Source organism: Suricata suricatta, chromosome 4, assembly GCF_006229205.1.
Source record: "Suricata suricatta isolate VVHF042 chromosome 4, meerkat_22Aug2017_6uvM2_HiC, whole genome shotgun sequence".
NCBI lineage: Eukaryota > Metazoa > Chordata > Mammalia > Carnivora > Herpestidae > Suricata > Suricata suricatta.
In genome coordinates, this window is record NC_043703.1 from 58172333 (window position 1) to 58239312 (window position 66980).

At 37.9% G+C, this 66980-nt stretch overlaps 2 long non-coding RNA genes across 3 annotated transcripts; one reads left to right on the forward strand and one right to left on the reverse strand.

The window, feature by feature from the left end:
* Positions 1-13594: 13594 nt before the first annotated feature.
* LOC115289529 lies at positions 13595-58990 on the reverse strand. Its single transcript, XR_003907664.1, has 3 exons — positions 58766-58990; positions 14154-14690; positions 13595-13770 (listed from the first exon to the last, which is right to left on the reverse strand). It is a non-coding gene; the product is annotated as an uncharacterized LOC115289529 (long non-coding RNA).
* Positions 14553-56768, forward strand: LOC115289530. Of its 2 annotated transcripts, XR_003907665.1 has the most exons (7): positions 14553-14870; positions 28856-28981; positions 29892-29992; positions 43426-43535; positions 43882-43974; positions 52278-52340; positions 55412-56768. It is a non-coding gene; the product is annotated as an uncharacterized LOC115289530 (long non-coding RNA). The 2 variants fall into 2 exon arrangements; XR_003907666.1 differs by lacking the exon at positions 55412-56768 and having other exon boundaries at positions 52278-52478.
* Positions 58991-66980: the final 7990 nt, after the last annotated feature.

Here is a 66980-nt window from a genome sequence, read left to right on the forward strand (position 1 = left end):
AGCCTGCTCAGATTCTGTGTGTCTCTCTCTCTCTCTCTCTCTCTTTCTGCCCCTCCCCCACTCGCTCTGTGCTCTCTCAAAATAAAGACATTAAAAAAACCTTAAAAAAAGTTAAATGAATCAGGGTAAAAATGTTTATTCTAAGAAAGAGGTGTGCCTGTGGATATATAAAAGGAAGGAAAAGGGATTGCCTTCTTGTCTTTCCTGCCTTCTGAAATTTAACAGCTAAATTTTAGGTATCTCACAAAAAAGTGTGCAGGATAATTTAGTGAAATATAAAAACAAATAAAACTCTCTCAAGTGGAGAGAATACTTCCAATTTATGAAACCATAAAATAACTAGCAATAAACTTGTCTAATGATGGGATACCTGGGTGGCTTAGTCAGGTAAGCATCCAACTCTTGATTTTAGCTCAGGTCATGATAGCACAGTTGGTAAAATTGAGCCCTAGATTATACTCTGCTTGTTGCTCTTGTGCACACTCTCTCTCTCAAAAAAAATAAATATTAAAAAAAAAATAAACTTGACTAACAGTGCTATTAAAAATATGCTTATTTATCAATTCCTTTGAAGGACAAGTATTAAAAATTGTGATTCTCAGATTTAGTTAATAGGGCTTTGCTGTAAAGTACTTTTCAAAATATAAAACTTATCCAAAGCAATAGCATTATTCTTGTTCTAAATTGGATTAAATTAATACCAAACTTCAATGTGCAAAGGGTAAGGGGAGATTAGAAACTTTTCATTCAGAAATAAATCAACACCTACAGCCAAACACTAACTTTTTATAGCAATGGCAGAGGTTAATACTAAATATTAACTAAGAGTGGATACTTACAAGGTAAGAGCTCCTGGGCCAAGTAGGGGACTATTTTTATTATGGTCTTCATATTATGTTTAGTAAACCTAGGGGAAAAAATCAGAGGGAAGACTTTAAAATCTTGATCACATTATAGATGTTAGAAAATTTTCAGCCAAAGTTGATAATCACAGTTTTCTGATCTTTATACAGCACAATCACAGATTCTAAACACCCAGCAGCATTTACATATTTCAGTCCAGACTGTTATCATTAGTTTTTAAAATTCACTTTTCTATTACTATTACCTTCTCAAAGTTTAAAAGTCAAATATGTAAGTGCAACTAAAACTCACACTTCAATGTCTAACTTGGAGCATACTCAGCTTCTAGAGGACATCATATAATTTCAGATATTTTAAGATAAACTCAAGATCGTACCTCAAGATTGACCAACCTCACACACATATACACACATGTAACATGTATACAACCGCAAAATCCAAATATCCATATATTGCTCAATTCTAAGAATTCTACTGTAAAGTAGTATAAATATAAAGCTTAAGTTGGAGTTTGAAGTGCGTAAACAACTAAAAATAATGTTATGATCGATGGCCATAACAAAAGAAAATACTATTGTGAAACTGCCTGAATTCAAGGGTAAATGGAGGAGCAGTGATAAGAAAAATTATTTCCAAGGTTGTCTTTTATTTACAAGAGTAGAAAGTATTACTTCTATTGTTATTACTTCTATTACTTACTATAAGATATAGAACAAGTAGCATAAACTCATCCATGCTTTTAGGAGCATTCTAAGTATACATCTTATTGTAGAAGACCTTCATCAAAACTCAGCACATTTTTTGATATATTGGAAAAAATATTTCAAATCCACAGGAAAATCAAGACAATACCAAAATGAATCCCCACATCCTAACCTTGGCCCTCTCATGGAATTCTAATATTCTGCCATGCTTATTTTGCTTTATGTATTTTTTTAAGAGAAAAAGACTACACATATAGTTGAATCTTTTTTGTACCATACCCTGATCCCATTCCCTTCTCTCCTAACATAAAATTACAATCCTGAATTTGGTATTTATTTTCTATACATCCTTTTACACTACTACTACCGCCATAGAATCAAGTACTTAAAACAGTATATATCATTGTTTTCAAGCTTTATATAAATGCTATATACACCTTTTATATAATTATATAACATACAACTTGTTTTTGTTTGAAGACATTTATCCATGATTATACACAGAGCTCTCATTTTAACAGCTGTATAATAAAGTTTATCATATGACTATGCCACAATTTGCCATTCTCCTATTGCTTAACATTTATAGTACTTTTGATTTTTTTCCTATTAAAAATAAAAGTAAGCAAGAATTTTTCATACATGTCTCAGTTTATCTAGAACATCTAGAGATGGAATTGTTGACTTCAAGCCTATGTGTATCTTCAACTTTACTAAGATATTGTCAAATGCTCCCATAAGCAACATATATAAAGTTCTTATTTTCTCCAATGTCTGGAAGTACATTTAAGAAAAATAGCCACTATCTAGAGGAAACATTTTTAAATTCTTAAGTGATCAAATCCTTTTGTTTTTATTAAGCATAGGTCTAACATAGGTACCAAACAAACAGAAGAGACTAATATTTACCCCAAGGTACTTCAACAAAAATAAAGCTCTCATAATACAGATTTTCCTCACATGACTGAGGAAATAACAAGACATAATCTAGAACTACTGTGGTAGATAAGATTCAGAAGTAGTTACTGAGCTTAAATCCATGATGACCAAAGAAGGGGAACAGAAAATATAAATGGTTTATTGATGTGAAGAATATTCCCCCATTTCATTTTGGGCAGTGCTCCTCACATGTGGTGCTTCTAAAAGAACTTATGTAGAGCTTGTAAAAAGTACAAATTCCTGAGTCCCAGCTCCAGAGATTCTGATTTTGCAGGTCTGGAAAAATGCTTTATTCTAAGTTATTCCGGTACAGGTGGTTCAAGGATACTTTATGTAATAATTCATAGTAAAAACAAGGTGTTTTTAATATAAAGGATTATGTAATTCATTCTTGGATTAACAGCAGGTAACTAAAATGTTATCTGTTAAATTACATCAAACACATTAAAGAAAACATTCTAGTATTAGTAAAAAAAAAAAGTAATTTCAATTTATGGTTGAATATATTTGATCTCACATTAGATTCAGTTTGGGCTCTTTTATCATTTCAGACAATCATTCTGAGTTTACTGTGATTGGTAAGGGAAAAAATATTAAGAGTAGTAGTGATCAGTTTTAATTTTAATGAAGATGACCAGGGAAAAACTATGATTACCTTTTAAAAAGAATGCTACCGCAAATGTCAAGCCTTTAAATTGGGACAGTAGGCTTATACAATAAAATAAAGTGTCATTTGTAGTTTTCTACCTAGAATACTACAAATGAAATCTGAACTTTAATAGAAATCTAACATTAACTTCCCTGTAACTATAACCTATTGGAATTAGATACACAAAGTGAGAAAAATGCACAGATATTTAGGTTACTCAAAGCTATGCAAATTCAAATTGTAAAAATAAAAAACCACTTCTGTATTATTTGATATTACAAAGTCTTAATTCCAAAATATTTAGAATAATCTGAACTTTCAGATATAAAACATTATTTTATTAGTAAGAAAAAGTAAAGACTTAATGAGTTTCCTCCACCTGCAGACTGCTTTGTCTTTAGTTAAATACAACAGTAAGTAGTATGGGGTATTCTTTTTAGTTACAGTGAAATCAACAACTTGACCTTGTTTGTTTAGGCTAGGCTATAAAACAAAGATAATATATGGGCTCAGAATATGGCCCCAAAGTGAAAGAAAACACTCCGATGTGGCCATAGTCAACTTCTCTTTCTTTAATACAATACATAACTTGTGTAATCAGCAACTGATTATTAATAATTTTTTCCAATCTACCAGCTTAAAAGTGAGAAACATGAAACATACCATACATACTTCCAGGAACAAGACAGTTTTCCATTCATATATGAAATTAACAGAACAAAAATTAAGTAACTAAAACCAGAGAGTAAATAATAGAAAAATATAAGTCTAAGAACTATAAGCAACTCCTGTTCTCTTTGGGCAGCTTTGGGGAAGAAAGTATTTTTTGTCAAAAATGTATTTATTTTACTATACATAGATTATGCTAGGTGGGCCCTTCCTACCTGTTCTGTAAAAGCTGGTGGGTGTAGGCTCCCTTGACCACCATTATTGCATACTGATGCTATTCTGTACAACAGCTGACAAGCAGCAGCAATCTCCCAGCCCCTGCTCCCAGCTGTAAGGGACAAGAACAAGGGCTGTGGTGATACTTGTTTATTCATTGCTGTTGCTGCTGCTGCTGAAGCAGCAAGCTAAGAAAAGCATATGCAACTGACACAGAGGACAAAAAGGGTTCCTGCCCCATCTACCTACCAGGTTTGCTTATATCACTATATGATACAATTATTTAGGAAGAATTGTTTTTTCTTAAAATGTAGGATGGGAAGAGGAGAAGACAAAATTAGTGTTTTGATTAGAAAGTGAACCTATAATGTATCTAAGGAAAAAAATTAATGACACATGTAATGATCTTCAGCTCCTAGGTTAGATTTAACTGCTCATTATCAAAATTCTCAGAAGAGTTTTAACCAGGTTTGCCATGAATTCATAAATTCATATTATCTTTCTTATCCATTCTCCTGGAAAATAAGAAAGTATTCAAAATTTAATCAAGAAATAAAATTATATTTTGCTTATTTAAAAAGCTCCAGGCTCCCAAGTTCCACATAGCTAATCATCACCATATGTTTGACATCAGACCCTATTAACAAAGAAATAGGATTTTAGCCCATGAAGTTTCTTTTACAAAAACTACAACTATTAAAAAAATTTCCACATATAACTTATCCACTTTAAATATGTAATACAAAGCTAAAAACTTAGTAAGTACATATTATCAAATGATGAGTAACAAATAGAAGTATTTGTTCTGTCAAATTATCTTTAAATTTAAATGTGATACTATTTATGGACTTAAAACTTCAATTTTAAATGCAATCCTTATTTTTTAATGCCTTAAGTAATTTTTGATTCTGAAAAATATTTAAAAAGTCAGGAAAATTAGGACATCTATAAATTATTTTTTAAAATTCTAGAATTGGCTGTTTTAATAATATCTAGTCAAGAAGGCTAGTTTGGGATTTATTAAAATAAAACTACAAAACAAATATCTAAAATTCAGATAAAAATATCTTGTGGAAAAACCCAATCTTTTATTTTTATCAAAACTGAAAAACAACTGTTTTGCTTAGCAGCAGTTCAATAACAAATAATGCTAATAAAAATAAAAGAAATGATTCTGAAGATCACAGGGTAACAAAAGTACTAAATACATTTATTATGAAAGCCAAACAATAGAAAAACCTAACAAATATCAAAAAAGGATATTTAAAAATTAAGACACTTACAAAACAGTAACAAACTAATAAACTATTAACCAGTGGATTAATCAGTCTCAGGAACTACACTTGCTACACGTTTCTCTTCCAAGTGACTCTAATCATGAAACAGGAAAGTAAAACTAAGCCAAATCATACATGTTAATAAAATATCGAAAGTATGGTTTGTGGTGCTAAGAATTGAAATTTTACTTCAAAATGATATTTAATGAAAAATTTAATTCTTCTCATTAGTTTAAATACTATTTTTTGAAAACGCTTATCAGAAAATAGAATTCTAAAAAGAAAAAATAGACCAAGAATATATTGTATTGGTCAAGAAACACCACAAAATACACACATACAAAACTGCCTCAAATAAACATTTCAAATTTTTTTGTCTATTCTTTAATGAATCCTCAGCAACACTATAAAACCACAATAAAGAAGGTTGTTACAGTTGAGAAACTGCTTAAAATATGTTGTCCTTATAAACTAGAATTATCCATAATGACAATAAATAATTCCAAGTACCTAAGTGGACATGTTAAATTACCTCTATTCTTGTTTATCCTAATAATCTTTCCTTGCTAAGGATAACTATTTAAAAGAAAAAACAGGAACACTGACAATATAACTGTATTTTAGGAGCAATTAGGAGTTTTTCCTGAAAATGAATGTTATTTAATCCAGAAAATGCATGCAACCAGGAATATAAATACTGCACAAATAAGTCTATCAGTGAAAAAAAAACACCACAGTAAATCCTTTTCCCCAAATCCTGACATGACAAAATACTTACCAAGGCTAAGATATAGAAAATCAGGCTTGTAAATTTAAAACACCTAAAATCCTTAGAAAATGTCCTTTTAGGGTTAAAGGATAGCTAATCACATATAGCTGTAAAAACCTTTATTAACTTGTCTCCTAAAATAACATACACTACTAATTAGGTTAAAGTTTCTTATCCTGTAAGAGCTGGCCAAACACAAGAAAACTATTAATATTTGCATGAAGTCTCTCAGATGTTAAATTATTTACTAACCTAAAAATTTGGAAATTTATATATATATATATGTGAATATATATACTGGCATATAAATATGTTATATATATACACATATATATATAAAGAGATGATGAGAGATGAGAGATTTTATGATGCTAAATATTTGTGTCCAAACTGTAAGTTTTGAGAACTTCAAAGATCAGAAATCATAAATTCTCTAAATTAGAAACAACTCTGTGGATTTATGTCTTTATCTAAAATATCAACTCAAAAGCTATCACTCTTCCTTATGTAGCAATAGGCTGTGTGTAAAGATATCTGGATTGAGAGTGATAAATTGAATCTGGATTTGTTTTTATTTTTCAGACACTCAGAAACTGTATTTTTCACTTTTCATCTTAATGTTTTCTAATCTGAAAATCACTGGTTAAGTGAGAGTAAAAAGTTGTATTCATTTCCATCCTATTCAAACTAAGCTGTTTTTTCATAACATTCTCAAATCTAAGTTATGAAGACATTCTGTACCCTGTATTTATCTCCAACAGTATAGTGACACCTTACAGTATAATGACATCAATATGTGAACTTCACCCTTTTTTAAATCAGAAATTAAACTGATTTCTATTAAATTTTAATATTTTATTTAGCTTTATTAATAGATTCACATTCTTGGATTATCTATCTCTTATAATAATTACTGAATATTAGTTTTTAAATATTTTGTTATGTATCTTAATGTTCAAGCACACATTAGAAAATTTGCTTTAAAATAATTGAACATTATTTAATGATACAAGCAGTTATATGATAATTACACTTCACTCATAAGACTAAATTAACACTTTTCTTATGAAAACAAATCTTTGCTATCTCCTATATCTTAAGCATGTAAAGTAAATATTGTTAGTGAAAAAAATTTAAAGAAAAATTGCTCTATTTTAGTAATCCTCATTTTAGCAAATATTTTTTTTAAGAAAACATTATGGTTAATACTTTATCATATGATTTAATATTTTTACCATGCAAAAATTAACCAATACTTAGTTAATATTGTTCAGTAAGTTCATTTTCAGTTTCTCAGATCACTGTTTAGGGAACAATCAAATTTTTATTAGCTAAGTATCTGAAATCTTAAAAAAAAACTACAAAAATCAAAGAAAATATACCAGAAAAGTGGCTCTGTGATAAAGTATTTTGGGGGTAAATATTAGTCGGTGGGAGTTTTGGTATTCTACATTTTTATAGCCTGTAATTTTTGATATGAACAATTTAAATATTTTACTCAGAGTATCTATGAGTAAGATACTAGTTTCTGCTTAAGAAAGTGGGTTTTTCAGTTTCAACCAAAATGCCGCTTTTGGTTAGGATGGTATTTGGAATACTTCAAATTCTCTTAAATTAGTCTCATTAATCTTATCTAATCTTGTAGTCTCCACCTATCATTATACCTGCCAAACAGCCAAGCACCAAATTCTATTTGATTTAAATCTTCCATTTTATGAGATGAAAAGTGTACTATTTAATTCTTTATATACCAGTATAATAACCTTAAAAAATAGAAAAAATCATATACTTATTTTTAGAATAAATTCAGTTGTAATCTAATAAAAGATGATGAGAATAGCAATTATATAAAATAACCTGGAGTTTTAATAAGGGAAGCCTACCTTGGCCACTTCACAGATTCCTATTAATAAATCTTTATTGATTTTAGCTCACCTACAAGTTCTAGCTTTACTAACGGTCTAGTCCAATTATACTGCAAAGATATGAAATAGTATGCTTTTAAAATTCATTAGTATACCTTAATCTCCTATCATGTTCCAATGCATTATGTGAGTGTTCAATCAGAGAAGTTAGGTTGTTCTCCAGAATTGGCTCTCTCCTAAAGGTCAAAACCTGCAATAAAAATGTCATGTATTATAGCATGAAGACACTCAACAGATTTCCGCCTCCTGCAGTTCCACAGTTGATCCCGGAACACGAAGGTAAAAATCTTCAAAATGACCCCAATCTTGCCTGTGTTCAAAGAAACCCTAACTTGAAAATAATGTTTTTTAAACAGAAATAACTTGATTAGAAACACCTGTGATATGCTTTATCATCTGAAGCCTCTTCAAACAAATCAGATTAATATGTTTCTGCTTTCATTTCTCTTTAGGGCATTCATTTTCAAAGGTGTGTGTGTGTGTGTGTGTGTGTGTGTGTGTGTTCAAAGGTGCGTGTGTGTGTCTGTGTGTGCGCACTGGAGGACTGGTAAACGGGACTCCATAAGGTAAATATCAGAAATGCAGTTTATGTTTCTAAAACTCATAAAATCCACAGTTAAAAGAACTACTCAAGAGACAGATAAATTTTTAACTACCTTTCTCCCCAAATAATCAAATATTTTAATGATGACAGAAATTACTATTCTTAAGTTTAGTCTTTTGCCATGCCTGAGTGAACAATTACACTGATATTTTCAAATACTTTAAGAATTACAGTCCTAACAGAAAAAAAAGTTTAGAATTAACTTTTTATGTAAATTATTTGTAAGTAACAAGTGGATGACTATTGGGCCAGTGGTTTTTTAATATATCCATGTAGATGTTGTGTAACTGAATGTATAGAAGTGGCTTCTTCATTTTGTTTCACCTGAATCTTAATGATTTAATGGCAACTATGTAAAAATATGAAGTTGTTAAATTAATTACCAAAGGTTTATTATATACTGTTTGTTAACCATAATGCTGTGTTCTATTTTTATTTAAGAATAGCTTAGGAAAAGAAATGAAAACCAAAAACCCTTTATTCCTCTACTGCCAAATATTTGTTTAACAACAAATACCACACATATGTAACTCACAAACACCAAATCCAAATACCATGCCATTTTGAAATATTAAAATAATTTCCACAAAATCTTCCTCAAAAGATATAAAGGTTTTTATATTTGAGTGCTCTGAAAATTAAGGTATCACAACTTTAAAAATCACAGAAGGAAAATAGTAGAAACCAATATATACTCCATGCCAAATGTTAAGTTTTTAAATAGTGGGGAAACAACAAATACTAGATAATAAAGAACAAAAGAGGTCTGGATAGAAGACAAATTAAACCAAATGTGTATGATAAGGAAAAATAGGTGTAATCCTCCCCCACAAAACTAGTACAATTTAATGTCAAATATATTACAAAGTACAGTTAATTATTTATACTTAAAACCCAGTGCAAAATTTTTCCAGTGCAAAGATTTTCAATGAAATAAGACAATAATGAAAAAAGTATATTAAACTTCTCATAATTAGATAAAAATATTAAAAATAAAATTCTTATTTATACCTAATATCAATTCTGATATTTGAAACTTGTCTTTCTAAAAGGAGATCCTTTAAAGCATCTCTAAGAAAGACAATCAGGAGGAAAAAGGTAAAGGAAAATCATTTCCCTATAAGAAAGCAATATTTATAGGAGGGATTTACAGTCATTTGTACATGCAGATAATCAGACAAATATATAAACATTTATTAATAATGTGAAATTCTAAAAGTGATGTTACATTAAGACAATCACGACTTTAAAGTCTAATACTATCACTAGCAAAAATGACTTAATCTAATTTTTGACACTTATTTGAAAGTGGTAGTTTATTACTGATTTCCTTTGGTCTTAAGAGATGAGGGGCTACCAAATTTCAGCAAGTCACAGTTTGAGTCTAATTACATGCCAAATTAGTTGCTTGGCCACAGTGTTTCTAAGTTTGCTAAATAAAAATTAGTAACAGTGAGAAATAACAAAACTACATACATGTACATGAATACTCTGGTATGACAATTCTAAGATGTGTTTTCTTGTTATAATCAGACCAATAATCTGTTTCTTCTAAAAAAGGGTTAAAAGAAATCAATGTGGGAATTATTAAGCTTCACTAGACAAAAGGAAAAAAGACAAAACCCAGTTTTAGGCCAGTAATTTTTAAAAACGAGAGATAAATTTTTAAAGAATAAAACTTCAAAATAGTGTGTCTAGTTGTCTTTTTTTTTTTTTTTTTTTTTTTAATTGGAGAAAGCTTATGTTTCACTTAGAAGAAATACCTAATACAGACTCTGGGCATTTTTTTTTCTTGTAAATCAAATGAACTGACCAATATAAAGTATATTGTTACTGCATGCCAGTAAACAAAAATATACTTGTCTTCACAAAACAAAAAACAAAAATGTAGTACGCAAGGCATGATGAAACAAGGGATCTAGAATATGAAAGCTATTTTGAAATTTTCATCCTCAGTTCCAGTTTTTGATAATACTGAAAGTGATATTAATCTGATTAGAAAAAGTGTAGTATTATATGCAAACACCTGAGTTTACATTTTGTATATGTACAACTAAAACAAGTTAATAGCATTAAAGCAAAGTCTAAAATTGCACTTTTATTTGGAGTTTAAAAAAAAGAAAGGCAAACAAATGAATATCAATGCTACCAGGAAGACAGACACCTTACCTTCTCTAGTTCCCTCTCCCCCATGTTATATAAACATAGCTTTAAAAAGAGTAAAGCTACTGGCAACACCTTTACCCACCATTGTTTTCCAGTGGTAATATATGACTTTTCTAGCCCTTACAATAGAAAATAAATGTCAATTATCAAGCTCTACAGAGAAATATGGATACTACATATAATAATGATATATATGTCGGAACTCATACTACATGGCCACAAATCTAAAAACCCATCACATAAAAAGGAAAATATTTTAAATGCTATCAATTTTATTTAGGTGCTAGTGCATCCTCAAGCTTTAAGTGTAGTATTTTAAATAAAGGAATCCTTCACTTCTTTAAAAAAATGGCTTATTAAAGAAAACAATCCTTCACCATCACCCCTCAAAACAAACAAAAAAACCCCATAAACCAAAGTACTAAAAAAGTATGGTTAAATTTAACCAGCCTGGTGAATTTAAACCCTTCTTTACCCTACCCTCAAAAACTCTCCAAGTCACATAATAATTGGAATGGAAATCAAAACTCCAAACCCAAAATAACAGCAAAAAAAAAAAAAAAAAAAAAAAGAACACCTGATAGTTCTGTATCATAGATAAAATTATCTTACAATAAAAATGGGGTCAAATTTTATAGAGAGGGTAATTAGCACCTTTCATGAAATTTTCATGAGATGATTCAAAATAAACAGCTTTGAATAAAGGGTAATGAACAAAGATTTCACAACTGCAATTCTTGTTATGAGGGCAATACAAAACAGCATTATTTATAAACTCAGTTATTTTACTCAACATAAATTACATATATAGCCCTACAGAGATTTTAAAAGTTGTGGGACCTTTTCATTTGAATATTTCCTAACAATGCATATTTGATCTAATGTTAGAATACAAACTAAGTTTCAGAATTTCAACTGCTATTCATCAAAGAACATTAATTTCTATTAAATAAAAAATATTTTAAAAAGCATTTACAGTTATCTTGTTTATCACTGACTTTACCGATCTGCTTTGAAAACCACACCCGCCTTTTATCAAGATGCAATTAAACGGAATGACAAGCTTGGTAATAAATAGAAATATATTGACGGCTGTCTCAACCAACATTAAACAAAAATCAACTGAAAACCAACCAAGTAAGACACAACACACCCACAATGTATGCAATATATTTCTTCACAGTGAATTTACCAAAGGAATGAAATCATACACCGGCACCTGTGCATACTTACGTGTTGTACTGTCTAAGTTAAGCAATGTAAATTTCTGGTAAATAAAGTTTTATGTTCACAGCAATGGCTGAATTTGCAAAACCTATGTATTTTAAGTTAGATGCGGAAAATAAATTTAAATACATCCAATTTTTATGGACAATGTGGGGAGGCTCATTCTTAAGAAATTTAAAATTTCTTTTCATCAAAATAAAAGAAACAATTCTTCCGTAATCTGCATCGAAATATGTAGCTTAAATTGAAAAATTTCTGCCAAAGAAATAAAAAACCTAGATCCTACAGTCAGTTTCTAACCAATAGACAACAGGAGGAAATACATAAAAGTCTTGCAATTTCAGCCAACAGAAATACAATTTTTGCGAAAACTGCCTCCTCAGTTTTACTTTTAATATATATTTCAGAACCGTTCGAAAGTCCTTTATGAAAGAAAAAAATATTAAACACCAGCTTCCCCCCCCCCCCCCCGCCCGGGCAAACTCTCCGTCTTAACGTTTCCTGACTATTTCCGTGGTTCTCCAAAAGTATTTTTCGGAAAGTAGAGAATTCTATCTAGTGTTCAACATTCAAACCCCTTAGTCCCGCTCCCTTCCAGCCAATCAGGGGGTAACGAGTCCAGTGTTTTTGGGCGCTCCGTTAGACACAATTTGAAAAACATCACATTGCGCTCTACTATTCTCCTCGGGGACAGATTCTAAGTGAGGGCGGGTCCTCCAGTCTTTACAGAAATAAGAAATCAATCAGTCCTTACATCAATTCCAGGGGGGAAAACTCTTTAGGCAGGTGGTCCTAAAGAGTGTGTGATTGCGGTTCCCAGAAAGCGTTTTTCCTCTTCGCGAACAATTGAATAGGTGCTGCAAACCCATCTCCTGCATATTCGCAACCCTGAGCCGCGCGCCCCACAGCAAAACACATCAGCAAAGGGTTAATCAGCGGTGCCTTCCTTCTGCGCAGAAAAAGACTCAAAACCTAATATATCTTTAATGAATAAATTTTACAAAGGCCATTATTTATAAAGTACTAATTAAAGCCGTAACGGGCTCAAATCATTCAAGAGCTGTCGACTAAGAATTGGTAGAAACTACGGGGTAAAAAAAAAAAAAATCACTGAAGGGCAAGACAAATAACAGTTTTCTTCCCTCCGCCTCACTCAGTCAAGAGACTTCCCGAGAAAAGGTGGGGATTGCAAAATTACCGTTAAGCTGTCCGGGCTAAGACTTTTCGTGAGGAAAACATCAATAGTTTCACAGACTGCTTTTTTCCCTGCGACATGTTTCAAAGACTGGAGAAGGAATCTTCTAAGAAAAGTGCAACTGGGAGAAGTAAATTGCAAGTTCGAAGTCCTATCTTTCACCCCCCCCCCATTAGAAACAACACCGTGAGAGCAAAGGACAAAAATTCCGAGCAAAAAGCGAAAGTCCAGCATCTTTCCTAGGAGCCCGCTGAAACCTCTCAAGTCTGCCCCCGCCCTATCTTGCCCAAATTGGCAAAGCCAGACACCGTCAGGGTTACCCCTGCCGGGACCGAGGAGCGCAGAGCCGTAGGGGTACGTTGTGAAACTCACATTCCGAGAGCACCTCACGCTTCAGCGTCTAACACAATATACGGTGCTGGGTCCCGCGGACTGCAGGTCCGCACGACGGACCGGAGGCACCCACTATACTCCAGGTCCTTAATTTTCCGCCGACCTCAAGTTTCATGTCACGAGAAGACGGCCGTCTGCGGGCCGGGAAAACTGCGATTAAAGACGACTGGGATCTGCAAATGGGGGAGGGGACGCTCGGCACCCTCCTGTCAAGGAGCCTCGTCCAGCGGAGCCCCGCCGCGCCCCGGGCCCGGCCCCGGGCGGGGGGTCCCGCTGACAGATCCGCTGGGCGGCGGCTGCTCCGCCGCAGCCCGTCAGGGTCCCGCTCAAACTGCAACTCCCCTCCCCCCACATCCCCGTCTCTCCGCGCTCCCGCCACATTCCGCCCGCCGCCGCCCACTCGCAGACACTCAATTACCCCCACCCCATCTCCGCGCATTTTTAGCAATTAAAATGAGGGCGGACCCAGTGTCCACTCCCTGCACCCCCCCCCATCGCCTGACGGTCCCACCACTGCCACCTCCCAGGTCCCGCTGTTACTTCTTCAGGTTCTTACCGTCTGCGCCAACCCTGGCGAAGCTCCGTGAGCTGCCCTTTGCTCGAAGTAATTTTTGACAATTTTTTAAGTGGTTTTTCGGCGGAGTCCTAGTGGCGCTACAATCTCGGACAGGTTATCCTGTCTCTCCCGCTAGATTGATGAGATCAGGCATCACTCGAAAATGGCGCCGAAAGCGCTGAGGCTCCTCATTCAAATTCGTTAGAGCCAACCCCGCCGCCCCGGGGCATGCCGGGAACGCGGGCTGCCTCCACAGCTGTCAATACCGCCTCCTACCCCTTCTCTTGCTTTCCCGACACTTCTGCGCATGCGCAAACTCCTACCCCGACCTCCGCGCCTTGAACATGCGCAGAATCGTCGCTGTTCGCCGCTCTCACTTTGCTTCCTCAGTCTCTCAGACCTCCTTTCTTGCGCGTGCGTGCAGCTTCTTTGCTCAGCCGCGGACGTGGAGGAACTGTGGGCCCGAGGGTCCATAGATGACTTGTCAGTAGATAGTCATTTATTTTATTGTTCGAAGAAAACAAATAAGGGTGCAGCCTAGACGAAAAGAAAAATATTTTATTGCCAGTGTCTAAACTCCTAAGAACGGAATGTGTCTGAGACCATGTGTATGGATACACGTGTACTTAAAACAGCCCCGCCTGTGTGTAGAGCACTTGCTGTATGTCAACGCTTTACAAGAACTATTGCACTTAAGCCTCAGAACAACTTTATGAGGTAGGTACAACTACTATTATCGGTTTGCAGACCAGGAAAGCAAGGCGCAGAGAATTTAATTTGCCCAAGGAGGCACAGGTTGCAAGCACGTGGGTGGGTAAGTCCGCATCTGTCAGATTCTGGAACCTGGGGTATTCTCTTTCTTGGTGTGCGATCCAACCTGAGCACACACAGGAGGCGTGGTTTCCCCTGCTCAACAACTCTGTGTGTGTGTGTGTGTGTGTGTGTGTGTGTGTGGGCGTGCACGAGCTCTGGAGTGAAGGCTTAAGTGTGTTGGAGCTCTACTCGATTCTAAGCTGCCTTTTTCGAAGGCGTTTTCATCGAGTCCAGTTTCTCTCACCGTCTCACTTGTTCTTAAACATTCTGCTCTGTTTTGGGGAGGTGAATGGGTAGTCTTTGGGTATCACTTAGGATGATTTTTTTTAAAGGGTGGTAAGGGAACTGAGAATATCGAAGGCGGGTTTCCATTGTGCGGCACATTAATAAAGTAATAATAGCTAGATACCACGTACTGACTGTTGTACTGTACTCTGTACTCTGGCTTGGCACGGAGCTAAATAAACGCTTCACGGATTGATCGTGTTTACTCCTCAAAACATTTCTGCTATGTAGATATTATGGTCATTTTATACATGAGGACACCCGAGGCTCAGATTAAGAAATTTGCTCCTAAATCTTAAAACTAGTAAGTAGAAAGAAGCACAAAACCTAGACAAATCTGTGCCCACGTCTGAAAGCTGAGCGCTAAGATAAGAGGACAATATTGATGATAAAGTTGTCAGTATTTGAACACTTTCCTTAGAAACCTCTTTTAAACATTCATATTATTGGGGGAGTTATCCTACCTGCCACCAAGCTAGGTAAGATGAAAATGTAAACAAAACAACTGCCATTGATCCTAAATTGTTAAATTTTAAGATTATTTTTGACTGATTAATTTTTTCCTGATCCCAAGTGATCATAAGTTTTCTTAAAAATCCAACAGTTTAAAATCTGGGGGATTGCTATATTTTTTCCAGTTTCTGTTGCAAAACAACTTATGATGAACCGTAACTATAGGAGTATACAAAAACATATATCATCGTGATATAAAGAAGATGAATATTGCAAGTGCCTGAAGTACCAAGAAGTAAGGAAGTAGAAGTAGAAGGTTAGCATATTTTGCATTATTGAGGTACAATTAGAAAAGAAATGGATTGTAATAATAATATTGTAATAATTTGAGATCAAGAAGTAACATTGCAAAGTATGTTTTACATCTCAGGTACTTCTGTGCACTGGTTAAGTGGGTGGACTCAAACTAAACTACCTGGATTTGGATCTCAGCTCTGCTACTTAATAGCTTTATAAGTCACTTTTTCTCAATTTCATCTTTTGGAAAAAGTGTAATGGTATTATTGCATTGGGTTGTGAGGATGTAAATGAGGTAATATAGTAAAGGCATTTTAACAGTGGTCGGTATATTAATAAATGTTAGCTATTGTTGTCAGTCATTAACACTAATTTTTTAACATAGGTTCTTGTGTTTTAAAAAAAGCTAAGTTAGTACCAATAGGAGTTAAACATTTGTGTTCAAAAGCCCCTTAAAATGATAAATCAGCCTGACAAATTATTTTTGCCAAATATGAGTAACAGTCTCTGCTAGATGAATAAAGATGTTAATTTGTTTTATCATTCATAAGAGGATCATATGGAAATGGAATAGTTTTATTGCTTTTTCTAATTATTAAAACTAAGGGGAAAGGAAGGGGAAAATCAGGCCAGTCTAAAATATAAAGTAAAAACTATCCAAATTTCTGTCATCCAGAGATAAATATATATTCTTTGTTCTTTAAAAATATATCTGTGGCAAGAATCAGCCAGACACAGTCTGGATAAGTGGTATATTTGAGGAAATTATTTGCACAATTGAACTTTATGAACTGGTAAATTTTTGATCCAGCCCCCTTTTTAGATAGTTTGTCAAGAGAATTCTAAAGTGATGATGTTGTTGGTAAATAATACTTACTGAGTACCTACTGTGTGTTAGCTAAGCATGTATATGCATTTTCCCCTTAAATCCTCATAGTAGCCTTTGAGGTTGATGCAGTTTTCTCCATTTTGCACAGAGTAAAGTTTATATGGAGGTCACTTTTAGAAGATTTAAGTCCTGTTTTGTTTAAAATACTATTTAATAAACCAAAAATCCTTCATAATCTCCTCAGTTCACCAAAATAGGAGGAAAACCTAATCTGGTAACATGGTTCCTATGCCTGAACAAAAAGCCCAATTGGAAGATGTTTTGAAAACAACAAATTTTATGTTTGACCACAAGGGGGTGCAAATAATTGAATTGAATTTTAAAGGAAAAAAGTGCTTTTTACATCAGATCATCAAATTCACAGGTAAAAACTAGTAAGAATAGTTTCTCCAAACTTTAATACTCCACATAGTGATGTACTTTATGAAAAGAAAAAAAATTACCTAAGTACTCAATTAGGGTGGAAGTTTCAGCTTTTTTTCATCTTCAATATGGTGAAGAGTTAATCACTCCTACCCCACCTCTTTCCACCAACCCCATTTGAGTCTCTGCATACTCTTTACTTGTCATAACAGTAGAACTGAAGCCATAAAATCTGAGGTTTTACTTGGAAACTGGAATGCAATCACCAGCAAACGAATGGTAAATGTGGGTAATGTGGAGAACAGAGGTTTTGTAATTTCAGTGCTTTCTTCCCCTCCTGCTCTTTCTAATGAGAAAACTACAACTGATGCAATGTTGGCTTCAACATATTAACTTTAGATAAAACTGTTAAAGCTACAAGTCTGTTCATCTTTTACAAAAGAATGACGAAAAATAAAAAAACAAACAAAAAACAAGAGAATGAAGACTTAAAGAAGAAAACATTTTGAACAATAACTTGAAATTTTAGTATACACTGGAGAATGTTTTAAAAACAATTTTCTTAGATGGGTCTTAAAGTAACATACATTTTCCTGTTGGTCTTGGTTCTCTAAGATGGAGTTAATTTTTCAAAAACCATTTTTACATAGAAATAAATTTAAAGACAGTTCCAAAATAAAAATAATTTACAGAACATCCTTATCATTTGGTTGCTCTTGTGGAAAGTCTCTCTTGCCACATACATGTATATTTATATACAATTTTTTTCTGAACCATTTGATGTTAACTTACGTACATTCTGACCTGTCACCCATGCATACTTGAGAGTTTACATTGAACTAATACTTGAATCTATCTCCATATTCCAATTTTATAGGTCAATCCTTGTAGCATTTCCCCCTCCAGTAGAAGAGCCAGTATGGTGTCAGGTACTATAGTTAGTTGTCATGACTCTTTAGCTTCCTTTATTTTGGAACATTTCCAGCCTTTATCTTTTATTACCTTGACATTTAGAAAACATTTTTTAATGTTTATTTATTTTTGAGAGAGAGAAACAGAGAGTAAGTAAGGGAAGGGTAAAGAGGGCAGGAGACACAGCATCCAAAGCAAGCTCTAGGCTCTGAGCTGTCAGCACAGAGCCTGACGCCAAGCTCCAATTCAAGAACTACGAGTGTCAAGATCATGACCTGAGCTGAAGTTGGACTCTCAATGGACTGAGCCACCCAGGCACCCCTGACCTTGACATTTTTAAAGATAGCTTCTCACTCCACCCCTCTTTTTAAATTAAACGCTCCATATTTTTGTCTGATGTTTCCTCATGATTAAATTGGGGTTACATATATTCTCAACTCGACTATCGCACGGGTGATCACTTCTGGAACCATATGATATCCATCTATCCCTCATTGACAAGAATTAGTTTTGATTACCTAGTCCGTATGTGGCCCGAATTTTCCATTGTATAGTTACTGCTTTTTTTCTAACTGCCAATTAAAAAGCAACTTGTGGGCAAAGATTTGAAGATACATCCTGCTCATCATCAAAATTCCCATTTAAATTTAGAATCAACTATTGCTGATGTAATTTTACCATAATGGTTGCAAAATAAGTCAACAAATCTAATGCTCTCTCCACATCTACCTGTCAGCCCATAGCATTATGTGAACAAAGAGCCCTTTCATCTCTATTTATCTATTTATTATCTGCATTAACTTATGAATTCCTGTTTTTCCATTCTGTATTATTTTGTTTTCTTGAGTTTTACCTATATTTATATGTGTATACTTTGTATACCTTTTTTTTGAATCACAGGAAGGTAAGTTATGTCATGACCTTTCACTTCTAAATATTTAAGTCTGTATTTAATTATTTTAGTATTTAAATTATCCCAGATTAAGCTAGTGGGAGCACCTTTAGTTTGGGTACTATGTCTTTGTGATATGCCTACATAATTTTTTCTTTTTGAGCACTTTCTTACTTTCTCATATAATAAGATGTTCCATGTTTATCTTGTCCTTAACTCTGCCTCAGCCCTGGAATTAGCCTTTTCTCCAAAAAGCCCTGTTTCCCATTAGTGCAGAATGGTATTAGAGACCAAGGCTAGGTATGGTTTATGCTAATGAGGTGTCTCTGCTTCTTGGATCTTTCATAAGACTGAACTAGGAAAAAATATATGTATATATGAAAAAATATATACAATACATAAATAAAAATGTGCATATATGCAAATATGCATACACTAATATATACACATGTGCTAATGATAATGGGTTTAATTTTAAGTTATTTTCATTGTAATTATAATTGAGAAACTATCATAGCAACATTTATAAAGTTCTGAATAAAGGCAACGAAATCCCAATCCACACAAACCATTCATACAATTTTCATGTTCCCTTTGAGTCAGTAGCTATTTTAAAAGGCCATGCTGTTAAAGTTTTTCTCTTTTTCCACTTAACATGTTGTAAACATCTGCAAATTACTATATCATTTTACAGTCTTCATTCTAAATTGCTCTACTACATGTCACTAGCAGATTCTACCATTCTTCTATTGCTGGACATTTAGGTTATTTTCAATATTTTATCTTATAAAAAATTCTGGGGGCACCTGGGTGGCTCAGTCGGTTAAGCATCCGACTTCAGCTCAGGTCATGATCTCACAGTCCGTGGGTTTGAGCCCTACATCGGGCCTGGAGCCTGCTTCAGGTTCTGTGTCTCTCTCTCTCTCTCTCTCTGCCTTTACCCCACTCTCTCTCTCTTTCTCTCAAAATAAAATAATAAAGACATAAAAATAATTTTTAAAAAATTCTGAAGTGATCATTTTTATGCATATACCTTTTCTAATTGACTTTCTTATTTATTGGAAGACTTCCCAGGAATAGGAATACCATTTCCCAAAGGTAGGTATGTTTTGATGGGTTTGCTATGTTTTGGCACACAGATTTAATCAAACATTTATCAAAGTCCATACCAGAATTGGATATATAGAGATGAAAAATATGTAGTCCCTGCAGGAAGGAACTGAAAGTCTAATGGAAGATAGATAAATTCTCTAAGAATGACAATTTGATAAATATAGAGTAAGAGTATTCCTAAACCAGATTAGGAATAAGTGGCTCAGGAAAGGTTTTCAGGAGTAGAGCTATATCTCGAGGAATACCTTGGTGGAGCCTTATAGGACTAGAGATATTCCAATGTGAAAGAGAGTGTAGAAACAGGTCAGAAAGTTTTTAAACATAATCAGTGGAGTATAACAAAACAGAAGTCAGAAAGAACCTGTGTGTTCAAGAAAATTCAGGTAGTTTGTGTGATTTGCAGCTATGTGGCTTTGGAGGAGTTGAAAAACTTGCAGCCTGATCAAGTGGATAGAAGTTAAACCACGAAGGGCCTTGCGTGTAACCTTTATATTATGCAATTGAAAAATCTTAAACCCATGAGTAAAATGATCAGAATTATATTTTAGAAACTCACCTTAACAAGGATACTGGAGAACAGATTAGAAAATGGGAAAGCAGGGATCACCTCAGGGCATGATCTCATGGTTTGTAGGTCTGAGCCCCTCATCCAGCTCTCATTGCGTGAGAGCCTGCTTGGGATTCTCTCTCTTCTCTCTGTGCCCCTCCCCCAGCTCAGGCTTTCCCTCTCAAAATAAATTAATAAGCTAAAAAATCTTTTTATTATTTTTTTAGTTTAAAAAAAGAAAGCAAGAAAAAGAAAATGTGAGAACAGTGGTCAAGTCCTCCAGAGGCTATTGTATCCAGGCAAGCAATAAAGAGTACTTGAACTAAAGAAGTAGAAATGGGAGTGAAATGAAGTACAAAAGGGATTGGATCTATTTGTTCAGTGTTAATATGTAGGTATTTCTAGGTAACTGTTTTTAGCACTTCTGTGTCATGTATTGTGCAAGGTACTGAGCATATAAGTGGGAGTGACAACATAGTCACAGTTCTCTCCTTATGGTGTAGACTAGTGAGAGAAACAATATGTAAGTTAATAGTCATACAAATTACAACTGTGTTAAGTAGTGTAACAGAAGAATACAGATGCAATGAAAGCATACACCATGGACACCTACCTAACACTGGAGGTTTAGGTAAGGCTTTCCTAAGGTCGGACAGTTAAGCTGAGACTTAGGAATTAGCTAAGACAAAAACAAAGGAAGAACATTCTAAGCAAAGGAAGAACATATGTTAATATCCTGAGCAGGAAGGACTGGTAAATTCAATGGCCATATAGCTAGAGCGGAGTAGGTAAGGATGGAAGAAGTTGGAAGATAAGACTAAAGAGGAGGTTTAGGAGACTTTGTATATGGAGAAGAGTGAGAAGTAAGTATGTCCCAGGACTCCTAGGTTTCTGATGTGGGCAGCTGAGTAGCTGTGGGTGCCATTTCCTGAGATAAGGAAACTAGGTTTGATGGATTTTGATATATGATGTATTGATTTTGAGATGTCTGTGGGCTAAATACATCCTTCCCATCCTCACTTTATAGGTAATTAAATATTAGGATTGGATTTTATTTAGAAGCCTGGAATTTAGGGGAAAGCTTTGATTTGCATATGATCTATAGATTTACTAGTTGACCTGTGGTAGTTTAAACTATAGGATTGGATAAGGTCACTGAGATATGCAGAATGATAGGAACATTCAACACAGAATCTTGGAGATCATTGTTTAGTAGCTACACACAAAAATATACAGAAAAAATTCACTATAAATATTAAAGACATGACAAACTGAAAAACATTTTTAACCTTAAAGCAGATAATGGGTTAATATCCTCAATGTAGAAAGAGATAAGTCTATAAGAAAAATAGAGGAGTGCCTGGGTAACTCAGTTGGATAAGCAGCCAACTCTTAACTCTTGATTTTGGCGAAGGGCATGATCTCATGGTTTGTAAGTTTGAACCCCACATCTGGTCTGTGCTCACAGTGCAGAGCCTGCTTGGGAGTCTCTCTCCCTCTCTCTCTGCCTCTATCCTGCTCTCTCTCTCTCTCTCTCTCTCACACACACACACACACACACACACACACACACACACACACTGTCTCTCACACACACACACACTCTCTCTCTCAAAAATAAACAAACATCAAAAAAAATACAAATAGAACAGTTAACAAATACACAACTAACAGAAGAAAAACATCAACAAAAAAAATATTTGAAAGAGCAAAGCCTGAAAGTGAAAGTAAGAAGAGGTTTGTAAGTTTTCACCATCTATCTCATTGTTATAGAATTACTTTTTAAAATAAATAACTGAGGGATGCCTGAGTGGCTCAGTTGGTTAAGCATCTGACTTGGGCAGAGGTCATGATCTCATGGTTTGTGGGTTCCAGCCCTGTATCAGGCTATATGCTGACAGCTCAGAGCCTGGAGCCTGCTTCAGATTCTGTCTCCCCACCACTCTCTCTCTCTGCCCCTCCCCTGCTTGCACACACACTTGCTCTCACTCGCGCTCTCTCTCTCTCTCTCTCTCTCTCTCAAAAATAAACAATAAAAAAAGGTAAAATAAAATAAAATCAATAATGGAGGACATTGTTAAGAGACTAGAGGGTGCTGATGGATGGATGGGTCACACAATTCTTATAAATCTACTTTTTAAAAACATTTGCTTCTCCTATCCATAAAGAATTAGATCCCATTTGTTAGCATGACTTTAGTGTTGTGATCATAGTCATAAAACTGGAGAGATATGGAGAATCCAACTAGATGATTTTAAGGTATCCAAAGATGCAAATTGAACTAAGTAGTGATAAAAGTTAGCTACAATCTTAGTGGTAGATGGAAGAATTAAAGTATATGTAATTTGAATCTGGGAGTTATGCCTATAAGATCACCCCTTTTGGGGAGCTCTGATAATTAACTTCAGTGCCTGGGATGGTAATCCTAACTTGCTTGTGATGACAGTTTTTACCAGTAAGTCATAGTTTTAACCCCAGGAAGATATAAATTAAATGTAGAATGATTTATTAAAGCAAACACATAATTTTATAGTTTAGGAATGATCTATGTATTGTAAGTTCTTGTAATGTTTAAGAAAATTAGGCAAATATCTATTTCAATAAAAAACAGTAGTATGAGTATTACAGAAGCAGTTAGAACAGATCCATACATACATTTACAACTCTGATTTAAGGTTATGGAGGTATAAAGGCTTCCCCCCCATATGAAGAATTGTTTTGCTTCCATATTCTTGGGCACAGATTATGAGACTGAACTAAAATTCATTTATAATTAATAATGATTAATATTTACTGAAGAGCATGAACTTGCCCCTCCCAACCTTTACCATTAAGGATACCTGGAAAATAATAAATCTACTTATTTCAGTTATCTAATTTCTAAAATTGTGTGAACATGCTGCCTTTAGATGAAATATTAAATATAACATTTTGGAATATTGTTTTTTAAAAAAAATTTATAATGTTTATTTTTGAGAGAGAGACAGAGCACGAGTTAGGGAGGGGCAGAGAGAGAGGGAGACCCAGAATCTGAAGCAGGCTCCAGGCTCTGAGCTGTCAGCACAGAGCCTGACACGGGGCTCAAACCCACAAACCGTGAGAACATGACCTGAGCCAAAGTCAGATGCTTAACTGACTGAGCCACCCAGATACCCCTGGAATATTGCTTTTAAAATAATAGAATCATAGAATCTTATTAGTTAAAACATGCCTCTTTGTAAAAGCTGCTTCCCATTGTCAATGTGCCCCTTGCAGCAACTGAGAATAAATTAATTCCCACTTATGGGTGATAACTTTTTAAATATGACCACTATTGGGGTTCCCAGCTGGCTCAGTCAGAAGAGCATGTGACTTTTGACCTCAGAGTCAGGGTCATGAGTTCTACATGTTGGGTGGAGAGATTACTAAAAACAAAAACTAAATGAACTTAAAAATAGTAAATATGAACACTCTTATCTTTAACCATGAAGACAACTGAATCCCCATACTCCAAACATCCTTAGTGTCTTTAGTGGCTTTATGATTTTAAATCCTTTGCCATCTTGGTTTCCTTCTGGTTTTGCTGCAGTTTAACAGAGCCTCTCTCAAAAAGTGACACACCCAGAACAGTAAGTCATATACCATCTATGGTCTGAAATATACCAAGCACTAGTTAAGTTTTTGTCCTAGCCATTAAAATGTTTATATTTGGGGGACAATATAAGATAATAAAAAGGACTTATAGAGATGGATCTATTGATCCTTTATCAAAAGAAAATGGAAGGGTTTTGATAAAATAAACTTTACATTGAGTAAAAACTTAAAAAATTATAACTCATGACCCTCTCAGAGACTTTATTAACTTGGGACGAGCCTTGTCCTAGAAGTTGAGGAGGACAAGGAGCCAGGAGTTTATTATCATTCATTTCTTACTTACTTTTAGTAAACAGAAGTAAAATTGAGACCTTCTGGTCTCTTGGAGATATGACTAAGAATGTGTGATGAGTTCTCTGTGACAGTTGAGCCTCATGCTACATTTCTATTCTTAATATGTAAAAAATTATTTCTTTCATGTAGTACAAATCTATAGGGAAATGAGGAGAATTAAATATAGCATTCTTTTTTGGCGAAGAAATGCATACGTGTTTAAAACAAATTAACTTTTTAAGGCAGCTCTGAAGAAGTAATTTATTTTAAATAGGTGAACAGTTTACAGCTCTTGTGGGAACACTTTTTCCTCACTTTTCTTCATCATAGGATTAGGCCCTATGTTTTTAATTTAAGTCCTTTAATTTTTGCTGTTAACATTTAATTTACTTGATGACCCTGTACTATTAACTTTTGACCCAGTGAACTCAGGATGGTATACAGAGAGCATATACCTAATTTTAAAGATACTCTTAAAGAAAAATAAGTGGTTTGAAGTATCATACATACAAATTTTTCTCCCTTTTTGGAGGATGTATTTTATAAAACATAGGTTTTTGTTTTTAAACAATCAGATGTTTATGCCAAAACAATTCAAAGCTCATGTGCCTTAACTGCAGTATTTTTAATAAACTGCAAAAGTACTCATATAGTATGGTAGATATAAAACTTTTTCCTGACTAGAAATTCTTGTAGCATGTAACTAAATCGAATGATCCTCCCATCTACCCTTACACTCATATTTCCTTTAAAAGGAAACGAATATAAAACTGAAAGTTCCTAAAGTTTAATCCTTTAGATGTAGAAAATATTAGTACATATAGTTATTAATTATGATAAAGTTCAAAATATTCTTCTAAATCACTTGATATAAAAATACTTTGTGAATAACTTTTATTTGCCCTTGAAACTAGACCTGTGGACTCACTTTTTAAAAATTCCCCCCACTTACAAAATAAATGTGAATTAAAGAATATTTTAAAAATCAGGAATGATTTGGAAGGCATTGCTTCTGAAGACCCCCTAACAATATACCACTTTTCCTCCTCCTTTCCCAGTTGACAAAGGAAGGCTTTGTCTTTTGTGTATTGGTATTATGGAATTACATTCATTTAGCATTATTAAATACTATACTTTGTTTCTCTTCTTCAGGAAAATTGCAGTTTGTATTTTGTGAAATAGTGGGTTCCATCTTTCAGGCATCAGAAAGCAAAACAAAAGACTTGGGGAGGCAGTGGGACCCTTCTGATCCATCCACATCACACTATTGTTACTCCAAGCATGGCTATGAGGATGCTTTCGCTTTCATCATTTTGGGAGCATAGATAGGTTGATGGTGTCAATGACAGTAGGATAGGAATAAAAGGAAGCTCAGTTTATAGAGAAAACTCAATTTGTTAGCTTATCTAATTCCTGATTTGGTATATGTATATAGGTATGTGTGTGGTATATGTTTTAAAGAAATTCTGGTGAACTAACAAGTATAAAATTGTAATTTATTATTTAAAATTAATATGAATCCTATTATTTATCTGTTTAATATGCAGCTTAATAATTATTATGGTTAACTTTAAGGATGCCATGCTTGCCTTATTCAAAAGTGAACAGATAGTAATGGAACAACTGCTGCATGATAAACATGTAGGTACAGGGGTATAAACAAGGTTTCTGATCTCAGAATAGTGGAGGCTATTTATGTTTCTGTATAAGCCTTCCTAGTTTGCTAATAAGGTCACATGGTTGTAATTTCATAATTTATTTTATTTTTTGAGACAGAGAGAGAGAGTGTGAGTGAGGGAGGGGCAGAGAGAGTAGTTGACAGAGAACCTGAAGCAGGCTCCAGGCTCCCAGTGTTCAGCACACAGCCCGATGCAGGGCTCAAACTCACCAACCAAAAGTGAGATCATGACCTGAGCTGAAATCAGACGCTTAACCTACTGAGCCATCCATAATTTAAATACCAGGGGGAATGTTGTAAAATGTGCTCTAATTATTTAAATAAAAGTAGTTTTGTGTGGTTTTACAGTAATGGGGGGGGAGATAATGTTTGGACTAGGGAAGTAATGGTTGGGATAGAGATGAGAAAGAATCTAGAATGACTCCCTAATTCCTGGTTTGTAGACTACAATAGTGGTATAATTAACCAGGATAGAGGCAAATGGAGGAAGGCCAGGGATTTTGGTTTACGTGTATGTATGTATAAGGGTGTGGAATCGAAAACTGGGAAAGGGGAGGAGATGAGATGGTCAATGAAGACACTGAATACAGAATACTGTCACTGGGATATCCATATACAGAAGTTGATTGGGGAGCTCAGCATGTGCATCTGAGGCTTAGGAGAAAGGCTGGGGCTAGAAGTGGATGTCACTAAGAAGTAACTACTCAGAAGTGGATGTTGAAATTTAGGGGGAACTGGATGCCATTGCTCATAAAGACTGAATATAGTGAGAGGAAATGAGAAGTAACATTATTAAATGGGCAGAGTAAGAGAAGGCAGCAAAAAAAAATTAAGAATAACTAGCAGAAGGATGGAAGGGGACACCTACTGAGCTCAATGTTCTAGAAGCCAATGGGAGAGAGGGTTCAGGAAGAAAGGAATCAAGATTATCAGAAGATAAAGACAGGTCAAGTAAATTGAAGAAGATTATGGGATTTGGCAATTTTGTCATTAGTAATGTTTGCCAGGATGCTTTCAATACACTGATGGTGGCAGAATTCTATGTTGGGTTGAAAAGTATTTTAAAATGAGTAAAATTACAACAGATCTATATTATCTCAAGACTTGTCATTTCTTCTTCAAAACAAAAATAAAGGATCATTGTAGGTAGTAGTTTGTAGAATTGAGGAGATTCTACAGTGAAGAGAGTTTAATATTTATAAAGTGTGGGAAGAGTCAGCAGACAGAAGAGATTAGAAAGAAGGAGGGATAAAGGTAAAGAAAGATCTATAGGAGATTAGGGAATGTGGGATCAAGGGTGCAGTAAAGAAGTTTACCTGGAAGTAAAGGATACTTCCCCTGAAATTAGAAGGAAGGAGGTGAAGATAGTTAAATGTATAACTTAAACGTGTGGAGCAAGAAGGTTAGGAGGTAGGCAGCTTATAGTTTTGATTTTTTTTTTTTCCGGTAAAGGAGACATAAAAGTAGGCATAGGAGAAGTAGCAAGTTTGAGTTGAAGTAAGGTGGCATAAAATATATGTTCTAAGGAATGGAAGAGGGAATTAGCCAGGGTTATTAGCAGGTTATTACCAGGAGGACTGATGTATCTGAAACTAAGCCAGATAGGAAAAAATATGAAACTATGGTGGAGATAGTGGTCTGAAAAAAAGAAAAGGGAATAGTTGAGGAATAGAGGTTAAAATAAGGTAAAGCAGGTGTTTAGAGAGTACGGGAGTGTTTAAAAAATTGGAATTATATGTTGGTGTGGTCAGAGATCAATAATATTGGTGTCTAAGGCTGTGGAACAGTTTCTCGATGATCAGAAGGTGGAGGGTGTGGCTCTGAATGAAATGGTTGTAAGCTGGTGGAGTCAGAATTCAAGGTAGTCACTGCATAGGTTGTCCATATGGCACACAATGGCAGGAAATGAAGGGGAGGCAGATCCTGCAAGCCAAGTGCGAAAGTGCACTCTAAATAAGAAAGAGAATGACTGGGCAATAAAGTAGTGAGAATGAAAGAGAGGAATAAAAATTTTCCAACATTGATGATTATGCCTGTTTTCTCTCTCTCACAAATTGAGTCATAAGGACATGGACTATGTCTTATTTAATATTGCAAATATTTGTTGATTAATGGGTAAACAAATGATGACCTTATCATTTTGAACAAATATTCATGTTGAATTACTATTTTTGGAAACTTTGATTTTTCTTATTACAAGCAGTTGATACTAAAGAATATACAAGATGAGCAAGATGTAGGAAAAAAAATTCATAATCCAAACCCAGAAATAACCACTCTTAGCCCCTTTTATTAAATTTTCATACCTCTTTGTGGTTCATCCTAGCAATATATATTTAGCTATAATATCCTTTAATGGCTAAGTAAGTATTCCACATAGAATAAGAATAAATTATGTACCACAACTTAAGCAGTATCTTATTTGGCGATATTATATGTATTTTTAAAAGGGCAATCTAACAGTTAAATTTTTGCTTTATTTCCTTAGGATGCAGTCTTAGAAGTGGATTTTCTGTTAGGGTTTTCATAACCAGCTTATTTTTCTTTGTTTTAGGCCTCTATTTCTAACAGGCTTATTTATGTGTATTCTTATTCAATCCTGGATTGGATTCATAAAATTGGACAGTGTTGTAGGTACTGAATGATGTAGGCATGCTGAAAGCCACAAAAGTGAGAAATGGTAAGTAAGTCCTTCACAGGAATAATGATGTTTTTTTTTTAAAGTTTATTTATTTTGAGAGAGAGTGTGTCCATGTGCTTGGGGGAGGGGCAGAGAGAGAGAGGAAGAGAAAGAGTATCAAGCAGGCACAGAGCCCGACATGGGGCTTGATTCTACAACCCATGAGATCATGACCTAAGTTGAAATCAAGAGTCGGACACTTAACTGACTGAGCCACCCAGGCACCCCAATGATGGGTATTTAAAAACTTGGAATTAAGTTTACTTTTCATGAGCACAATAAGAAATGATTCATGAGCCGAATAACAGGATATAGTGGTCAATTCAGAAATACATATTCAAAATTGAATAAAAACCTCTATGAATAACCTACATATTTGTTGACAGCATCCAATTTTAGGAGAGGTTTTAATAAATCATGAGTAATCATCAAGTTCACAGCTTCTCAAACTTTTTCATAAAAGTGGTTAATAGTGGAGAAAAATAATAATTGCCCTAGAACACTTGATTCAAAACTAGAATTTTCTTTAGTTTCTTGTCTTAAATGTAATATAAATGTTGCATTATATACCATAGTACCCCTATGTTTAGTATAAATATGCTTATAAATTTTTTTAAAAATCCTGGAGTATAAAATTGATATCTAAGAAGATGCCCCATGTTCATTCAGTGGCTTTTAACACCGTGGCGTACCATAAGTTCCCTTTGTCCTAAACTGGACTTTTAGAGGCAAAGTTCTAGGTTATTTATGGTTGTACAATATGCTCCTTTTCTGTTTTCCAGGTTAGCCCAGGCTATTAGTAGTAGTTTTTGGTAGGGAGTAGATTAATTGATGATTACTCACTTTGAACCTGAGAGTGTTGTAAACACTGAAAAGTCACAGAATGAAAATTTAATATCATTACCAACAGACTACACTACAAGAATGTTAAAGAAAGTCATTCAGACAGCAAGGAAATGATACCAGATGGAAAAACAGATCTACACAGAGGAATGATGAGCACTGGAAAAGGTAACTACATGAGCAAATATGTAAGTTTTTTTCCCCCATTTAATTCTTTTAAGAGAACTATTTAAACAAAAATAATAGCAATGTATTGTGGAATTTATAATACGCATTAGTAAATATATGTCAATAATAGCATAAAGACCAGGAGAAGAAAAATAGAAATAAGATATTATAAGGTTCTTTTATTATATGTGAAGTGGTATAAATTTGCTTGAAAGTAGATTGTGATTAAATTAAACATGTAGACTGTAAACCCTAAAGCAACCAGTAGGATAATAACAAAACAGTTATGGCTAATAAACCAAAGGACAAAAATTGAAACCATAAAAAAGTACTCAATCCAGGGGCACCTGGGTGGCTCAGTTGGTTAAGCGTCTGACTTTTGGTTTCGGCTCAGGTCATGATCTCACAGTTTGTGAGTTTGAGCCCTATGTGTGCTCAGTGTTGATGGGGCTGCCTACTTGGGATTCTCTCTCTCCTTCCTTCTCTTCCCTTTCCCTGCTTCTCTCCCTCTCAAAAGAAAGAAATAAGCTTAAAAAAATAAAAAGTACTAAATCCAAAATAAGGCAGACAAAGGAGAAAAGGAACAATGAATAGATGAAACACAGAAGAAATGGAACAAATAGAAATTAGCAAGATGAGGGTGCCTGGGTGGTTCAGTCGGTTGAGTGTTCGACTCTTGATCTCGGTCATGATCTCATGGTTTGTGTTATACAGCCCTGTGCTGGGCTCTGTGCTGGCACTGTGGAGCCTGCTTGGGATTTTCTCTCTCCCTCTTACTCTCTGTGCCTCCCCTGCTCATGCTCTCTTTCTCAAAATAAAAAAAAACAAAACATTAAAAAAATAGCAAGATTATAGACTTAAATCTAATTATATCAATAATCACATTAAATGTAAATGATCTAAAAAATTTCAATCAAAGGGTAGAGATTGTCAGGTTGGATAGAAAGCAAGACCCAACACACTTTACCTATAAAGAAACAAAGATGTTAAAATGAAAGGATGGTAAAAGATATACCATGCTGATGCTGACATTAGTCAAGAAATTGGTGGAGCTGTATGAACATTGTAGAAGCAAAGTCAGATTTCAGAGCAAAGAGTAAAGAAAGTCATTTCATAATAATAAAGAAGTCAGTTAATTAGGAGGATGTGATAATCCTAAATGTTTATGCCCCGAATAAAAAGAGGTTCACAATTTGTGAAGCAAAAACTGATAGAACTGTAAGGAGAAATAGACAAATCTATAATTACCGTCAGAGATTTTAATAATTGCTTCAATAATTAAATCATTCAGCAGTAATTATTATTATTAAATAATAACCTCTTAAATAATTGCTAGGACAAGTTGAAACAGAGCAAGGACATAGTAAACTCAACACTATCCACCAGTATTGCCCAATTGACTTTTCTAGAACATTCTATTAACAGAAGAATACACATTCTTTTTTAAAAAAGTACATGAAACATTTACCCAGAGAGACCATATTCCTGGCTAGGGGTCAGCAAACTATGACTGTGGGTCCAAATCTAGCTTGGTTTTATGTGGCCTATGAACTAAGAATGGTTTTCACATTTTGAAAGGTTTCTTAAAAAAGAAAGAAGATATGTAACAGGAGAGACTGTGTGTGACCCATAAAGCTTAAACTATTTACTGTCTGACCCTTTATAGAAAAGGTTTGCAGTCTCTGTTTTAGACCATAAAATATGTCTCACTATATTTTAGAGGATTTAAATCCTGCAAAGTAGGTCCATTCACCACAATGGAATTAAATTAGAAAATCCCCAAATGTTTGGAAACTAAATCACATGCTTCTGTGTAACCCACTGATTAAGAAGAAATCCAAGGTGAAATTAGAAACTATTTTGACCTGAAGGAAAATAAAAATACAACATATCTTAATTTATATAAATGAACTGCCTACATTAAAAAATACAAAAAAATCTCAAATCAATGACCTAACTTCCACCTTAAAAAACTAAAAAATAAGAACAAATTAAACACAAAGAAGCAAAAGAAATGAAATAATAAAGGTCAAGATGGAAATTAATGAAATAGAAAACAAAGATTAATTGAGAATATTTAAGGAATCAAACCTGATTATTTGAGATCAGTAAAATTGACAAACTTTTGGCTAGACTGGTTAGGGAAAAAAAGAGAAGACACGTATCAGGAATACCAATGTCAGGAATTAGAGAGATGATATCATTACAAATTCAGATATTTAGAGGATAATAAAGGATTATTATGAACAATTTTAAGTCAAAAAAATTAATGACTTTGATGAAACAGCCAAATTCCCTGAAAGACATATACTACCAAAGCTGACTCAAGAAGAAATATGTAGGGGCATCTGGGTGGCTCAGTTGGTTAAGCATCCAACTTCAGCTCAGGTCATGATATCACGGTCCGTGAGTTCAAGCCCCGCATCAGGCTCTGTGCTGACAGCTAGCTCAGAGCCTGGTGCCTGCTTCGGATTCTGTGTCTCCCTCTCTTTCTGCTCCTCCCCCATTCATGCTCTGTCTCTCTCTGTCTCTCAAAAATAAGTTTTAAAAAAAGAAGAAATATGTAACCCAAATGGTTATTTATTTATTTCCCCAAAATTGAACCTTTAGTTTAGAACATTCCTATAAAGAAAAATTCTGGTACATAGGATTTTACTGGTGAATACTTAAAATATTTAGAGGAAAAATACCAATCACCCTAAACTCTTCCACAAAAGTAAAGAGAAAGGAATGTTTTCAGGCTCATTCTTTGAGGCCAGCATTACCCTGATACCCAAGCCACACAAAGACATTACAAGAAAAGAAAACTCTGGACAATTTCCCTCATGAACACAGATGTAAAAAATTCTAGACAAAATTGTATTAAATCTAACAATATATAAGAAGGATAAAATTATTATTGAGTGGAATTTATCCCAAGTATAAGATTGGTTTAATATTTAAAAATCAATCATTATAACTCACCACATTAATCTAAAAAAGAAAAACTGATAATCTCAATAGGTGCAGAAAAAAACATCTGACAGAATCCAATTTTCATTCCCAATTAAAAAATCAGCAGGGCGCCTGAGTGGCCCAGTTGGTTGAGTGTCCGGCTTCGGATCAAGTCATGATCTTACAGTTTGTTGGGTTCAAGTCCCACATCACGATCTGTGCTGACAGCTAGCTCAGAGCCTGGAGCCTGTCTTCAGATTCTATGTCTCCCTCTCTCTCTGACCCTCCCCTGCTCACACTGTCTCTTTCTCTCTCTCTCTCAAAAATAAATAAAACATTAAAAAAAATCAGACTTGAAATGGAAGGGTACTTCTTCAACCACATAAAGTGCATTTATAGAAAGCCTACAGATAATCTCATGTCTACTGGTGAAACACTGCATGATTTCCCTGTAAGTTTAGGACACCAGAGTTATGTCTGTTCTTACCATTTTCATTGGTAGAACCAGTGGAGGTTCTGCCAGTGCAATCAGGCAAGAAAAGAAAAAAACACATTCAGATTGGAAAGGAAGAAATAAAACTGACATGATCATCCATCTGTTCCACTTGCTGGAATCTATAAAACCTACCAGAACTAACGGGTGATTGTAGCAAAATTGCAGGATACAAGATAAATATACAATAATCATTTATATTTCTACATTTGAGCAACAAACTGAAAATGGAAATACAAAAAATAAAAAGCTTTTACAGTAGCATAAAAAATATGAAATACTTAGGAATAAATCTGATAAAAGGCACAAAAGACCTATACACTAAAAACTGCAAATATTGTTAGAGAAAGTAAAGACAGCTTACATAATTGGACAGATTTATCTGGCTCAGTGAGCTCATATTGTTAACATGTCAGCTCTCCTTAAATTATTATGTAGGTGCAATACAATCCAAATAAAAATCTCAGTAGGTTTAAAAAAATAAAAGGAAAGAAACTTAAAACCTGATTCTAAAATTCATATAGAAATGCAAAGATCCAGAATAGTCCAAACAGTTAACTTTGAGATCAAGAACAAAGTTGGAGGACGGACACTGCCTGATTTTAAGACTTATTAAATAGGTACAGTAATCAAAACAGTGGTAGTAGTGTAAAAATAGACAAATGGATTAATGTAACAGAATGCAGGGTCCAGAAATAGTCCCACATTTATAAGGACAATAGGTTTTTGACAAAATGCAAAGGTAATTCAATGAAGAAAGAATATTTATTTGTTTTTAACACATTGTGCTTAACAGAACTGAGTATCTGCATATAAAAATAGGAACTTTGATTCACATCTCAAACCATGTACAAAAATTTACCCTAAATTGATCACAGACCTAAATGTAAAGCTTTAAATTACTATTACATTTCTGGAAGAGGAGCACCTGGGTGGCTCCATTCAGTGTCCGACTTTGGCTCGGGTCATGATCTCACAGTTTATGAGTTGGAGCCACACCTTGGGTTCTGTGCTGACAGCTCAGAGCCTGGAGTCTGCTTCAGATTCTGTGTCTCCCTCTCTTTCTGTCCCTCCCCTGCTTGTGCTCTGTCTCTGTCTCTCAAAACTGAATAAACTTAAAAAAAAATTTTTTAAATTTCTGGAAGAAAGCGTTAGGAAAATTTTTGTGACTCTGACTTAGACTAAGATTTTTTAGGTGTGACAATCAAAGTCACAATCTATAAATGAACAAGTTGAGAGATTGGACGTAATCAAATTTTTATAAACTTCTATTCTTTAAAATACACTGCTAAGGAAGACAAGCTCCACCCTGAGAGAAATATTTGCAAAGCCCATAATAAAGGATTTGTATTAAGAATGTAACAAACTCGGGGCACCTGGGTGACTCAGTTGGTTAAGCCTCCGACTTTGGCTCAGGTCAGATCTCACGTTTGTGGGTTCGAGCCCCGCGTCAGGCTCTGTGCTGGCAGCTAGCTCAGAGCCTGGAGCCTGCTTCCGGTTTTGTGTCTCCTTCTCTCTTTGCCCCTCCCCCTCTCATGCTCTGTCTCTCTCTGTATCAAAAATAAATAAAACATTAAAAACATTAAAAAAAAAAAAAGAATGTAACAAACTCTCCAGGTGCCTGGCTGGCTCAGTTGTAGAGCATTTGACTCTTAATCTCTGGGTCATGAGTTCAGGCCCCACATTGGCCATAGATATCACTTAAAAAATAAAGATTTTAAAAAATGTAACAAACTTTCAAAACTCAACAATGAGGAAACAAGTCTCAAAAAATGGGCAAAAGACATGGACAGTAACTTCACTAAGCAGATACCCAGATAGCAAAAAGCACATGGAAAGATGTTCAACTTTATAAACCTCATAAGTCTTAGGGAAACACAGAGTAAAACCATGATGGGGAAACTGGTTTATACAAAAACATGTATACATATCTCTTAGAATGGCTCAAAAGAAAAGTGTTCTTAAGGATGTGGAGGAATTAGAACTTTGATACACTCCTAGTAGGGATGTTAAATGATATAATCAGTTTGGAACAGTTGGCAGTTTCTTGAAAAATTAAATATACCAATATATGGTCCATTTCATTTTAGGTATTTCCCCAAGAAAATAAAGCATATGTTCCTACAGAGATCTTTACATGAATATTCATAGTTGCTTTATTTTTAACAGTCTCTAATTTGAAACAACTCAAAAGTCCATTAAGAGACAAATGGATAAATTGTGATATATTCTTACAATGTAATACTCAGCACTAAAAGGCAATGGAGTATTGTCATATACAACAGCATGGATGAATCTAAAAATAATATTCTGAGTGATGAAAGACAGAAAATATAAAATTCTAGAAAATGGAAACTAATTTATTAGGACAAAAGGCAGACAGCCCACTGGTTGCCTGGGGAGAGAGGTGTTGGGAGAGAGCGATTATAAAAAGGGGAAATTCTTAGGGTTGATGGATATGTTCACTCTTATTCTGATGATGTTTTCACAGGGGTATGTATGTATACATGTTTAAACTTATCAGTTGTATACTTATCAATTGTATACATGTTAAAAGTTATCAGTTGGACACCTTAAGTATGTGCAATTTATTGGATATCAGTTCTACCTTAGTAAAGTTTTATTAAGCTAAATGCATTTAACAAATATATCTGGAAAATAAGGGAAAATAACTCCAACTGAAATCTAAAAGGAAAGTAACATTTATTAGAAACATACTCAGGGGCAAGTACTAGGTAGGTGCTTTAAATAAGAATTACAGTATATATAAATATATCATTTTCTATATGCACTTTAAATACATTAAGGTGTTAGAGCCACCTGGATGGCTCAGTTGGTTGAGCCACTTACTCTTGATTTCAGCTCCCTATCATGATCCTTGCATTGGGCTTGGAGCCTGCTTAGGATTCTCTCTCCCTCTACCCCTTTTCCCCACTCCCATGCTGGCGCGCGCTCTCTTTTGCTCTCTCTCTCTCAAATAGAAAAATAAATTTAAATATATTAAGGTGTTAAATCCTCACAATCCTTTGAGGTATAGGGACTATTTTTATCCTCATTATACAGATGAGGAAAAGGAGGCATTAGTCTCACAACTTCTGAGTGAGGGAGCTGAGATTTGAACCTGAGAAGTCTTATTTTAATAGATCTTCATGACATCAGTTAGGTGATAGAGTTTTAGTTACAGTTTACAAAATGAGAGAACTGTGACTCACAAAGGTAGTAAATTTTCCAGGCTCACAGAATTTGTAAGTAATATCAAGATTTAAACTCAAATTTGTTTTATTCCAGAATATATACTCTTCTATACTAGATCTCTTCCATTTAGATTTGTGGTTAAATATCAAGACTGATGCTATAATACTACTGATAACTAATAGCTTAGATTATGTGATCCACTTCTCCCATATATGGATATATATATGTGGATATCAATAAGCAATTAAGAGCTCAAGAACTATTTATTGTTTCATCTTGACAATTCCATTTTCAGTATTCATAGTGTAGCTGCTTCTCTTGAAACTAAGAAATTCAATGTACATTCTGAAGGATCTTTTCAGGGTAATATTAAAGCCAGTAACTTGTCTATGCACTTCTATAAGTAGAATTAAGTGTTCCTATATCCCTAAAATTGAACTGGAGAATTTTTTACTTTTCCATGAAATCTTCCTTTTCTGTGTGTGTATTTTAGATTATGGTTTCTAGTGTGGGAGATATGGTTTGATATGTGGTCCAAGTGGCCCCCAACAAGACTTTTGTGGTTGAAGTCATGATAGTTAGCAAGAATGCAGGAACATTTCTAAATTGCTTAAAGTATTCCATTATACTGAACAGAATTCAAAAGACATAAAACTTTTACACTAAAAATGTTTTTAGGTGAATTTTGGAGGCAGTAGGGTATTAGTTAAGAAAAGTGGCATTGGAATCAGACAGATCTGAACTCAAGCCCTAGTTCTGCCTACTTACTTTGTTACCTTGAAGATATAATTTAACTTGGGCCTCAGTTTTGCCCATCTGTGAGATGGGTACTACTTCATTGGATTCTTGTATGTTAAATGAGATAGTAAATATATGAGCATGTAACGCAGTGTCTAACATACAGAAAGTACTCTAATAAATGTTCCACTGCTAGCTACTATGAAGGTACTTCTATATAGATACAGGAGTCGAAAGCCATATTTGATTAGATAATGATGAAATTATTTTATGATATAATCTCCTGTGTACAGATAATATATCAAATAGATTCCAAAAACCCTTAGTTCAGGGAGCATCGAGCCTGATCCTTTCCTAATCAAAGAAATATGTATCCTAGCACATTTAAAATTGAACCCTCTTTATTTTATTTCTTTGTTTTTTTATAACTTATTGTCAAGTTGGTTTCCATACAACACCCAGTGCTCATCCCAATAAGTGCCCTCCTTCATGCTTATCACCCATTTTCCCCTCTCCCACACCCCAATCAACCTTCAGTTTGTTCTCAGTATTTAAGATTCTCTTATGGTTTGCCTCCCTCCCTCTCCTTAACTGGCTTTTCCCCATCCCCTCCCCCATGGTCCTCTGTTAAGTTTCTCCTGTTCCATATGAGTGAAAACATATAGTATCTGTTCTTCTCTGCCTGACTTATCTCACTTAGCATAACACCCTTGAGATCCATCCACGTTGCTACAAATGGCCAGATTTCATTCTTTCTTGTTGCCATGTAGTATTCCATTGTGTAGATAAATCACATCTTGGTCCATTAATCAGTTGATGGACATTTAGGCTCTTTCCGTGATTTGGCTATTGTTGAAAGTGCCGCTGTGAACATTGGGGTACATGTACCCCTATGTATCGGCACTTCTGGATCCCTTGGGTAAATCCCTAGCAGAGTTATTGCTGGGTCATAGGGGGGTTCTATTGTTAATTTTTTGAGGAACCTCCACACTGTTTTCCAGAGTGGCTGCACCAGTTTACATTCCCACCAGGAGGGTGCCCGTCTCTCCACACCTTCGCCAGCATCTATAGTCACCTGATTTGTTCATTTTAGCCACTCTGACCGGCATGAGGTGGTATCTCAGTGTGGTTTTGATTTGTATTTCCCTGATGATGAGTGACGTGGAGCATTGTTTCATGTCTGTTGGCCATCTGGATGTCCTCTTTGGAGAAGTGTCTGTTCATGTCTTCTGCCCATTTCTTCACTGGATTGTTTGTCTTTCAGGGGTGGAGTTTGGTGAGTTCCTTATAGATTTTTGGATACTAGCCCTTTATCTGATAGGTCATTTGCAACTATCTTTTCCCATTCCATCGGTTGCCTATTAGTTTTCTTGATTGTTTCCTTTGCCATGCAGAAGCTTTTTATCTTGGTGAGGTCCCAATAGTTCATTTTTGCTTTTGGTTCCCTTGCCTCTGGAGATCTGTCGAATAGGAAATTGCTGCAGCTGAGGTCGAGGAGGTTGTTTCCTGCTTTCTCCTCTAGGTGAAACTTCTTTAAAGGTGAGTTTATATTTATGAGGTTCCATAGCCAAGATTTGCTTTGGGAATGGAAATTGACATTGACCCTGACAGTTTCACATAAAACAAACTCCAGGGGTGCTTGGGTGCCTCAGTCAGTTAAGCGTACAACTTCAGCTCAGGTCATGCTCTCACAGTCCCTGGGTTTGGGCCCCATGTTGGACTCTGTGCTGACAGCTCAGAGCCTGGAGCCTGCTTCAGATTCTGTGTCTCCCTCTCTCTGTCCCTCCCCTGCTTGCACTCTGTCTCTCTCTCTCAAAAATAAACATTAAAACAATTTTTTAAACCTCCAAATATAACTTTTAAATAGTTTGAATGACTTGTTCTAATGTATGTATATTTTATGTCCTATGTTTTTTGAAGCCATAGCCTTTATACAAAGGTACGCGGTCAAAGAAAACTTGCAGATACTTATCTTGTTTGTTTTATCGTAAGGTACATAATGTGTATAAACTGGCTAGGAGGATATTCAGTTAAAAATTCAGGACTTCCAAGGGGTGCATGGGTGTTTCAGTTGGCTCAGGTCATGATCTCAAGGTTCACAAGTCGGAACCCTCCATTATGCTGTCTGCTGTCAGCAGGGAGCCTGCTTCAGATCCTCTGTCCCCTCCTCTCTCTGCCTCTTCCTTGCTCCCACTCTCTCTCTCTCAAAAAATAAATTTAAAAAAATTTCAGAAATTCCAATGAGATAATCCAGTAAGAATAAATCTTTTAATTTTATTCATTCATTTTATTATACTCACTAAGGGATCAGTCAAAACAAAGAATTTATATATATAAATATTTATTGAGGAGGCGGGGAGGGGCAGAGAGAGAGGGAGACACAGAATCTGAAGCAGGTTCCAGGCTCCGAGCTGTCAGCACAGAGCCCAACATGGGGCTCAAAATCACAGAACCATGAGATCATGACCTGAAGCGAAGTCATATGCTTAACCAACTGAGACACCCAGGCACCCCTCGAAGAACTGATATTTAATAAAGGACAGCTTTATCTGACTTAAAGGAGTTCCAAAGATAGATCACCTTCTTTGAAATTGCTTTGAAACTGATACCTCATTTTACAAAGTTCATACATAGCCATTTGATGTTAACTCCATTTCCTCATTAGTCCATTGAGTTTCATCAATTTCAGTATGATGATGACTTTGACATGTACAGTAACAGGCCCAATAGCTGCTCAAGAAAGCTTGAGTCCTCTATCTTCTGGCAACATCCCATTTAGATCTGACATTAAGTTCATTTTTTTTCTTTCAAGCTATTTCTTCTAAATTTCTTAGCTATTCTTGTTGACAACACACATTTTTGGAAGTTCAGACTTAAAATCTTATGTTCATTTCTTTATTTTCTTATCCTCCCATAGGTAAACAAGTGCTAAACTTACTACTTCTTATAGTTTCTTCTTATATACTTCAGACCTGTATATTTTAAAACTGCCCATTTAATCCAAAGCTCTTAAGTGTTTATATTCTAAGCTCTTCTATTATACTGCATTGCATTACATTGCCTTGCTTTGTATTGCATTATAGCCTCTTGGTATTTTCCCTAGTCCCCATCCTGTCTTACCCCTTTTCCCAGTAGCTTATACAAAACATAAAATGCTTTCATCAAACACTTGGTAAAGAAGTATTGCTAGGTGAATAAGGAACACTTGATTGACTAAAAACAAGGGGGAATTTAAATAGAATCTCCTTTCCTTTCAGTGATTCCACCTAGAAGGAAAGAAGCAGAGCAGAACCTTAAGGAATTGAATCACAGCCTAGACATCTACTGAATGGGAGAGTGTTGCTAGGAAGACACTGATTATATATAATAACCATGGAAAGAGAAAAGGAGACATAAAATTCAACTTTTTGCTTTCTTTCCCTTTTTGCTTTTCACACTCTTCAGTTGGGAATCTTTACATGTGCAGTATTTATTTTGTTTGTGTTATCCTGGTCATTATAAAGTTATCTAGGAGGCTAGGAGAGCTGACCAACAGAAGGGCAAAAAGCAGTCTATTCTGACTGCAGTGACCAAAGGAGTTCAATTCATACCAAACATCTTTCTCCCATTTAGAAAACATCCTAGGGGCGTGTGGGTGGCTCTGGTTAAACGGCCAACTTCAGGTCAGGTTCATAGGTTCGAGCCCGGCATGGGTCTCTGTGCTGACAGCTCAGAGCCTGGAGCCTGCTTCTGATTCTATCTCCCTCTCTCTCTGATCCTCCACTGCTCACACTCTGTGTCTCTCTCAAAAATAAATAAATGTTAAAAAAAAAAAACATCCTAGCATTTAAGGTCTTCTACTATAAGCCCATTACTAGTTCTTTCCCTTTCTCTTTCATTTCTCTCTACTCTCATACTTGTATTGTCTGTTCCTCTTCAATGATCATGCTTGGGAGATGAAATTCCTGTGCCTGCTCTGCAGTAGTTTTCTGGATTGCTCTATCCCCAGTGCCGTCAACAGTGCCTAGCACATGGCACATAATGAGAACTCAATAAGTATTTGATGAATGAATGGTTATCTTGTCTCTCTGGCAATCCAAATCCGTTACCACTTTAAAAACTCTACATGAAATTTGCCTTTTCCAGTGAACTTCTGTTCATTATCAATCTAGTTTTAAATCACTTCATTTTCCACCCCTTAGCAATTATTTATAGTCTGCATTTGATTAATATACTACTATGTTTCTTCTCAAACATTCCCACATCCTTTTTACATGGTATATTTTCAATTAAAGTACATCAAGGTTTATATGTTGTATATGCTACTCAACAGTGCCTCATGTACTGTAGAAAGCTAGACACTCAATAGATGAACAGGCTACCTCCCCTTAAGACATTGTCTAGATCATTGTGATCTTCCTTGAAAGAGAGTTTAGATATATATGTTAGTTCTATGTTTTACTATTTCACTATATATTGTGTGACTAAGTAAAATCATTTCTTTAGTCCTTAGTTTAAGAATAAATTAAGAAACTGTTTCCAAAGCAAAAACATTTTAAAGTTACAGAAGAATCTACATGTCGGTACCTTTCTCTAGAAATACTTAATGTAATATAAAAGTTCTAGCTGGTCAGGGCCCCTGGGTGGCTCAGTTGGTTAAGCATCTGACTTTAGCTCAGGTCATGATCTCATGGTTCATGAGTTTGAGTCCCACATTGGGCTCGCTGCTGTCAGCACAGAGCCTGCTTTGGATTCTCGTCCCCCCCCGCCCCTCCCCTACTTGCACTCTCTCTCTGTCTCTCTCAAAATAAATAAGTAAACTTAAAAAAAAAAGTTCTGCATTGGTCCATTTGAATCTTGTAATTTCCATAGAGATGTCCATGCTGCAAAGAAACTGAAAGTGTTACGTAGAAAATATCACCAACTCTAAAAAGACCCCTAAGGTCTTCATTGAGAAGAACCAGAGATAATATCCTGATTTTTGGAGTACTCAAGCGACTCCTTAGTTGTCTCATGAAGGAATTAATGTAGGGGAACACATTCAAGGAATTGCTGAGGTGTCAGAATAAGAATGTAGAAAGTGAAGTGATGAATCACAGGGTTCTCCTCCTGAAACAAATACTACACTGTATGCTACCTAACTTGAATTTAAATAAATTAAAAAAACAAAACAATATAACTTAAAAAAAGAAAGTACAAAGTTTAAGAGTATTTTCTTTAATGGATTTTTAGAGTTAAATTAAGATTCATACATTCTCTGGCCTCTTTCTCCATCGACACTGTCTTCTGGCAATAATAAATTTGGGCAACCTATATAAAAAAGCAATTTCTAAGGATGCCAAACTAGTAGTAGTTTCTGGATCATTCCCATTTCCTACTCTGTAAAAGAGGGTTAATCAGACATTAACATGAAAATATGGGGGGAAGAAAAATATCAAACCATAGAATTGTTTTAGTTCTACTGACATTTATATATCACACTTCCTGTTTATGATTTCAGAAGTGCAGCCATGCAGTGCTTCTATTAAAATCTGAGTGATTAAGAACAGTTTCAGGGTTACAATGACAACTTATCCAAAGGAAAAGAAAATTCACTAAACTTATTATTGCCTTCATTTGTGGAATTGCTATCTTTGTTCTATAAAAACTTAAATATTTTTCAAACATCATTTACTAATAGTATAGTTAAAGGGGACCTTGGTGGTCTTGTGTACCTAAAACAAGTAATTAGACATGAGTCTTAGTTCTGAATTTGACTAATTAATGGAATAGGAAAACCAAGCCAACCTCCAATTAATATAAGCATATAGATAGATACCTATATATCTGTAGGTATGTATAGGTGCATGTGTGTGTTTATATATGTGTGTGTGTGTGTGTGTGTGTGTGTGTGTGTGTGTGTATGTAATACTTGCAAAAATTTGCTTTTTATCCTCCTTTTTAGATTTCAGTTGCCAACTGGTTACTGTTACACATTAATTAACAGTCCTACGTGCAGGCGGGAGTGCAATTCTTAAATAATGCCCCTTTCTTTCCCTATTAATTTGTTCTGTCTGAAGCATAATCATGTGTTTATTTTTTGATGTCTTTTCAGATTTTGTGTATGGAGGAGTGTGTGTGCACAGAGAGAGGGAGCACCTAAGTGAGCAATAACACTCAGCTAGATATCCAAATCCATGCTCTCATTTCTTGTTGGCCACACAGGTAAACTTATTCCCAGCCTCCCTTGCAGTTAGGTGTGGGCATGTGACCAAGTTAGAGCAATGGAATACGAACAGCAGTTCTATGCACTGTTTTTGAGCCTACTAAAAACACTCCCCTTTAACAGACCATCATATACAAGACCTCCTGGAAGGCTTTGGAAGTTTGGTACTGAAAGCCTAGGTACTGGAAAACCTTGGAAACTAAGTACTGAACTACTTGTCTATTTTAGCAAGAAACTTGTTTATTATAGCAAATATAATTTGAGCCATTATACATTTTGGGGTTGAACTGTTATGGCAATTAGTCTACCCCTAATAAATGTAATATATAAAACTTATATTTGCAGTGTCCCAATGATGCACAACTTCAGAAGGCAGGCACTATTTACATTGTAATGCATGTAAATGGCGTTTCCTGAAGCAGGATTAAGAAGCTACAGGTATGTATACACATGGAGATATACATATATGTATATATGTATGTATACATATGGATATATATGTGTGTGTGCACACGTGCACACACACACACACACACATACACACAAATCTTCACTTCAGTAATTATGCAACAATGTAGTTCTGCCAAACTAATACCAACTTTTCTCTTGGGTTTTACTGCACACAGGCATCAATTTGTATAAAGGCACTTCTTTTCTGTGTCTGTACTAATAGTTTAAGGTGTAGTGGATTATCCAACAAGAATCCTATGGAGGAAAGTATACTTAGAATGCAAATCAGATCCCTTTCTTAGATTTGTACAACTGTTACTATATAACGTTCTTATAACCTAATGCCCTCTGGTATGCATTAGGCTCAAAGAGAGTGTTAGGACCCCCTGCCAACCCTAACCCACCCCAAGCGTACTGCTACGAGTAACAAAAACTTTTCTGGTTTATTTTTCTCATTTGTAAGATGAGGGTTGGGTTGTGTAACCCCAAAGACCCTGTCACTAAAATTCTATTGATTACTATAATGTCCATAGCTATCAGTAGAAATAATTGTTAATGTGAGTATTCCTTTAGATTCCAAATTGATTCTATAGAGATCATTAATAGTAACTTGAAGTTTTTAAAAAAGATATTTAACTTGTACCAGTTCACAATCAAAGAGGCACAACAGAGTTTTCACTCTTCTCCTAAACAAAAGTGTGTTTAACTCAGAATATTTTTTGGGGTAATTTTAAAGCACCTCTCTGATTCCTTTGCTCATGGGCAGAGAAGTACCAGTGCTAATGCAGAATGTGATATATATTGAAAAATGTACCATATTGCAAAAAAAGTAAAAAACTAAATAGCAGAATTTAATAGTTACAACCTTAAATTTTATTTCTCTTAATTGTGTATGTATGCTTTAATGTTTCAGTGTAGTAATCATTAATATTATAGCAAGTTCAGAATCATGGCAATATCACCAAAGTCATAGTTACCTTTGTCATAGTTAACACACTAAATCACATTTTTGATGTAGCTAAAGAAATGAATCTTTGCATATTTGTCTGCTTTTAATCTCATGGATTTCAGTTTTGCTTAAAGCTAAAATATACATCATCCAGACTTGATGCAGGCATGGGATTGGCTTTAATTCACATTCTTTAACTGCAGGAGAACTGCAGAAATATGGACCTCACTCAGGGATGATACTGTTTTAGAAAGGAGAAAGAACAGGCTCTATAACATTGTCCAAAGTGGAGTTTTTTTAATTAACAGAAAGCCATGTATAGGCTGGAATAGATAAGAAGGAATCACAGTGATTTTTTTTTCCACACAAAAGGAATAAAACGAGAAAGCCTATCATAGTATTTTGAGTACTAGTAGACAAATATAGATTCTAAAATATCGTTTACAATACTGCAGAAACTGGGGAAAAAATCTTCAGAGAGAGGGCACGGATAAATATGTTTTGGTATATCCATATGTTGGAATGCTATGCAGATATTAAAAACATGTTTTAAAAATATTTAATAATATGAAAAATGTTCATTATAAACTATAAATCCTTTATTCTTATTAAACAGGATTTCTTTCTAACCTCTCACTCTTTCTCATGTCATTTCCTCTCTATCCTCAGGATAAATAGGAGCATAATGGAAGAAATGTTTAACAGATAGAAGCATAGATAGTGAATTTTAAAGCCTGAAGTGATTTTAGAGATCATTTAGTTTAAATCCATCAATTTGCAAAAGAAATGGACACTCTCAGAAATGAAATGTCTCACCTAAGGTTTCAATTCCTTTATTATTATCATTTGCTAAAACTTAGGATTTCTTACTCCCCAAATTTGGAAAGTTTTACTTTCTACTACAACATGCTACATTAGAGATTGGGTCAGACCAGAGTAAAGAGAGTAATAAAGGGAAGACCAAATTCTAGATATCCTAGTCTATCCTTCCATTTGGAGGGGCAAGTACTAGGTACAAGAAGATGACAATGACCAGTCTTAGAAGAGCTGTAGGGTATCTGGATGTAGAGATACCTATATTTCCTCATAATTCTAAATCTTTAATGTTTTTCTGAATACAACTTTAAAAATTCTTGGGGTAGAACCCAAATAATTTCTTTTTCTCACTTAAGTAATGTTGGTAATAGAAGTGACTAGATTACAGTTTAGGACTATTTTAGGACTGTTATTTATTCATTTGCTTTTGTCTGTCCAGAAGGACAGGCTGGAGTCAATTGACTCCAGTGCCTAGCAAATGTTTGACACACAAAAGACGTTCAATAAGAATTTGGTAAGTGAATTAAGAAAGCAGTAGTCCTTTATTTACGTAGACTAGATTTCTTCTGGGTATTTTTCTCGAGTTTTGCAATCCCTTCAACCAGTCGAAATAAGTTTTAGAATTAGGTAAACCTGCTCTGTTCATATGCTCTGTATTTCAGTCTAGCACAGTAGAACTGTTTTGTAATATTAATTTAGGTGCTGTGAAAACTCTTGTGCCAAGTTTGCTTAGTTGGGAATGATGCTGGCCTGCAATTTTATTTAGATTTCTATCCACAGATGAATGTATACATTTATACCATGAATTAGTGATATACCTGTGATGTACAAAGTCACAAGGCAACACTGTTGGGTGAGCATATTTGAAAATAGGAGAAAAGAGATGGTGATGCCTTGAAAAATAGAAGCATTAGGTTGAAATAAGTATATATTTAAATTTACATCCTCAAATTAAGTGTAAGTTTTGAACCTGACAAAAACAAGTAGATATTTTGAAGAGTGGATTTTTCCTTAAAGGTAAGATATTAAAACCAAAATACCAAACCTAAACTTAAATATTGATCTCAATTTTATTTTTTAAAATTAAAAAAAAATGTGTATTTTGGGGTGGGGAGGAGGAGAGAGAGGGAGACACAGAATCAAAGTAGGCTCCAGGCTCTGAAGTGTCAGCACAGAGCACAATGCGGGATTGGAACTCATGAACTGTGAGATTATGAAGTCAGACACAACCGACTGAGCCACCCAGGTGCCCTAATCTCAATTTTAAAAGGTACCCCACATAAACTTTTTTCCCTAGATTTATTTTCAATATGTGCACAGGAAATTAATGAAAAGAATTTTTTACAGCAAATGTTTTACCATATGAAGTTTAAAACTATTGGCCTTTTAGCTCACTTCTAGGAATTTATTTTAATTTAGGAAATAATCTGAACTGCTAAAACAGATTTAACATAAACAAGTTCACAGAAATATTACTTATAAGAAACTAAGGAAAATAGCTTAAATGACCACTTAAGGAAATACTACTCCAGGAACATTATGCAGCCATTGAAAATATTTTTGAAAGTTTTAAATAACTTGAGTAAACTTTTCTGATATAGTATTTGGAAAAAAGGCAGTGTACTCAAATAGTTTAAACTTCATAAACTTCAAAAACTACATGGAACTATGATAGTTCCTACTTCAATAATCAGTTGCCTATAAGTAAGATAATTATTGGTTATTTTTTCCTGCTGTCCTTTAAAAAAGATGTTTTCTTTACTTATGTTATTTAAACATACTTTCAAAATTTTCTTCACTTACATGTACTGCTTTTCTATCAGAAAGAGAAATCCACTACTTGTCAGAGATATGTGCTCATGTCTCAATGATATGTTTCCAGTATCATCACATGAATATAAATATTATTGAATAGAAAAGTTTGATAATATTTAAATCCAAATAATGGACTTTCCAAAAAAATACTGATACATATCCTATTACTGGTAAAATGATAATGGTTTAATATAATGTAGTAATGACTTTAACATAGCAGTCTCTCAGCATGTTTGTGGATGATAGAGATAAAGAGCACCTCAATTTACCAACTTCCTGGAATCTGTCAGTTAGCCAGTACCTTTCCCATCAAGAGTTTAATGATACAGTATAGTGTCAAAAAGCTGTTCATAAAATTGCTCTTAGTTTGTGTGGCACACTTTTGCAAACTATTATTTTGTCCTTAAAAAAGAATAGTCTCTTATGTGCTAATTTTTTAAAAAATGTTTATATTTGAGAGAGAAAGAATGTGAGTGGGGGAGGGGCAGAGAGAAAGGGGGAGACAGTAATCTGAAGCAGTCTCAGAGCACAGAGCCTACTGTGGGGCTCACTTTAAACTACTGAGCCTCCTAGGTTTCCCTCTTATGTGCTAATTTGTTAATATTTATTTATTTTGAGAAAGGAGGAGAACATGCATACACACACATGCATGGTGGATGGGCAGAGAGAGAGAGAGAGAGGCAGAGAAAGGATCGCAAACAGGTTCTACAGTTAGCATAGAGCCTGACACAGGGCTCCATCTCATGACCTGAGCTGAAATCAAGAGTCAGATGCTTAACCAACTGAACCACCCAGGTGCCCCGCTTATGTACTAAGTTTTTATGAACGCTGGAGAGAGAAAAATTTGTTCTTACCTTGTTTATTTTGGTCAGCTGTAAGCTTCAGGTAAGATTCTTTGATCTGACATCATCAGTAGAAAGGCTTCTTGTGGAAATAACTGGCAACTTACCTTATAGGCTTGTTTTAAGTTTAAAAAATTGTTTTAATGTTTTTTATTTATTTTTGAGAAAGAGACAGAAAGAGAGACAGCATGAGCAGGGGAGGATCAGAGAGAGAGGGAGACACAGAATCCAAAGACAGTCTCCAGGTTCTGAGCTAGCTGTCGGCACAGAGCCTGATGTGGGGCTTGAACCCATGAACTGCAAGATCATGCCTTGAGCCAAAGCCAGACACCCAACCGACTGAGCCACCCAGGTGCCCCTAGGCTTGTTATAAGTTTTAAAGATTATGTATGTAAAGTCCCTATCATAGTGCATTGCACACTGGCATTCAGTAAATGGTGGCTATTATAACAATATAAAATATTCCTATGACATCTTATTGTTATATTCCTATATATAGGGTGAGTTGAAAAAAATACAAATTCAAATCTATTTTAAAACATTTTTCTAGACTTCCATACAAAAATGGGGAGTAAGGGCAGAGCACAAAATTTCCCTCTCCAAATATCTTACAATTCAGGAAAAACAAACAACAGTAAAAACTCCTTTAAAAACAAAAAGAAAATGTCCACAACCTAAGCCAATGAGGGCCAAAATAATACTATTATTTCAAGACAAATATATTTGGAATATCAAGAAATGAAATATGGCTGGAAATCAGATTCTCAACAAAAGGCAAGACTGGCAGTCCCAGCACATTCCCCAAGTCAATTCATTCTTCTTTTCTCCGGATGATTATGCCTCATCTTTGAAAAGAGATGATATAAACAATCTGAAAATGATATATTGTTTATCTAGTACTAGGGGTAGTAGCTGCTTCCTGAAGTTACTCTTATTTCACTGCTCCCTTTTTTGCATTTTCAGTTCTAGAGCACCTATCTGACCAGTTCTTTATGCTCAGTATTGCTGTTGAAATTCTTAGCAGTAACAAGAACAACTCCTTTGAAGCATACATCACTTCCCTGCTCCTCATCACACTTAGAACAAAATTCAATCTCATGACTAGGGCCTCCGGCCCTTTTTGTGACCTGGCCTCTCCATTTCTCTAGTCTCCTCTCTCACCACTTTCTGGCTCTAATTTGGCTCTAATCATTCTGTCTTGAACACACCATTTTCCCACTCACAGGGCCTTTGTACTTACTCTTTTCTACATCTGGATTGCCCAGCTTTTCGCCTGACTTACCACCTCACTTCATTCAGATCTATTCTCAGATGTCATGTTAAAAAGGCCTGCTCTCATGCTGTATCTAAAATGCACAGTTCCTTTCCCCATCCCTCCAGTTTCTTACCTGGTATTCTTATTACTACCTGACACTGTTTTATTTCTCCCTCCCTTATCCTTAACTAAAAGCTCTTCATCAATGTAGGAATATGTTCTTATTTTCCACTAGTGTGGGCACTCAATAAATTCTTGTTGATAAATGAATTTAATAAATTGCAGTCAATGTAGAAGAAAAGCAGAACAAAGTAATTGCGAAGAAGATATATGGAAGTGGGACAAAGATAACGTAATAAAGCCTGATTTATCCCCCTGAGTACATAATGCAACAGGTGAATCAGAAAAAGCTATAAAGATGTGACAGATGAGAATTTATACAAAATAACAAATGAACTGAACCTGCAGAAAAATAATGGACACATAATATTCAATATTGAGGCATTTGCTGGTTAAGCTACTAACCATAAGGAATGAAGGAAAAACTTTTCAGACCTTCAGGCAGAAAACTAAATAACTTATCAAGAGGGAGGAAATCATGCTGGCCCTAGACTTCCTCTAAGCAATATTCAAAGTCAGGAAACAAAGGAAAAATGTCTGCACAGTTTTAAGATAAAGCCAGCATGACCCCAAACTATCATATCTAAATAAGTGTCATTTGAGAATTGATGAAAAAAGGCAAACACAAGCATCCATGGATCCATGTAGAGAAAAACCCCAAAATTGCTTAGCAAAGAGCAGATAACTGATGAATCAAAATTCAGTAACTAAGGTATTGAGAATCAAGGCATGTTGTGAGCACTGGATTAAAATGCAAATCAAGACCAAATGATCAAAAAAATTAGGTTATAAAACAGAAACATTAAAACCTCAACTTTGTAAAAATAATGATATAATGATGTAAAAATATTTTTTTCATAGCAGAGTCTTAGCATTTCTAAATTTGAAACATATAAATAAAAAAGTCTCCAAGCTCTTTTTTAAACCTCAGATATTTTAGGAAATAAAATCTCTTTTTTAAACCTCAGATATTTTAGGAAATAAAATGTTTAGAAACATTTTTCCAAAAATTCAGCAATTCCTTCAGTTTATCTTACCACTACCAAATTAAAAATTTTAATTTAATACTTTTAGCTTAAATGTGAAGTACATGTTCTGATCTTAAATAGATTATCTTATTTGTATAAATACATAGAAATATACCTCACATGATATTCATTTAAAATTGATAGTAAAATCTGGGATCTGATATTTAAAAACTTTCCTGTAACTTTCTATACTATTTAAATTATTTATAAGTAAACATCTACTATTTTTATGAAACCAATAGATACCCTATTATCCACAACAATGTGAAAATACTGCTGAACTATACATTTAAAAATGGTTAAGGTGGTAAATTTTAATTGCTGTGTTTTTAACCACAATTAAAAATAAAAATTTTTAAATAGTATTACAAAACTCATAAGATAGATCCAGTCATTATAGCTTTACAGATGGGTTATGACTATGCTAAAGTTTAAAAAAAATTTTTTTTATGTCTTTTATTTATTTTTGAGGGACAGAGGGAGACAGCGCGAGCAGGGGAGGGTCAGAGAGAGAGGGAGACACAGAATCCGAAGCAAGCTCCACGCTCTGAGCTAGCTGTCAGCACAGAGCCCGACGCGGGGCTCGAACCCACAACTGTGAGATCATGACCTGAGCCAAAGTCAGAGGCTTAACTGACTGAGCCACCCAGGCGCCTCTATGCTAAATTTTTCTTAAATCAACTTTTCCACCAAAGGTTATCGCTCAAATTATACATTCACATAATACTCTGTATTTGCCGCCTATACCTTATCTAATTTAATTTTAGGAAGCAGACATTGTTATAAGAATGTAAAATGAAAAATACTTATAAAGAGAAATATGTTGTGATAGTTTATTAAATATCCTCATGTTATATAAGAATGTTAATGTCTTTTGATTTACATATTTCAGAGGAAATATTTTATTTTATTTTATTATTTTTTAAAATAATTTATTGTCAAATTGGTTTCCATACAACACCCAGTGCTCTTCCCCACAAGTGCCCTCCTCCATCACCACCACCTCCCTTCTCCCCCTTCCCCTTCAACCCTCAATTAGTTTTCAGTATTCAATAGTCTCTCAAGTTTTGTGTCCCTCTCTCCCCTCTGGAGGAAATATTTTAATGATTTTTTCTGATAAAATAATTTGTGCTCATTTTAGAAAATATGAAAAAGAAAAATTACCATAACCACATATAATGCACTTTGCTATATTTTTACCCATCATTTTACTATGCATATAAATACATTTTCAAATAAATAAGAAATAATTTTATAGCCTAAAAAATTGAACTGTACATTAAATTAAATATTAGTATTTTTCTGCATTAAGTACTTTTAGTAATTGCCTAATATTCCATTAGATTGATGTACACATGGTTCATTTAACCACTCCCTTTACTGTTGAATCGTCAGATTGTTCCCTCTGTATAGATGCTGTATTGAATATATATAAATCTTTGACTTTGATTTGATTATTTCTTTAGGATTGGTTCCTGGAAGTGGAACTACTATATCAAAGCTTTGGACATTTTTAAGACCCCAGAAAGGTAATATGGTAATAAATGCAATTGTAAATTTTAACACATTCTTAGCAACACTAGTTGTTAACATTTATTTTTGTTCTTTGTCAATCTGATGGGAAGACTCATTGTGCAATTTGATAAAATTGCAGTTTTGCTCCTATACTCATATTAATAACTTTACTACCTCTAGGACCTAATATTCTCTGTCTCTTCCATGATGCTTACTCAGCTGGTGAAGACCTGTATTTTTTATTGACTTTGGCAGTATTTCTTTTAAAATAAATTTTATTTTGAACACATAGAAAAGTGAAGAAAAATAGCATAAGGATCTACATTTATTTTACTTAGTAAAAAAAAGTAAGATTGTATTTAATTATTAATGTAGTGTTAAATAGAATATTACTATATAAGCTAGCAATATCATATTTTATTTTTTGAATTTCTTTATTGAAATCATACCGAATTTATTGCTTAATGTGCCATTTCACTATAGCACTTTTCAAAATGCTTCCTAAATGCGTAGTTCATAAGATTAAGGAAAACATTCACTAGATAACTACTTTGAAATAATTGCCCCAACCCTGCTTTCATTCACAATGCCTAGAAATAGACTTACCTACTTCAGTTTTCTTTCATATTATCATTACTATGAAGTCATTCTATAGATAGGGTAAGAAGCATTCTGGCATGCAGAAAAATAGCATCTGCACAACTATATGGCACAGTTTGGTTGGGGCTGTTCCTCCTTCAGAACTTCATTACGTAATTTGGAAGTGTTTACTTAAGCTCCTTTGGGCTGCCTCCATGGTAGCTATGAAGTCACATAATTAGGAACAGTTTGGGGCCTGATAACAAAGTCTATCAGTTTAACGTGAACATGGTGTCATTTTTTTTTTTTAATCATTGCCATGTAAGAAACTTTAAAAACAGAAATATACTTAATTCATTTTATTTTTTAAAACAAGTATGCTTCTTCAAAAATCATTAAGAAATACACAAAAGAAAGAGTTTACAAATGTATGTTTGCTCATTATCTAGATGTACTTATTTTAAAATCTGTATTTTATACTATGAATTCAGTGTGATTTTCACTCAGTACAACTATAAATAATTATGCAAAATTACCAAAATATTTAGAGGTACTAGACAGCCTTTAGGAGAGTATAAGTTATTAAAATTCTATTTCTAAACCAAGAAACCACTATTTCTATCTTTAAGTCATAAAGAAGTCTTTCTAAGAGAACGTCAAAAATGTATAAATTATAATATCAGCTTTAGGAGAATTTAAAAAGATACCAGGTTATAAGAAAAGATTATTTTATCTTGATTAATCAAAGAAAGGTAGTATTTTCAGTTCCTTAGAGACTCTTGAGCTCCCTTTACCAACCAAATAACTAGGTGTACTGGTTTTAAAGAAAAATATTGCAGTATGTGTTGTAAACATGGAAGAAGAGTCATTTAAATTTTGTATTGTAATAATCAATGTTCATGTTCAAGGCAACATGAACATTCTTAGAATGCCTAAAATCTCAATCATCCCTTTAGAATTACTGATTTTATGAATAAACAAGTCTAAGTCTAGATCCTGTTATCTAAAAGCATACAGACCTCTTCAAGAAATGTCATTTTAATTATATAACATGAATTTATTATAAAATTACTTGTTGGAATAATCTCCATATATTTTACTTTTTAACTTTGAGAAGTTAAACTGATGGCCTTGCCAATCAGCACAAAGTCAGGGATAATTCAGGGAAGGAACAGAGAAGAACCTTTAAGACCTGGTCATCACTCTGGAGGTATAGCGGTTGTAGGGGTCCTACGTGGATTAGGAGAGAGGGGTGTCTGGGTATACAAGGGGGAGTGAGGAGGATGGTCAAGAGTGAGAAGAGGGGAAGGTAATGAGTCAAACTGCCTACTCAGAATGGTTTAGGATTAGCTTAGCTTAACAATGAGATGTGTTTTTATGTTTATTTATTTTGAGAGAGTGCACATGTGCATATGGTATGATCAGGAGAGGGGTGGAGAAAGAGAGGGAGATAGAGAATCCCAAGCAGGTTCTGCACTGTGAAGGTGGAACCCAGTGTAGGGCTCTATCTCATGAACCATGAGATCATGATCAGAGCTGAAATCAAGTCAGACACTGAATCCACTGAGCTACCCAGGTGCCTCTGAAATATTTGGGCTTTTATATGTCATTTTGATATCAAAAGAGGATGATTGTTTGATTTCTTATGTTTAAGTACTTTTAATATACAACATATTGTTTATAAATCTATTTATCTGAAGTTAATATGTGTGGTGATTTTAAACTAAATATTGCAAATTCTTTGATGCTCCTTCATTAAAGGATCAGAGTCTAATTCCCCTCTTTAGAATATGGATGGCATTAGTGATTTTTCTCTAACAAACAATGTGATGGATATGATGCTGCATGACTAGATTAGGTCATACAGCTTTATCTGGCTCTCAGTCTTGGGACACTTGGAACCCAGCAACCCTGTTGTGAGAAAGCCAAAAACAGAAGGCAGGCCATTGTGTAGGTGTTCTGACCTGGTAGTCCCAGCTAAGATCTCAGTTATCAGTGAGTACTAGTCACTAGACGTGTAAGTATAGAAGCTTTCAAATGATACAAACCTCTAGCCTATGAGCTGCCCCAGATGAGGCCAGGTGCACTGGAAACAAGCTACTCTGCAGAGCACTACCCAGGTCGCATGTCCATGAGTAACGTAATACTGTTTTAAACCACTAAGTTCTAGGGTGGTTTGTTAAGTACTTGAATTCATTTCCAGGGACTAGCTCTAGCTCAGGTTAGCTGTAACAAGTAGGAAGGAAATGGAGGAAGCAAAAGAAAATGTCCTCTCCCCCTGCCCCGCCCCCCTACTTTTCCTTGTTTCCTTAGCCAGATTGAGATCTTAGCACCTCCTAATACTAATTATTGGCAATTAAGTATAGTTTTGAAGTACCATTAGGAACAAATCACACAATAAAGCGGACCTGGTCTATCCTATCTAAACTCCTCTTCCTTGAAGGCTTAATGTCTGAGCAGGGAAAAGAGAAAGCTTAAGTCTATTTCTCCTTTTCTTCTCCCCTAGGTATACCTAGTTTCAAAAAGGAGGGGAAAGCAAGATTTAATCATCTCCTGCCCTCATCTGTCTTCTGAAATCAAATCTTTATAAAGGTGCTTTAAAAAAATTTTTTTTTCACTGAAAGAATACACAGACACTTCAGTCTTATGAAGGGACCAAACATGCAACATATTTTCATTCCTTATCAAGGAAGCAGGATTTACTGACCAAAATGATACGCTCAGAACACCACTCTGTCTTCAGTCACTCATCACTGTCCTTGAAAGGTTCCTCAGACTCCTCTCCTCCTAAATTCGGACACTTCCTAGGATTCTTTTTTCAGACCTCTTCTCACGTGACACACGTTCTGGTCCATCTTACACATTCCCATAACTTGTTACCACCTACATTTTAATGACTCCAGAGAGCCAGACTTTACTGCCAACCCTGCTGGGATAGTTGGCTGATAGCTCCAATTCTACAGGAACAAAACAGGGTTCCTCCTCCTGAGGTCCACTCCTCCTCCCAGTCCACACACTAGACCAGAAACCTGGGGATCCCCTGTCTTTGTACCACACAACCAGTTTCCACCAATTCATTTTAACTACTTTTCTTGAATCCATCTTCTCTCTAGTCCCACTGTTATTAGGTACACAGCTGTGGTCCTGATCCCTTCTTACTTTGATCACAGGCTGTTTTACATTCCATCTTCAAGTTTCCAGGACCCCAACCAATGTCATCATTTCAGAGACCCGTAATCTGTTCATACCTGACCATGCATTTCCATTAAAATATCCTTTCTTTCTTCTCCCTTTCCTATAGGTGTTAATCCTGAGGCCCAATAGTCTTTTACTTACAAACCCCTTGACAATGTATGCAAAATTGTCATATGGGTCTATATGTATGTTTTTATGAGGAGAGGCCACATTACTTTCCATAGGTTCTCAAAAGGATATGTGTCTGCAAATGGTTAAAAACTTGTAGGTCTCAGGCTAAAGTCTTAACTCCTGGCCTTTGTCCAGCTTCCTTTCTCATGCTCATCTTCACTCCCCTCTTGCCCCATGCTTCTGTCCCTGTAGTTCCAGGCCTTTGTACATGTTGCCTTTACTTGTTCAGCTTGGGAGGCCCTCTCCTTTCCTAGCTGGCCTAACTTCTGCCATCCAGGAAACTACCTTCTCTCTTTTGAGAAACACCTCAGGTCATACTACCTACACAAAACTGTGCGGGGCCAGGCAAGCTGGGTGTCAACTGTTGGCACCGTGAAGCCAGCCTAGCAATTGCTCTTTTTTAGCATTTACTCCCTGGATTTCCAAACTGGGATGATGATGGTGGGGGTAGGGTGGGGGGCAGGGAGTGGGAGAAAAGAAAAAAATAAAACCTATAAACCCTCTAAAAGCAGCAATGACTGATACTTGTTTCTGCAGCACTTATACACTGTAGAAGAATGCCAGGCTTTAATATATATTTTTATAGTACTTTCTGAGGAGGAAGAAATTGGGTGGTAAATGTGTAATTTGTATTTGCCAGCAGTTTTGATGATAAATACCACACACACCTTACTGTTGTATAGGAATTTTCAACATCATCCAGCTTTTAAAAATTTTATACCTAGCCACCGCATGGTGTTACCTATTTAACAAATCCTGTAATAATGTAGTTCTGATATTCTATAACCTGCTAGGAGGGCTGCTAGGTCATATATCTGAATTATTGCTTCTGGTTCACCCAACACCAGAACAGTCTACCATCATGATGTGTCCCTAAAATTCTCCATCTACTCTGGAATATGTTCCAATTTTATGAGATAAAACTTATTCTGACTAGCATACGCGTGAGACCTTACAGCACAAGCCCTAACCTTTTCTCTTTCAAAAAAAAAAAAAGTTCTTTTAATTGTCGCTTAACATAGCTCTTTGCCCTTCTCGGGCCGCCTGATCTGATGAAGTGTACTGCCCAGCTAGTAAGGCATCAACTTATAAATAGCGCACACCGCGCTGAGTCACCAAAACCCCGAGTTTCCCCAAATAGCTTATAACTACTGTTGGAATCGTAGCCCCCCGGAGTGGTGACTGACTCCTATCACACACCCGCAGGACTTTAGGCCCGCGCCGTTGAGCGGGTCCACAGCCACCAGGCACCCCGTGAACGCCGGCGAGACTGCCAAATTTCCAGTCGAAAGTCGAGTGTTAGACCTCGCGCGCACTAGGACGGCGCTCTTGGGACGCGAAAGGACTTGGCCTTGACTGCTCCGGGGGCCGCCCCTCCCCTTCAAGAGCGGGGAGCCACGGGGGGCCGGCACCAGCCTCCGCCCAGCGCCACCCGCTCGCACAATGGGACGTGTCGGGAGGGGGTGGCCACGGCTCCCACACTGGTCCCAGGCCTGGGTCTTTAGATTGCTGGGGAAACAGCCAGGGGCTAGGGCAGTGAAGAAAACCCCTGTCCACCCTCTGCCCACTCCCCACACTTCGAAATGGCTACAACCGCAGTTACTGGGGGCTGGAGACGAAGAGATGGGGGAGGGAGCGGAAGTGCCACCCCCTGCAGTCAGAGGATGGTGACGTCACCCCTACAGTCAGCCTGTAGCGGGGGCGTCTGCCCGTCACGTGACGCAGCCCCCCCCCCCCATCCTCGCCGAATCCCGCGCGCGCCTCCCTCCCCCGGCTCCGACTCCCACCTCTCCCCCGCCCCTTCTCCCCAACTTTCACCCTCCCAGCTCCAGCACTGCTGTCAACGGTGCCAGCTCCGCCCTCTCCCCCGCGCCCTGAGTAACCGCCACGGCGGCGCGGCGGGCGCTCGCGCGCAGGTCTTGGGTTCCTGAAGGAGAGGGTGCCCCCTGACCCCTCCTTGCCCCCCAGTTCCTGGCGCGCTGGGTGCGTGGGCACCGGAGCCAGGGTGAGCGGTGGCGTGTGGCAGCAGCTCTCCTCTGCTCAGCCCTCCCACCGCAGCCGCAGGACGAGGCGGAGACGCCAGGTCCGAGCTCGGAGGGGGCGAGGCGCGCTCAGCGGCCTCCTGGCCCTGGCACCTCTGCACCGGGGGTCAGCCCCCAGACGGGAGCGGCAGCCGGGAGCCCGCCTTCGACCGGCGCCCAGCGCCTCCGCAACGCTCCCGCCTCCGTTCTCCTTGCCGCCTGGGCGGCGCACGCTAGTCCTGCCTGGCTTCGTCTCCGGCCGCGGCGCGGGCACTGGCCGTAAGACGAGGGGCCAGGCTCTGACCGCCTCCTAGGGCCCCCTCGGTCGCCCCACCGTGGAATTCTGGGGTTGCAGATTTGGTGGCTGTCACTGCTTCGCCTCGTTCTATTCCCCCCCCTCCCCATTCCCTTCTAAAAGTAGAGCCTTGGGGGAGGGAAAAAAACCAGTGTATAAAGGGGCGGTACGAACTGACCTGTCAACGGCGGAGGAGGAAGACCCCCGGTCGGGGCGAACTCTCGAGCCCGCGCAGGGACCGGAGCCCTGGGTTCGCGCGGAGCGCTGCGGCGGCAGCTGCGCCTCAGCCAGGTGTCCCCCCTCGGCGGGGCCCGCGCTACCGCGCCCGCCCCCTCCCGTGGCGCGGCGCTCCCCGCCCCGTCGCCAGGGACCAGGGAACCCCCCAGCTCGATTTTTTGTGCAGTTTCAGCAAAGCTCCGAGGAAGTTGGTCCTTTTGTTCCACTATTTATAGATTGCGTCAACATTGCGAAAAGGAGAAGGCGGAGCGGTGGCCCCTCCCCCTCCCTCCGCCGGCTCCTGGGAGAGAAAAGCCCCAACACACGACCTAAGTACACAGCGAGCCAGCCGCCCGCCCGCCCCCGGCCTCCTGCTTGCCGCTTCCCCCTCCTCCTAGCCCGGGCCAGCGCGCTGCCAACCCCGTCACGTGCCCGCCCGGGAAAACCAGCTCCCCGGGGCTCCGCGCCGCCCGCCAGGCTCCGTGGCGGCTGCGGCCGCCTCGCTCAGCTGTGCGCCCAGCTCGTGGGTTCCGGCTGTAGCCTGAGCGTCGCGCATAGCGTGGGCACCCACATCTTAGCCACCCGGCGGAGACCCCTGGGTCCACGGGTCGATGGTGTGCTCACAAACGTCCGGCGCTTCCGCCCTCCACCTCCCCCACTCCTCCGCTTCGGGAGCGCCACCGCCCTGGTAGCGAAGTGTGTGCGCGTTCGGGCCTCGCCTCGGGGCCAGGAGCCTGACTTGCCCCTCACGCGGCCGCTTCCCCAGGCGTTGGGATGCCTCCCGGCCCGGCACAATTTAATGAGGGCGGGGGACTGAGCCTTGCGGAGGTAGCTCCCAGGCTGGTCCGCGGAGCGCGGGAAGCGCGGTGCGACCGTTTCGAGACGCGCGGAGACGGTCTCACTACTCCGCAGGTGCAACGAGGCGTTGCGCGAGTTCACTTACCGCTCCCAAGACTACTAGGGACCCAGGAATTTGCAGACCTAAGCCGCAGTGGAGGGAATATGGTTTTTGAGGAGTTACTGGAAGTTAGATATGTGGCAAAAACATTCGAACTTTCCTTCAAAACCTGATGAAATGATAGGCCCACCATACCCCCGAAATGAAACAGAGCTCCCTGCTGGCCTGAAGCCTGAAGCGGTTTCTGAGCTCGATGTAAACAAGGAGGGAGGTAAATACGAGAAGAGGGCCTTATAACAATACCAAGTGCAAATAGCTAGTTTGAGTGTAATTTACCTTCTAAATTTATGGTCTTTTCCCTAAATAACTTATTTAGATCACAGTTTAACTTTCCTGAGTCAGAGTAAAATATTTTAGTTTATCATATCACGGATGAAGAAAAGCCCAGGCTGAGCTGGGACCAGTGCAGGAAATGCGTTGGACCTTTCCCGGCAGCTGGACAGTGTGGTAAACAGTCTGGAAGGATTGTGTTATTTTCTGAGAAGTTTGAAGAGACCATACTCGTGCACTGAGCCCCGTTCAGGCTCAAGAGGAGGCCGGGGAGAGTGAGGGAGGGACCTCTGCATCGGCCAGGGCCCGCGAGCTGCGCTTCCTGGCCCGGCACGGGGCTTGTCCAACTAGGAGCGCTTCCGCAGGGGCCACACTGGGAGTAGTGTTTGCCACTATTTTAGAAACCTTTCCAGGTTTGGGCCTTGTTTGTTTGCTTTAAAGGGGAGAACTTAGGCCATGGGTTCATCAATTTAGCAACATGTGCTTCGCTCGCCATAAAGAGGCGAGAAGAAGTAAAGCAAAGCTATGCAGTGGTTGCTGGGTTTGCAAAGCGGGGAGCTGAACGGATCGCAGCAAATTGGACGACTCCGCAGTCCCCTGACACCTGACGGGGCTTAGAGTTTGGTGGGGGAACCTTCTCTTAATCTTCTGGCTTTCGTGCCTCCTCTCTCCTCCACGTTAGTGAGGAGAGGTCCAGGTCGCGCCTCTTCCCGCCTTTCTACCCTGCCTTGTTTTCTGTATTTGAAAGACATAGCCTGCCTAAGAAAGCGAATTCGTTTCCACGCCAATTTTGTTGCATACATACTTATAAACCACTTTTCTTTGCATGAAGAAAACAAGCCCGGGCCAACTGGTCCTTCCCGCCCCTGCAAATGACAGGGGTGTCCAGGCCTTAGCCTTCCCGTTTTGGGCCAAACCGCGGTGTCTTGCCGGGACACGTGCCTTTCACCCCCACTTTATTCTTACACAGTCTTTTCAGCTGCGGAGGGGAGGGAGCGAAAGTAAAACGAAAGCACCCGGATGCATCAGTTACAGCAGCTTCCCTGGGCTTCCCTGAGCGCAGCCGTGAGAGGTCAAGTTTTGTGGTGGGAAGAGAGGGTGGGCGTCTGAGGTGCGCGGAAACTGGGTGGGGGTGGGGGTGACCGGGGGCTGCCAAGAGTCCCAGCGCTTCTCCTTCCCCCCCCTTCCCCCCCCGCGAGAAGCGAATGCCAGTCCAGAAGGAAAGTTTGGCCTGGGTCGGAAGTTGAAATTCGAGACTGATTAAGTTTGTGCGGAGGGGACGCAAAGTCAGGGAAGTGTGGCGCGGAGGCGATCGTTGGCCCCTGGAGGCGGATCCCGGAGGGAGGCCCGGGCTAGCGAGTGCGCACAGAGGCCGCAGAGGAATTGTTGCTCCACTGAGGTTAGATAAGCACCCAGACTCCCCGCAAAAAACCGGTTACACGTCGTATAAAGATTTCAGGAAACTTCGGTGACACGCTCTGCTGCCGCTCTCCTCCCTCGCGGTAGTCACCGCGCGGACAAAGGCGGCCTGCGCAGATTTGGATGAGGCACGGCCCTTGTGGGCGGCCTTACCGGCCGCAGACTTTTTCACTTAAGGGAGGGCTTAAGAGTACCTACACGAGGTGAAGGTAACCCTCCACAACCATCCCTCAGGAAGGGCAGCCGGTCCCAGATTGAGTCCTCGCCTCCCCCACACACCCCCGCAGTGAACAGGCACTGGAAAATTGGCCTGCTAGAGGCTCGCTCTTTCACTCCAGTACATGTGCATAGTCAAACACCGGAAAAACACCACCTTACCCTAATAAACAACTAATTTTATTCTATGTAATGGTAACGTTTGTTGTAGCGATATCTGTGGGTTTTGGCAAGTGTTAAAAAATCATTGCATGTTAAATGAGTAGAATATGGAAACGTAGTTTTCTGTGTGAGTAGTTGCGGATCTGTGCTTTCTCGTACACGGTGTTCCATCTCTAGCTATTCAGAGGTGCTTTCGCATCCCACTCTTTTGCTCTTTAAGTAGAGAGACTTGGAATTGTGTACTTGTTTGTGTTGTTTAGATCCCACCTTGCTGGTTATTCAGCTCACCAACGTGACTTTAAAACAGCTGTAATTTTAAAAGATCGAAAACTGAGTTCGCTTAAGCGAGCCTCAGTAAGACAGTCTTTGCGTCCTGCTAATGTTTTGCTGGTAACAGGCAGTAGTCAATCCCAGACTAGCATTGTTCGTTTTTATTCCTTTCCTCTTCACTGTAACAGCAAGTACCAGAAAGTTCTAATTGTGAGAAGACGGCCCAAGCCACCCAAATTTCTTAATACAATGATGAGAAGAGAACTACAGGTGTAATAGATAGACCTTTAGGCTTATGGACCCGTAGCCTACCCTTTTGTAAAGAATCATCTATTTCTTTTAAAACATATTCAGCAGAAGCTGTTTTTGAAGCAGCAGACTGATAAAAATGCCTCCTTTCACCATGCTCATCCTTTGGCTTCATACCTGGCCACTGTTCCTACTTTCTTACAAGTTTTTCCCTTGTAACTTGTTGTGAAACAGAGGTTCCATCAGATTGTCTTGCTTACCTGGACGTCTGTAATTATGAAGTTGGTCTTTTCTCCACCTCACTTAAATAAAAAGTACATGCACGGCTTTAAAAGCATTAGTTGTCTTTACTGCGCACCCTCTATTTTTAATCTCCGCATACGCAAATGACACTTTGCTCCGGCTAGGTGGCTAGGTCGAAACTTAAGTACCTAAAACGTTACCAGCCCGGGTTGTCCCTGGGGCCATCGAAAGCCCAACCTTGCGTACTCCACTGGAACCCGCACCAGAAACCTCGATTTGGAGTCCAGTTTGGAAATAAATCTGTGCTTTTCGCGGTGAAATGGGAACTTGCCCAAGTGATGCATCCGGCTTTAGATTTTATGGGGAATACGATCTCCAAAAGGCAACGCCTGTTTCAGGCGTGGCAACATGCCCCCTGCGGATCCTTGGGGGCTCCCTCCTGCAAACAGTGCGCGAGGCCTCGACCCGCAGGGCCTCAGCCAACCCCTGGGCGGGTGCCCTGATTTGGGTTAGCCCCACACCAGCGCTCTCCCTTCCCGGCTTCGCTTGGGGTCGCTCTCGGCGGCTGATGAAGTTTTTAGACCAGAGGAGAAAACTTGAGGCTGAGATCAGATGTCCTTAAAGGGGCTCAGAAAAGGGAGAGGCTCCTCGCAGTTAGTGCCAAGAAACTGGGACACCCTGCGCTCCACGCGAGGCGAAGAGAACTGTCCTGGGGGAGCACAGTGTTCCCCAGACTTTGCCAAAATTTTTAGAATCCAGAAGTAACGTGTCCCCACCCCCGCCCACCACCGGTTTATGTCATAATCCCCTCCCGTCAGGTTGTGTTAGGCGGCGACCCTGGCGGAACGGGGGTAGGGTGGGAGGTGGGGTGGGGGTGAGGTGAGGAGGTTGAGCCTTCTCTGTTCAGCGTTCCCTCGGCAGCGGAAACCTGCAATGGGTTAAAGGGCGCCGCGGGGTGGGCGTGGGGAGTGGTGCACGTGTTCGGCCCCGACGGGCGGGAGAAGCGGGGTGGGGGTGTGGGATCCCGGAAAGGGCCGGGAGAGCGGGGACGCGGGGGGAGTTGTGAAGCGAGGGTTTCTACAGTTGGGGGCTGGTTTGTAGGAAGACGCGGGCAGTAACGGGGATGGGCCCGGTAGCCGAGAAGCCAAGCACCGGTTAGTGCACGTCTTAGTCACGCCTTGGACAGGATTATGTGTGGAGACCTCCTTGGCAGCGAGCTCTGACCCGTGGAGAAGATACTCCCCCTCGGGCTCTCTCTGCGAGCGGGACTGGGCGGGCTCAGGGAGGCTGGCGGTGCGCCGCGCCGAGCCCAGGGCGCTGAGGTCGACAAGTAGCCTTCGGAGCGGGCGACGGCCCTTCTCCAGTCTACGTGGAAAAACTCTTCTGAAAGAGCAACCCCTCGGCAAGCAACCCTTTAGCCCCGGTAAAGTAGATAGAAAGGGACTCAGGGAACGAGGGAAAGTTCAGTATAGAACTTCCCACAGTTTCCAAGTTTGTCAGGCGCTGGGAATCTTGATAGCTCTGGAAGAGCTGCGCCCATTTCCCCTCCAGGACAAAACTAAAGGAGTTTTCCTCCCATAGGAAGGCAGAAGTTCAGGCCCCACGTGGGACCCGAGCAGCCCAGCCAGCTGATGTAGGGCTCGCGTCTCCCAGCGCGCCGCGGAGCCTCCGTTCTGAGCAGCCCCGGGCGGGAAGCGCGCGACTCCCGGCGCGCTCCGCGCTGGGCCGCTTTGCGGCCCGGGCGTTACAGCAGGAAACACTTTGTCCGGTTTTCTGCCTCCCAGTCAAAACATTTGGCTGAATCTCGAAATAACTTTTTTGATAGTCCGGAAAAGAAACACGGCAAATAGACTCACCATCAAGCTTGCGCCAGAGAATCATTTCCCCTGGACTATTTAGCGAGATTGGTTTTTTCATTAGCTGCAGGAACTGAACTTTTGATGATTTACCTGCCTGCCGGAGCTCCTGAGTTTATTTTCCTCCTCCCCTTTCCCACTTCATCTGGTTGTCAACTCCTTTCTCTCTGTCTCTGTCTCTCTCAGTCTCTTTCTTTTAAAGCTCCCGGTACTCCATTACACCGTATCCTTCTTGTAACTTACTTAGCCGCTAGTCTAACTCAACCTTTATCAATGGTCAATATAAGCCACAGTGTTTGCATAACCCTCACAAAATGGGTCATGTTTTCGGTTCCTTTGATCCACAGCGACGGAAAAGTTTTGTTTTGCATGTTCTTTTATTTCTCTCTCTCTCTCTCTCTCTCTGTCCCTTTCTTTTCTTTCTTTCTCTTTTTAGGCACATCGCGTTCAGTGATGGTGCTTTCCTTCCAGTTACAAATTCCCTCTCCTCCCAATCAGTTCGAGATTTCTTTTTCTTTATTTTTACAGGGAATTAAAGAGTTAGGAGAAATCCAGCGTTTACTGACTCACCTTCACTTTTCTCTTTCTTTCTTTCAGTCAGGATTAACTCTAAACGAGGTTATCCGTTAAACCAAAGAGACTTTAATATTAAATATGGATCTCTCCATTAACCTTGGCAATTATGTCACTTCGAAGTAGGAAGTAATAAAAACGAAATTCTTGCGAATAAAATAAAATTATGGAAGCTATCCATTTATGGCCCCGATGCAGAATGAGGATTCCGTCTTTTTCAAAAGAGCTCTTATTTATAAACAATGATTAATATGAAACAAAGTGGATAAAGCTAGCCCCAACAGAGTGCATTCACATAGTGGGTGCTCAATGAATATTTAATCTCCCCCTTTCCCTTTCTTCTCCTCATCGTTGGAAATTTTGGCAGGAGGTACAGACTTCCCAGGGGCTAAGGAAATTATGCTCAAACTTTGCTTCTGGTTCATGTAATCTCCACTCACTTAAAAAAAAACTCACAAAATTTATCCAGGGAGATTTAATAGCTTATTAAAACCTAATGGAAATAGCTAGGCAAAATAAAAAGTATGGTGATTACATACATATAAATCCGAAACACACTAAATTATTTCAAACTTTTCAGTGGCTGTAATAGGTAACTATTACCATTTGATTTCGTTTACTTGTTTCTACAGTAAAAACGAAAATTGTGGGTTCCTGCTCGGTTCTTGCGTTTCTGCCAGAGCAGCCTTCACCCACAAACTGATCTATCTCGACTTCGTATTTTTCACAGTGCAAATTTTATCTGGACCCTGTTCAGCTATCCACATTTCAGACTTGTGCTTATTTTTTTTCTTTTAAAAAATAAAATGAGAAAATAGAGGAGTTGTAGCCCTCACGGCTGGAGAAAACCCACCTGTCCGCTCCTCCTGCCTTGGTTGCGCAGTCGCTGGAGAGGAGAGTCATGGGAAGCAGCTTTGCAGATCCTGCGCCGATACCTGGTGCTGTTTTCTTTGGTGCCCATTCGGCGGGAGTAAACAGGTTTTAGTGGTTTTCCTGGCAGCTTTGCGCTGCTCTTTTAAGAGAACTCCCGCATGTTCGTGTCCGCTTGCAGGTTTTCCTGCCTGACATCATTAAGTATTTAAAAAGGGTTGCACGCAGCCTTTCTCCTTCTAAAGGTCTCCGGGTGACCTTGGCATCTGCTGCGGGTCTCAGTTTCCCGGAGCCGGGTTGCTCTGCCCTGAGAGCTGGTGACAGTGTCACCTAGTTAGTACGTGGCTCCCCCAGACGGGAGTGCGTGAGCACAGTGCGTGCACCTGGAACGCTATCCCCAGGTTCAAAGCGCGGTGCGTGAGGAAAACTTGGGGCTCTTTAATGTCTTCCCTTTAAACTGGCATCGTTGGGGAATCTGTGGAGAGAACGAGGGGGCGCAGTCGTGGCTTTGGGACCAGGACTTTACTTTTGAGATCTATTTAGCTGTCTCTGGAAAACTACAGCCCTACAAAAACGTATATAAGTATCTTCCTGCCCTCCACTCCAGTGGTCCGCAAGCCCTCGGTGCGGGTGCGAGTGCGACTGTCGCCTGAGTCCCGCACCGGGTTCCCGCGCGCAGAGCTCAAGGCAGGGCACGGAGGTCACAGTCAGGTCAGAGCCTCAGATCCCGGTCAGAAGTGGGGGGAAAAACTCCAAGCCCACCCAGGACCTGCTCTCTAGGGCTCAGCCCCAACCCCGTCAAAATCCTTCTCACAGCGCAGAAGTAGTGGATTACTATGCTTGGAACCCTGCACGCCACGCCTAAATCACGCAGAAGCACTTGCTTGCCTTTCGTGGGAGTCCTAGCATTAGTGCGACCGGCGCTTCTTCATTATTTTCGAAAACCTAGGTTCGAAGTGAGTCCCCACCCTCCCCCTACCTCCGCGGCCTGGGAGTCACCCCACGGCTTTCCCCTCCGGAGGTCCAGGGGTCTGGGCCGGCCTAGCACCGAACTGCGCTGTGTGCCGCGGGGCAGCGGGGACGGCGTCGCG